The 59,903-nt window shown below is 45.8% G+C and overlaps 1 long non-coding RNA gene and 1 pseudogene across 1 annotated transcript; both read right to left on the minus strand.

Moving 5' to 3' along the window:
* Window positions 1–22,499: 22,499 nt before the first annotated feature.
* Window positions 22,500–22,753, minus strand: LOC124017652. The gene is made up of 2 exons (XR_006835515.1): window positions 22,665–22,753; window positions 22,500–22,601 (listed from the first exon to the last, which is right to left on the minus strand). It is a non-coding gene; the product is annotated as an uncharacterized LOC124017652 (long non-coding RNA).
* A 2,306-nt stretch (window positions 22,754–25,059) lies between these two features.
* LOC124017653 lies at window positions 25,060–58,093 on the minus strand (annotated as a pseudogene).
* Window positions 58,094–59,903: the final 1,810 nt, after the last annotated feature.

Below are 59,903 nucleotides of genomic sequence, written 5' to 3' on the forward strand. Positions count from 1 at the left end.
CACGATATTTCAAATTCTTAATTTAATAAAACTACTTTTAAAAGTTGTTTTTATGACAATGCACCCCATAAAGACAGGCGCCTTCACACATGATTGTTTTTGTTAGCCAATCAAAGCTTCACTAGGCCTACAATCAAAGAGGCTCACTACAATACATTTTAATAGGAAGTTAGCAAAAATAGAAAGCTCTTGCTGCTGTGAAAGGAAAATACCTGTCTATTCGTGAAAAAATGATGAACTCTTTAGTCATATCCCAGTGTATCTATTTGCATAAATATTACATTTTATTTGGAACAGCAAGCCAAACAAAATTAAAACGGGCCTATTTATATAATGAATATGAATTTGGAGGGCAGAAATGATTAAATATTAAAGCATTAGACCTTAAATCCGAACAGTTTCTCTAGCAGATTAGTAAAGAATGTCTCACCCCATGTTCAAGAACGGCTTTTTTCCCCATGTTCAAGAACGGCTTTTTTCCCATGTTCAAGAACGGCTTTTTTCCCATTTATTCAGATTACAACCTCTCACTTTCAGTTATTAAAAATGAAACCATCTCTAAAATATTGCTATTTTTAAAACAAAGCATAGAAAGCTGGTTGCAATTCCAGTTTAATCCACCAGAAAAGACAGAACAAATATTATGGTTAACCTCAAATATACTAATGAATTAAAAATGTATTTTTGAAAAATTATTATTATTATTATTTTAAATGTATAATCTTTGTAAATTATATCATAAATGGAGTTGTCACACAAAAATGTTTGCTCTACTCAAAAATACAACCAACTAATTGCAGCATTACCGCAGAAATGGAAGAGGCAAGTGGAAGGGGCAAGTGGAAGGGGAGCAAGTAAGGACCTTGCCTGTTGGACCTGCATTAAAAAACAAAAACTGGTTCAAGAAAAATAGTGCTAAATTTAAAAGTATAGCATTTCATTTAGGGACAAAAAAATTGACAGCTGTGCCATATGACTCCAAAATAGTTGGGAAGAGATTTTCAATGTACCGATTCCATGACACATGGTTTATATATATATATATATAAATATAAACAAGCTACATGGACCGTACATTTTGGTACGGTCCATGTAGCTTGTTTTTGGTCACAAGTTCAGGAATGGCTGAAGAATTGCAACATTTAACTGGAGCCAACTCTGCAAATAACACAACTGGGTGATTTAAAAAGTCATAGTCAATCGATCAATAATACAATAATACTCTTAGCAAAAATCTTGATGTTTAATTTAAAATTTGTAAAATCTATGAGAATAGAAAGGTTCAGAACATTGGTGAAATATCACACCACAGGCAAATAGAAATCAAAACTGGATGGTGTTCAGAGATAGATGGGAGGGGTTGAGGGAGCTGAAGAATGGGACTGGATGGTGTTCAGAGATAGATGGGAGGGGTTGAGGGAGCTGAAGAATGGGACTGGATGGTGTTCAGAGATAGATGTGAGGGGTTGAGGAGCTGAAGAATGGGACTGGATGGTGTTCAGAGATAGATGGGAGGGGTTGGGACTAGAAGGATGGGACTGATGGTGTTCAGAGATAGATGGGAGGGGTTGAGGGAGCTGAAGAATGGGACTGAATGGTGTTAAGAGATGATGGGAGGGTTTGACTCCTGAGTGTGTTTGTTGCTTACGCCCTGCGTCCGGTCTGGACTCCTGAGTGTGTTGGTTGTTGCTTACGCCCTGCGTCCTGGTCTGGACTCCTGAGTGTGTTGGTTGTTGCTTACGCCCTGCGTCGGTCTGGACTCCTGAGTGTGTTGGTTGTTGCTTACCGCCCTGCGTCCGGTCTGGACTCCTGAGTGTGTTGGTTGTTGCTACGCCCTGCGTCGTCGGTCTGGACTCCTGAGTGTGTTGGTTGTTGCTTACGCCCTGAGTCCGGTCTGGACTCCTGAGTGTGTTGGTTGCATGGAGGGATCAGAGGAGGAGGATTGGTTTGCACACGCTGAACATTACAAGTCTGATGACCAGGTAATCGATCTGAGGGGACTCTCGGGAAAGGAGATCGACACTAACGATACCTCTCAGTCTCTCTTTCCTCCCGCTCACAGACTCCCCGTCTTTGCCTCCCTCATTCTTCCTGTGTAACCCATCTAACCTAATGAGCAGGGATGTGTAAAATATCAAAAGAGAGGGAAGGAGAAGAAAGGAGGAATCATATCTCAGTCACCTGGGATTTGGGAGGGAAAGGTGTTCCCAGACAGGGAGAGAGGGGATGTGTGTAGGCTACCTGGGATTAGGGGGAGGGAAATCGTGTTCCAGACAGGGAGAGGGGATGTGTGTAGGCTACCTGGGATTTGGGAGAGAAATCGTGTTGCAGACAGGGAGGGGATGTGTGTAGGCTACCTGGGATTTGGGAGGGAAATCGTGTTGCAGACAGGGAGAAGGGATGTGTATAGGCTACCTGGGATTTGGGAGGAAATCGTGTTGCAGACAGGGACCTGGGAGGGGAAATGTGTGATAGGCTACCTGGGATTTGGGAGGGAAATCGTGTTGCAGACAGGGAGAAGGGATGTGTATAGGCTACCTGGGATTTAGGAGGGAAATCGTGTTGCAGACAGGGAGAGGGGATGTGTGTAGGCTACCTGGGATTTGGGAGGAAATCATGTTGGAGACAGGGAGAGGGGATGTGTGTAGGCTACCTGGGATTTGGGAGGGAAATCGTGTTCCAGACAGGGAGAAGGGATGTGTGTTGGGGTTCTGGAGCACTGGACCTGGATGGGGTTCTGGAGCACTGGGACTGGGATGGGGTTCTGGAGCACTGGACTGGGATGGGGTTCTGGAGCACTGGACTGGGATGGGGTTCTGGAGCACTGGTCTGGGATGGGGTTCTGGAGCACTGGACTGGGATGGGGTTCTGGAGCACTGGACTGGGATGGGGTTCTGGAGCACTGGACTGGGATGGGGTTCTGGAGCACTGGTCTGGGATGGGGTTCTGGAGCACTGGTCTGGGATGGGGTTCTGGAGCACTGGTCTGGGATGGGGTTCCGGAGCACTGGTCTGGGATGGGGTTCCGTAGCACTGGTCTGGGATGGGGTTCTGGAGCACTGGTCTGGGATGGGGTTCTGGAGCACTGGTCTGGGATGGGGTTCTGGAGCACTGGACTGGGGCCTGGCTGGGAGAGCAGGGAAGGCCATCTGTATTATATGAAACTAACCTGTGGGTTGGAAGGCCGTCTGACCCCTGCATTGGGCGGCAGGTAGCCTAGTGGTTAGAGCGTTGGGCCAGTAACCGAAAGGTTGCTAGAACGAATCCCTGAGCTGACAAGGTTCAAATCTGTCATTCTGCCCCTGAACAAGGCAGTTAACCCACTGTTCCCCAGAAGACTGTCATTGTAAATAAGAATTGCAAATTTGTTCTTGCCTAGTTAAATAAAGGTTCAATAAAAATAATGGTCGAGAGCTGAGGCAGAGGGTTGTGTGTGTGTGTGTGGTCTGGGATTTGCAATTGGCCGCCTCTCCGTCCAGTTCTTCTGCTGCCAATGACTGGAACGAACTACAAAATCTCTGAAACTGGAAACACTTATCTCCCTCACTAGCTTTAAGCACCAGCTGTCAGAGTAGCTCCACAGATTACTGCACCTGTACATAGGCCATCTATAATTTAGCCCAAACAACTACCTCTTCCCCTACGGTATTTATTTATTTATTTAGCTAGCTCCATTATTTCTACTTTGCACATTCTTCCACTGCAAATCTACCATTGCTACGGTTGGTTTTGGGGGTGACCAGAGGGGTGACCAGAGAGATATACCTGCTGGAGCGCGTGCTACAGGTCTTGTGGATGACCTGGAGCCAGTGGGTTTGGCGACGAGTATGAAGCGAGGGCCAGCCAACGAGAGTGTACAGGTCACAGTGGTGGGTAGTATATGGGGCTTTGGTGACAAAACGGATGGCACTGTGATATCATCATAATTAGTTGTCATACTGCGATTTATTGCAATTTGATGTTGAAACGTATTGCTAAATATATGACTGCTTCAGAGAGACAGAGAGAGCACGATAAAACACATGTTGATCAATCAGGAAATAATAGTGCTGAAAACATGATGACTGACTATTTAAAAAGAGGATGGACAACAGGCTATAGACAACATTCCAGAACACGACACACCGACGTCACACACAGAGGCACGCGGCTGTAAGGAAGCCACCGCACTCTGCACCCATTCAACATAGAACAAATAAAAACATCTGTCTTAGGCTAAACAAAATAACTTACAATGATGTTTTGATTCTTGCTTGAACAGTCGCTAAGATTATATTCGGTTGTGATCTTTGCAAAATAAGTGTTTTCGATGCAGCAGTTGTTAACCACTACCTTGTATCCTTTTCCCTCTCGCTCTCATCCAACACTTCCCACACTGCCCCTACTCGGATGGTATCGCGCCGTCCCAACCTTCGCTCTCTCCCCCCCGCTACTCTCTCCTCTTCCATCCTATCATCTCTTCCCTCTGCTCAAACCTTCTCCAACCTATCTCCTGATTCTGCCTCCTCAACCCTCCTCTCCTCCTTTCTGCATCCTTTGACTCTCTATGTCCCCCTATCTTCCAGGCCGGCTCGGTCCTCCCCCCCGCTCGTGGCTTGACGACTCATTGCGAGCTCACAGAACAGGGCTCCGGGCAGCTGAGCGGAAATGGAGGAAAACTCGCCTCCCTGCGGACCTGGCATCCTTTCACTCCCTCCTCTCTACATTTCCTCCTCTGTCTCTGCTGCTAAAGCCACTTTCTACCACTCTAAATTCCAAGCATCTGCCTCTAACCCTAGGAAGCTCTTTGCCACCTTCTCCTCCCTCCTGAATCCTCCTCCTCCCCCCCTCCCCTCTCTGCAGATGACTTCCAACCATTTTGAAAAGAAGGTCGACGACATCCGATCCTCGTTGCTAAGTCAAACGACACCGCTGGTTCTGCTCACACTGCCCTACCCTGTGCTCTGACCTCTTTCTCCCTCTCTCTCCAGATGAAATCTCGTCTTGTGACGGCCGGCCGCCCAACAACCTGCCCGCCGACCCTATCCCCTCCTCTTCTCCAGACCATTTCCGGAGACCTTCTCCCTTACCTCACCTCGCTCATCAACTTATCCCTGACCGCTGGCTACGTCCCCTTCCGTCTTCAAGAGAGCGAGAGTTGCACCCCTTCTGAAAAAACCTACACTCGATCCCTCCGATGTCAACAACTACAGACCAGTATCCCTTCTTTCTTTTCTCTCCAAAACTCTTAACGTGCCGTCCTTGGTCAGCTCTCCCGCTATCTCTCTCAGAATGACCTTCTTGATCCAAATCAGTCAGGTTTCAAGACTAGTCATTCAACTGAGACTGCTCTTCTCTGTATCACGGAGGCGCTCCGCACCGCTAAAGCTAACTCTCTCTCCTCTACTCTCATCCTTCTAGACCTATCGGCTGCCTTCGATACTGTGAACCATCAGATCCTCCTCTCCACCCTCTCGAGTTGGGCATCTCCGGCGCGGCCCACGCTTGGATTGCGTCCTACCTGACAGGTCGCTCCTACCAGGTGGCGTGGCGAGAATCTGTCTCCGCACCACGCGCTCTCACCACTGGTGTCCCCAGGGCTCTGTTCTAGGCCCTCTCCTATTCTCGCTATACACCAAGTCACTTGGCTCTGTCATAACCTCACATGGTCTCTCCTATCATTGCTATGCAGACGACACACAATTAATCTTCTCCTTTCCCCCTTCTGATGACCAGGTGGCAAATCGCATCTCTGCATGTCTGGCAGACATATCAGTGTGGATGACGGATCACCACCTCAAGCTGAACTTCGGCAAGACGGAGATGCTCTTCCTCCCGGGGAAGGACTGCCCGTTCCATGATCTCGCCATCACGGTTGACAACTCCATTGTGTCCTCCTCCCAGAGCGCTAAGAGCCTTGGCGTGATCCTAGACAACACCCTGTCGTTCTCAACTAACATCAAGGCGGTGGCCCGTTCCTGTAGGTTCATGCTCTACAACATCCGCAGAGTACGACCCTGCGTCACACAGGAAGCGGCGCAGGTCCTAATCCAGGCACTTGTCATCTCCCGTCTGGATTACTGCAACTCGCTGTTGGCTGGGCTCCCTGCCTGTGCCATTAAACCCCTACAACTCATCCAGAACGCCGCAGCCCGTCTAGTGTTCAACCTTCCCAAGTTCTCTCACGTCACCCCGCTCCTCCGCTCTCTCCACTGGCTTCCAGTTGAAGCTCGCATCCGCTACAAGACCATGGTGCTTGCCTACGGAGCTGTGAGGGGAACGGCACCTCAGTACCTCCAGGCTCTGATCAGGCCCTACACCCAAATAAGGGCACTGCGTTCATCCACCTCTGGCCTGCTCGCCTCCCTACCACTGAGGAAGTACAGTTCCCGCTCAGCCCAGTCAAAACTGTTCGCTGCTCTGGCTCCCCAATGGTGGAACAAACTCCCTCATGACGCCAGGACAGCGGAGTCAATCACCACCTTCCGGAGACACCTGAAACCCCACCTCTTTAAGGAATACCTAGGATAGGATAAAGTAATCCTTCTCACCCCCCCCTTAAAATATTTAGATGCACTATTGTAAAGTGGCTGTTCCACTGGATGTCATAAGGTGAATGCACCAATTTGTAAGTCGCTCTGGATAAGAGCGTCTGCTAAATGACTTAAATGTAAATGTAATGTAAATGTTAACGCTCATTTTACTGGTTGAAGTGATTTTTTTTTAGTTTGGTGAGGATGTGTGTGCCCGTCTGTGTGATGTCTCCTGAGTATCCCAAACAAGAAGAAAGTGAATACGGGCGCCATTTAATGAGACAGGAAGTTAGATAGCCTCAAACACTTGCGCACACAAACCAGCCAAACTGTCAGAAGACTGGAGTACAAACCAGCCAACCTGTCAGAAGACTGGAGTACAAACCAGCCTAACTGTCAGAAGACTGGAGTACAAACCAGCCAACCTGTCAGAAGACTGGAGTACAAACCAGCCAACCTGTCAGAAGACTGTACAAACCAGCCAAGTACAAACCAGCCAACCTGTCAGAAGACTGGAGTACAAACCAGCCAACCTGTCAGAAGACTGGAGTACAAACCAGCCAACCTGTCAGAAGACTGGAGTACAAACCAGCCAACCTGTCAGAAGACTGGAGTACAAACCAGCCAACCTGTCAGAAGACTGGAGTACAAACCAGCCAACCTGTCAGAAGACTGGAGTACAAACCAGCCTAACTGTTAGAAGACTGGAGTACAAACCAGCCAACCTGTCAGAAGACTGGAGTACAAACCAGCCTAACTGTCAGAAGACTGGAGTACAAACCAGCCAACCTGTCAGAAGACTGGACTACAAACCAGCCTACCTGTCAGAACACTGGAGTACAAACCAGCCTACCTGTCAGAAGACTGGAGTACAAACCAGCCAAACTGTCAGAAGACTGGAGTACAAACCAGCCTAACTGTCAGAACACTGGAGTACAAACCAGCCTAACTGTCAGAACACTGGAGTACAAACCTCACAAGAACAACACTATGTTCTAATCTTCTTGTTACATAGCCTAGCCTACGTGTAGGCCTACGTAATAGACAGACACTGGTATGGTGCTGAAGACAGCATAGTAAGTATTAGGTGAAAAAGTGGTGAAGTGTCCTTTTAACCACCACAGACAGTGGAATCTACCAGTGGGCACCCAGTGACTACACAGGATGAGATGCATTGTTGTGGGCGAGTCTAGATGGCGTAGTTCGCCTCCAGACATGGGAACATGCTGTTTATTGTATTCATGTCATTGTCCTCTGGCTGATGTCATGTGGTGGTTTGTCTGATACTGCTGTGCTGATGCTGCTATCCTGGTCTCTCTGGAAACAGAGATGGTAATCTCAACAAAACTAACCTGATGAAAAAGGTTAAACATCAGTAGACGTGGCCAACTCAACTCAGAACATTCTCCCACACAGCCACCAACCTGTCTAAGGGAAATGTATCAGAACAGGTCCATTGTAACCATTGCCAAGCAAAAAAAATGGTTTCATGAATGTAGGTGAATGTAAGAAAATTGAATGACGCTTTTCACAATTTCAAACATTTCTCAGGCTTTCAATCAATCTCTGTGTCTGTGTGTGTGATCTCAGAATCTTCCTCTTCCTCGGATCTATGATCTACCAATGTAGTGCTGGTTGTTGTTGTGTTTGAGATGACCCCCATCTATCTGTCATCTTTCTGAGCAGGTTGAAATACTTCTCAGTATTAAATTAGCTTGGTTAAATAAACCATGTTCCAGCTGGACCCGCTTGCCAAGAGAATCTGGGACCAATCGGTGCCATTCCCACGACAACTGGGTCATCCGTGGCAGCTGAGGTCCTGGACGACTGGACGTTTGCCCATTGAGGGAAATGGACCGACTGACCACAGTATGTAAGTAGCCTTGTACGAGCCGGAGCCCATTTCCTGTTCCTGTAGTGAGGCAGCTTGATGTTCAAGTACACCCCTTGGACAGGACACTAGTCTATCACCTCAGTACACCCCCTGGACAGGACACTAGTCTATCTCCTCAGTACACCCCTTGGACAGGACACTAGTCTATCAGGTCAGTACACCCCCTGGACAGGACACTAGTCTATCTCCTCAGTACACCCCCTGGACAGGACACTAGTCTATCACCCAGTACACCCCCTGGACAGGACACTAGTCTAGTCTATCACCTCAGTACACCCCCTGGACAGGACACTAGTCTATCACCCAGTACACCCCCTGGACAGGACACTAGTCTATCACCTCAGTACACCCCCTGGACAGGACACTAGTCTAGTCTATCACCTCAGTACACCCCCTGGACAGGACACTAGTCTATCACCTCAGTACACCCCCTGGACAGGACACTAGTCTATCACCCTCAGTACAGTCTATCACCTGGACCCCCTGGACAGGACACTAGTCTATCTCCTCAGTACACCCCTGGACAGGACACTAGTCTAGTCTATCACCTCAGTACACCCCTGGACAGGACACTAGTCTATCTCCTCAGTACACCCTGGACAGGACACTAGTCTATCACCTCAGTACACCCCCTGGACAGGACACTAGTCTATCACCTCAGTACACCCCTGGACAGGACACTAGTCTATCACCTCAGTACACCCCCTGGACAGGACACTATCATCCTCAGTACACCCCTGGACAGGACACTAGTCTATCACAGGGCCTTCACCCCTTAATGCTGAGTGCCAAGCAGTAACAGATTGACCACAAAGGAGGGAGTCAAATGACCTACACATTATCACGAGGTCTAATACACTGAACAGAGGGTGAATTTCACTAGTGGTTGGTTCCCAAATGCCTTTCAGACATTTATAAAACACACTCAAGATATCTAAAACTAGGGCTGCAAAATTCATGGTACTTTCAATAAATTCCCTGGTTTTCCAGAAATCCTGGTTGGAAGATTCACGGAATCGGAAGGGAATAAGAGGGAAATCCGGAAACGGGATTTCTGGAAAACCAGGGAATTTATTGAAATTTCCCAGAATCCTATTTAATAGCCTATAAGAGTAACAGGAGAAAGACTTCCAATAGCAGACATGTTTCTGTGGACTACTCAAAAGGCAGAGGTTGACTTCATCTGAGACACTGTATTCCATCAAATGGAAACGTGGGCTGTAGCCGACCTGAACTCGTATTCAGAGCAATGTTTCTATCCACTCAGCCCAGTCACATGCTGTAACGGACCTGAAACGCATGAAAACTACACAACGCAGTGTAGGTCAATGTAATTAGGTACAGAGACCACCACCTTCCATCTTCAAAGGACATCTGGCACCGATTATACAGCCCCACCCTACCAACACCCTGTGTGTGTGTGTGTGTGTGTGTGTGTGTGTGTGTGTGTGTGTGTGTGTGTGTGTGTGTGTGTGTGTGTGTGTGTGTGTGTGTGTGTGTGTGTGTGTGTGTGTGTGTGTGTGGCCGCATTAACAGTAAATGATTGTCACTAGGTAGGTAATCCCCATCAAACACACCCAGGGGAGGGGATAGAGGGGCCTAGAGAGAGAGAGAGAGAGAGAGAGAGAGAGAGAGAGGCCTAGAGAGAGAGAGAGAGAGAGAGAGAGAGAGAGAGAGAGAGAGAGAGAGAGAGAGAGAGAGAGAGAGAGAGGTGTACTGACTCCAGTAGGCAGTACTGGGATGTAGGCTACTGGTGACAGATGGAGAGACTGGGAGATGGAGATGAGGGGAGGCGTTCAAGTTACAGGCTCATCAATAATTCACTGAGGTGAACACAGTCCGACAGCGGACAGACAACAAACGGCGCGCGCACACACACACACACACACACACACACACACACACACACACACACACACACACACACACACACACACACACACACACACACACACACACACACACACACACACACACACACACACACACACACACACACACACACACACACACACACACACCCTGCCTAGGTACTACTTCCTGCCAGTAGAAAACACACCGTGTGACCTTCCCAGAAACCAACCAACCGTTCCAGTGACCAGCAGCTTGAGGAAAGTGTGGCTCACTTGACTCACTCTGCACAGGAAGACAGCAGGGAGGGGGGCTGACCTGATGGGGGCAGACTGATCATAAATCTGTGCCTAAAGCACAGCCTGTACTGGCAGCAGCAGCCCCTGAGAGAGATGGAGGAGAGACTGGGGGATATGGGGAGGAGAGAACTACTCCCAGCCCTCCTCTCTAACCCCAACTACTACTCCCAGCTCCTCTCTAACCCCAACTACTACTCCCAGCCCTCCTCTCTAACCCCAACTACTACTCCCAGCCCTCCTCTCTAACCCCAACTACTACTCCCAGCCCTCCTCTCTAACCCCAACTACTACTCCCAGCCCTCCTCTCTAACCCCAACTACTACTCCCAGCCCTCCTCTCTAACCCCAACTACTACTCCCAGCCCTCCTCTCTAACCCCAACTACTACTCCCAGCCCTCCTCTCTAACCCCAACTACTACTCCCAGCCCTCCTCTCTAACCCCAACTACTACTCCCAGCCCTCCTCTCTAACCCCAACTACTACTCCCAGCCCTCCTCTCTAACCCCAACTACTACTACCAGCCCCCTCCTAACCCCAACTCTAACCCTAACTACTACTACCAGTCCTCACTACTACTACCAGCCCTCCTCTCTAACCCTAACTACTACTACCAGCCCTCACTACTACTACCAGCCCTCACTACTACTACCAGCCCTCACTACTACTACCAGCCCTCCTCTCTAACCCTAACTACTACTACCAGCCCTCCTCTCTAACCCTCACTACTATTACCAGCCCTCCTCTCTAACCCTAACTACTACTACCAGCCCTCCTCTCTAACCCTAACTACTACTACCAGCCCTCACTACTACTACCACCACCACCCATCTCTTTGTTTTTCACTTTCCAAATCTGAGGGGTGAAAGTCAAAGACAACATCATAAATGTTGTGTTCACAATACAAACTACTTCATTTCAGTAAGGCTGACCTTATTGGAGTTGAGTGAAGTTGTTCCAAAATGCTGATTTTGGGACAGTTTAGCATCCCCCCTAATGGTTTTAGTTAGCATTGGGGGAGGGAAAGCGGATCCTAGATCTGCCCTCCTCTCTAACCCTTGGGCGCCCAGTGGCGCAGCTACTACCAGCCCTTAACCCTAAGACACTGCATCTCCGTGTTAGAGGCATCACTAGAGACACCCTGGTTCGAATCCAGGCTATGTCAAAACCGGCCGTGATTGGGAGTCCAAATCTGAGGGGTGGTCAGCAACATCATAAATGTTGTGTTCACAATACAAACTACCAGTGTCGGCTGACCGGTGTCTGAAGTTGCCAAAACTGTAAATAAGAATATGTTCTGAACCGACTTGCCCAGTGTCGGTCGGTGTAAGAGCCGACTGTAAATAAGAACCATATGTTCTGAACCAGCTGAATAACTTGCCCAGTGTCGGCCGGTGTAGGCCGACTGTAAATAAGAATATGTTCTGAACCAACTTGCCCAGTGTCGGTCGGTGTAGGCCGACTGTAAATAAGAATATGTTCTGAACCAACTTGCCCAGTGTCGGCCGGTGTAGGCCGACTGTAAATAAGAATATGTTCTGAACCAACTTGCCCAGTGTCGGTCGGTGTAGGCCGACTGTAAATAAGAATATGTTCTGAACCGACTTGCCCAGTGTCGGCCGGTGTAGGCCGACTGTAAATAAGAATATGTTCTGAACCGACTTGCCTAGTTAAATAAAGGTTAAATAATATATATATAAAACCCAGGGAAACTTCACAGGAGCAGCATTTGTAATGTTGTGAACTGCTAGACTAAAAGGTAGAGCTTCAGAACACAAACAGACTTAGTTGTTTTTCCCCTGTTAAAGGTTTCTCCAGTCAGGTGCAGAAGCAAACTGCCTCCGTGTCCAAATGTGACATTTTCTTTCAGCTCAGGTGTTGGCAGGTATGTTCTTCCAGGTATGAATGACCTCATGTGTGTAATTAAGACCGAGAAGGATGGAGAAGTAGGGAAAGAGGGAAGCAGAGAGCGAGACAGAGACTGTTTGGAATATACCTAAAGAATTAGAAGGGAAGAAGTAGAGAGAGAGAGAGAGACTGTTTGGAATATACCTAAAGAATTAGAAGGGAAGAAGTAGAGAGAGACAGAGAGAGAGAGACTGTTTGGAATATACCTAAAGAATTAGAAGGGAAGAAGTAGAGAGAGAGAGAGAGAGAGACTGTTTGGAATATACCTAAAGAATTAGAAGGGAAGAAGTAGAGAGATAGAGAGAGACTGTTTAGAATATACCTAAAGAATTAGAAGGGAAGAAGTAGAGAGAGACAGAGAGAGAGAGACTGTTTGGAATATACCTAAAGAATTAGAAGGGAAGAAGTAGAGAGAGAGACTGTTTGGAATATACCTAAAGAATTAGAAGGGAAGAAGTAGAGAGAGAGAGAGAGAAACCGAGAGAGAGACTGTTTGGAATATACCTAAAGAATTAGAAGGGAAGAAGTAGAGAGAGACAGAGAGACCAAGAGAGAGACTGAGATGGTCTCTCTTTCTTAGTCTCTACACCTTGAGTCTAAAAGTCTAATCTGCTCCCAGCAATTTGGAAAAACATCTGATGATGTTTTACCAGGCCTTTGTCTTTCTATCCCCACTAACAGAAACGTCAGTAAAAACATACCCACTGTCTGACCCACTTTCCATGACAAACCCTGGTAATCCTCCATCTCACATGCACAAACCCAGCACACTGAATGGAGCGAATAAGCTGAACTGAAGAGTAGTGTGCCAAGCTTCACATACACTGCAGAGTGTAGCCTACAGTCTAGCCTAAGCTGCTCAGATGTCCCTAGCCTCATACACGCACAGTTACGACCTGGGGAACTTACCCAGGCATGTCATTCAGAGTACAGATTCACAAGCTTACAGTATGCACAAACGTAAGCAAAAAACACACACGTACAAACCCACAGTTATGACCTGGAGAACTACCCAGGCATTCCATTCAGAGTCCAGGCACATACAGAGTGCACACACACAGGCCAAAACACACAGGCCTACAGTGTGTTAACACAAACACACAGTACCAAGCCTCATGACGCAACAGCTCCAGAGAACAGCACACATCACGTACACACACACACAGAATGCCCAAATTGAAAACCGGATTGATGGATATCTTACACTCTGGATAGGCGGGGGTTCCTATAGACACTCTGGATAGGTGGGGGTTCCTACAGACACTCTGGATAGGCGGGGGTTCCTACAGACACTCTGGATAGGCGGGGGTTCCTACAGACACTCTGGATAGGCGGGGTTCCTACAGACACTCTGGATAGGCGGGGGTTCCTACAGACACTCTGGATAGGCGGGGGTTCCTACAGACACTCTGGATAGGCGGGGGTTCCTACAGACACTCTGGATAGGCGGGGGTTCCTACAGACACTCTGGATAGGCGGGGGTTCCTACAGACACTCTGGATAGGCGGGGGTTCCTACAGACACTCTGGATAGGCGGGGGTTCCTACAGACACTCTGGATAGGCGGGGTTCCTACAGACACTCTGGATAGGCGGGGGTTCCTACAGACACTCTGGATAGGCGGGGGTTCCTACAGACACTCTGGATAGGCGGGGTTCCTACAGACACTCTGGATAGGCGGGGGTTCCTACAGACACTCTGGATAGGCGGGGTTCCTACAGACACGCTGGATAGGCGGGGGTTCCTACAGACACGCTGGATAGGTGGGGGTTCCTACAGACACTCTGGATAGGCGGGGGTTCCTACAGACACTCTGGATAGGCGGGGGTTCCTACAGACACTCTGGATAGGTGGGGGTTCCTACAGACACTCTGGATAGGTGGGGGTTCCTACAGACCTACAGGGCCCCCCCTCAGACCCTCTGGAGTAGGACAGACCACCCCCCCCCCTTCAGACCCTCTGGAGTGGGAAGGGGTGTGTGTATTACTATCCTTGAGGGTAATGGAAATGCCCAAAAGTCCCCACTAGGATAGTAAAACAAGGCACATTATCACTAGTGGGGACATTTCCCACATCCCCAGAAGGACAAACGCTATTTTATGTTTCGAGGTTAGGTTTTGTGTTTTGGTTACAATTAGGGCTAAGTTCAGGAGTCAGGTTAAGGCTAGGTACCCACAAGGATAGTAAAACATATGGTGGTGGTGGTGTGTACATCCACAAGTTTAAAAACAAAACATATTCTGACCAAAAATCAGTTTGTAAACAACATGTTTACCCGTGGCAATGCAATGACGACAACGTTTGTAGCTAAACAATAGCTGAGTGGCAAGTCAAATCACCAGTCGAGCTATTGATCCGCAAAGAAATAAGAGATAAGATCATTGGAAAGGGGGAACCGGATGATTGATACGACAACGAGACATGGATGTCAAAAAGGCGGATCCAAGTCATCGCCAGACCGGACCAACAAAGGCAGAAGCAGGGCTAAGCCAACAGATCAGATGCTTGAACGAGGGAATGATATCCCATTCCAACTTGACATGCAAAACCTAGTTTGTTAGTTTGCTCCGTTGGTAGACAAAGCCGGAATAGTGCGATTCCCGGGACCACCATGCGTAAAAACGTAAGGATTTATGACTAAATAGCTTTGGATACATTACAATGACCCCAAAATAAATAGTTATGATTAACGTTAAGAGAATATTTGGTTATAGCCTAAATTATGACCATTTATTAGTTAGCTAGCTCGGTTTTTGAGAGGAATAACCAGCTACTGTAACGTTAACGTTACCTGGCACATCTCTCCACCAGCAAGCAATCATATTAGCTAGCTAGCCTACTGTCCCTTCTGTTAGCTAGCCAGCCGGTTCACAAAGGAAAACAGGAGATTGTCAACTGATTGGCAAGCTAATATGGTTTAGTTATCTTGTGTAAATGAGAGGAAGGTTATTGTTAGGTAGTTTTACTTACAGCGGTAGTCGATGCGCTCCTCCTGCCGAGACACACCGCTCAGTGAGCGGGTTGACAACCATCTACCGCCCGCCGCTTCAGACCAAGTTCGTTGAGTTCGCTTGTTTACCAGCTAACAAAGGCAATTTGTCAACAAATCTCAATGTTTGATACAAAAAAGGAACTGTCAGAATGGCCAATCATACGACGTTTTCGTGTTAGCTCTCTTCCTGTACAAAGTTACATTCCCCAAAATGTGTTTTGTTTGTTTAATGCTTCGCTCTCCGTGCGGACAGCAGAATAATATGTTGGAGGTGTGTTGAACATAAACAGAGACGTTTTGAATTGTAGTGTACTCTGATCCGAGAAAAACCTGCCGCGTATGATGCGAAAGGGATTGTGGGTATCGTAGTTGAGCTCTCGACCTAACAAGGCACCGCAGAGTATCTAAACCGGTCATTGAAGCCACCATGCAAGTTGTTTATATATTATGCATTCATGTGGTAGCCTACAGCGAATGTAATGAAACTGAGTAAAACCACGCAGTCCGTCAAAGAAGACGACAAAATCATGTACCCTCTGGTCCCCAAAGCACACACATCCCTGCGTTGCTCCTCTTTTCAGCTCTCTGCAGCTGGCGACTGGAACGAGCTGCAAAAAAACACTGGACAGTTGTATCTCTTCATTCAAAGACTCAATCACTCTTAGTGACAGGACACTCTTAGTGACAGTTGGACTGCTCCACGTGATGTATTGTTGTCTCTGCCTTCTTGCCCTTTGTCTCTACCTTCTTGCCCTTTGTGCTGTTGTCTCTACCTTCTTGCCCTTTGTGCTGTGGTCTCTACCTTCTTGCCCTTTGTTCTGTTGTCTCTACCTTCTTGCCCTTTGTGCTGTTGTCTCTACCTTCTTGCCCTTTGTTCTGTTGTCTCTACCTTCTTGCCCTTTGTTCTGTTGTCTCTACCTTCTTGCCCTTTGTGCTGTTGTCTCTACCTTCTTGCCCTTTGTGCTGTTGTCTCTACCTTCTTGCCCTTTGTCTCTACCTTCTTGCCCTTTGTTCTGTTGTCTCTACCTTCTTGCCCTTTGTTCTGTTGTCTCTACCTTCTTGCCCTTTGTGCTGTTGTCTCTACCTTCTTGCCCTTTGTTCTGTTGTCTCTACCTTCTTGCCCTTTGTCTCCCTTTTGCCCTTTGTTCTGTTGTCTCTACCTTCTTGCCCTTCTTGCCCTTCTTGCCCTTTCTGTTGTCTCTACCTTCTTGCCCTTTGTCTGTTGTCTCTACCTTCTTGCCCTTTGTTCTGTTGTCTCTACCTTCTTGCCCTTTGTTCTGTTGTCTCTACCTTCTTGCCCTTTGTTCTGTTGTCTCTACCTTCTTGCCCTTTGTTCTGTTGCTGCCCTTTGTCTGTTGTCTCTACCTTCTTGCCCTTTGTGCTGTTGTCTCTACCTTCTTGCCCTTTGTTCTGTTGTCTCTACCTTCTTGCCCTTTGTTCTGTTGTCTCTACCTTCTTGCCTTTGTGCTGTTGTCTCTACCTTCTTGCCCTTTGTTCTGTTGTCTCTACCTTCTTGCCCTTTGTGCTGTTGTGCCCTTTGTGCCCAATCATGTTTGTACCATGTTTTGTGGTGCTACCATGTTGTTGTCATGCTGTGTTGTCATGTTGTGTTGCTACCATGCTGTGTTGTCATGTTGTGTTGCTACCATGTTGTGTTGCTACCATGCTGTGTTGCTACCATGCTGTGTTGTCATGTTGTGTTGCTTCCATGCTGTGTTGTCATGTTGTGTTGCTACCAAGCAGAAAAGGGCAATATAATATTGCTCATTCAGGTGAACCTAGTCATTTACTGGTCTTATGTCAATCATACCGTATGTGACAAGGCAGGAACCAAAGTTTTGGTCAGTGTTTCCCAAGGGACGCTACTTACTGGGGAGCATTTAAAATGGTATTAAACCACACCCCATGAACTTGTGCAGATGAACGTTTTTGTGATGTGTCGTCCATGCTGAATGGTTGCTATGTACATTTATGTTGTGGGGTGTGGTCCTGTGTTCTGAGATGGTATGTTTCTTTGTCAGTGCTTGTTCGTAGTGAGCCGTAGGCGCTTTAATATCAGGTCTTGTTTCTGTAGATAGATCCTAGCTCTCAAACTCTAGGCAGAATTCTGCCTTCTCCCTACAGTTTTCAGCAGTTAACTTCGCCCATGACTGGCTCATGTGAACTACAATCCCGATGCTGTTGAGAAATGTCAATAATCATTGCTTGCGATACTGCTTTTCGAAACATATGGCCCTTTCATCAGCGAGGAATAATCTTTTAAATAAAAATGATACTTACTGCAACAGTTTTGGCACAGATCCACACAGCTATGGGTGCCTCCAACCGCCTGAACTATTCTATAGTTAACACTTACACACAGGTGTTCTTGGGACACTAGATAGCCATTTTAGCACAGGTGGTCGCCTCAGTCTTCCGTCTGTTTTCCATAAACAAGCACTGTAACATGGAGATATGTGTGGAAGCACTAACCCTAATCCTATGAGGGCTTTTATCAATTGAACCTTTTGGTTTTTAAAAATAAATTCTCACTGATATAAAAGATAAGGCCCTTATGCAAGAGTAGAAGGACTTTATGGGTTGACTGGCCCTCCGCTGTTGTGCCGGGCTGAACAACATCTACCTGTGACCATATTCATGATACAGAACTCCCTCCCTTATTGCTGAGGTATAGATCTTGGGTTCGATAGATCTGAACCCGTTATATCATCTCGCTCTACTCCAGACCTTCATGCCACACAGATGTATCATTGTATACGTGGCAAATTCCCTCAAATGTAGTATACTATATAGGGAATACTAGGCTGCTAACTTCATTTGGGACTCTCTCTCTCCCACAGAGGAGTTTGAGACAGGCTGTAACAAGCCACAGAAGTCTGGTTGCATGGGACTCTACTGGCCTCACAGCCGATGGTGGACACTCATCGTGTGTGACAAATATGTCACCCGTGTGAACCTGTTCTATAGATGCCGGCACCCTAGATGTCATTGGAAGGGTGACGTTAAATGGAGTCATAACATAAAGCCTACAGGCAGAGAGGGCTTTCCTTCTCATTCCCTAGGAGGGTGTGTGTGCTTGTTTGTGTGTGTTTGCCTTTTTCCGCGTATGTCATTTTTCCCCATGCACTTCCATTGGTCCCGTTACACAAAGACAAAATGCATCCAAAAGCTGTAAAATGAAGGTGAAAAGGAAAGTGTGTGAAATGTTTGTGTGAAGGGAACGAATGCACCATCATCCCTTTGATCACTACCTTGTTTACCTCATCACATCATGTCTCTTACCCAGTCCCCTGGCTCATACATGCATGTGTGTGTGTGTGTTTGAGAGAGAGAGTGAGATAGTGTGTGTGTGTGTGTGTCCATGCCAGCGTTTGTCCGTCTGTGCAGGGTTGGGGAGTAACTCATTACATACCATCAGTTACATGTCATCTGATTACAAAACAAAACTGTAAATGTAATCAGTTTTACTACCAGAAAAACATATTGTAATCAGATTACAGATACTTTTGAAAAACTAGATGATTACTTCTTGGATTACTTTTAAATTCAGAACGGATGTTTGCGGGGAAAAAACAACAACATTATGACACCTTTCTGTTTTGTCAATGACAAATTCAGCATTGAAAAAAGATACACGTTTAAGTTTGCTCCACCTGAGAGAGTCTGACCACAAGTCAGAGACCACTATGATAACACATCAAATGTGTTGAGATGGATCCTTTTTGTCTTCTTCTAATGCCTCTTAAGGGGAAAGTAATCCAAAAGTAACTGAAAGTAATCAGATTACATTACTGAGTTTGGGTAATGCAAAATATATGTAACTGATTAGAATTTGGATAGCTTACTAGTAACTATAACTATAGAAAGTAACTTAGCCTGCGTACGTGCGTGTCTCCTACACCAGTGGTTCCTAAACTGTGGGTCGGGACAGCTACGGCCCCCTATTCCCTACTTTTAACCAGAGCTCTGGGCACTACATAGGGAATAGGATGGGACATGGGACTACACACATACTCTCTCTCTAAGCCCTTACCTAACACGCTTACATAAAAATATATATTTTAGTCATTTATCAGACGCTCTGCAACATACAGTAGTGAGTTCATACATCTTCATACTGGTCCCCCGTGACTTACAGTAGTGAGTTCATACATCTTCATACTGGTCCCCCGTGACTTACAGTAGTGAGTTCATACATCTTCATACTGGTCCCCCGTGACTTACAGTAGTGAGTTCATACATCTTCATACTGGTCCCCCGTGACTTACAGTAGTGAGTTCATACATCTTCATACTGGTCCCCCGTGACTTACAGTAGTGAGTTCATACATCTTCATACTGGTCCCCCGTGACTTACAGTAGTGAGTTCATACATCTTCATACTGGTCCCCCGTGACTCACAGTAGTGAGTGCATATACATCTTCATACTGGTCCCCCGTGAGAATCAAATCCACAGCCCAGGCGTTGCAAGTGCCACGCTCAACCAACTGAGCCACACGGGAACATACAGTATATAGGCCCATGTTCTAGTCTCTGTTGACAAACTACCTGCTACTCCTGTTTGTGTTGCCATAGCTACAACACCAACACAACACCTCCCTTTAACACGTCCAACGTTGGGACAGAGCATCTCTAGAGTCAAGACCTGGGTTCAAATACTATTTGAAATAATTGTAAATACTTTAGCTGGTCCTTGATTGAGCTTGCCTGGCGCAATCGACCAATAGAATAGTTGCAACATGCAAACTTCACCCATGTGGCACGTGGTCTCTACGCCAGGCAGGCTAGGGGAAAACGCCAGGCAGGCTAGGGGACAACGCCAGGCAGGCTAGGGGACAACGCCAGGCAGGCTAGGGGACAACGCCAGGCAGGCTAGGGGAAAACGCCAGGCAGGCTAGGGGAAAACGCCAGGCAGGCTAGGGGAAAACGCCAGGCAGGCTAGGGGACAACGCCAGGCAGGCTAGGGGACAACGCCAGGCAGGCTAGGGGACAACGCCAGGCAGGCTATAGGGGACAACGTCAGGCAGGCTAGGGGACAACGCCAGGCAGGCTAGGGGAAAACGCCAGGCAGGCTAGGGGAAAACGCCAGGCAGGCTAGGGGAAAACGCCAGGCAGGCTAGGGGAAAACGCCAGGCAGGCTAGGGGAAAACGCCAGGCAGGCTAGGGGACAACGCCAGGCAGGCTAGGGGACAACGCCAGGCAGGCTAGGGGAAAATGCTACAAGTACTTAAAAGGTTGCAAATGCACAGCAGGTCTGACTCAGGCGCTTTGACTCCACATGCAAAAGCACACAGGCTGCTTCAGGTCTGATGGATGTTTAGCAAATAGTTATCTTTCCAAAAGGTCACTGAAGTGAATAGACCTCTGTATGAGGACTCATGAAACATCAAACTGGAACTCAAGAGTTACATTCTGAAGGGGCTCAATTCAAAGAGACCACTGTGTTCTGCTCTGCTCTTACCAAGAGTGCATTTCAGGGTGTTGTTGTTGTTTTCGGGGCTAAAGCGACAAAACATAGCAACAACAGGATTGCATTCAGCAGCGCAAAGGGCACCTAAAGAACGTGTGTGTGTGTGTGTGTGTGTGTGTGTGTGTGTGTGTGGAGGAGGGAAGCCTGGTGGTGTCACAGGATTATCACAGGCTCTGGTGTTTAGGGGCCGGCTCGTGCACTGTTGTCAGGCTGCCATGGAGACAGTAACCAGGAACACGTTTTTAGAATGTTTAGCATAATGCAGGGAATTTACAGGGAGCGTGCGGATGACTGGGCAGAGTCACGTACCTGATCACCTGTATTTGTGTAACAGTTTAGTGAGAGAGAAAGAAGCTATTAGTAGAAGTTCGAGTGTTGGTCGTCTGTAGGTCACATGACACCAAGGGATTCACACCAATAGGAAAAGCCCATGCTCTAAATAAGTCATCCAATTTAAATAAAGTGTCCTTGACTTTTGAACCAGGCCCAATACCGTCAGACATCAATAGAAACAACACCGATCAAAATCTAGATTTGAATACGATCAAACCAGGTCAAAATGAGTTACAGAATAACCTTTTTAAAGGCTCATTAGGCACCAAACAAAAGTAAACAGACAGACAGGGACTGCCTGAAATTGTCCAATAACAAACCCTCATTATCATTCTAAAAACATTTTACCTCTGTTTCATGAAAACCAATTGGTAGCTACAGTCTTGTCCCATTGCTGAAACTCCTGTAAGGACGACAGAGCTCAATAAGGGTAGGTCTAGCCCCCATAGAGCTCAATAAGGGCAGGCCTAATCCACATAGAGCTCAATAAGGGCAGGCCTAACCCCCATAGAGCTCAATAAGGGCAGGCCTAACCCCCATAGAGGCACGCATATATTTGCAGCCAGCAAGTATCTGTAGGGTGCCATAGACTGGAGAACACAATGACCCTCTCTATGCAATAAGATCACGCCTTCTCTTTCTCACTCCCCTGTTACCCTCTTCCTCTCCATCCCTCATTATTTCTCTCCCCCCTTGCCTCTCTCCCCATTTCACATAGAACCATGCATGTGACTACACCTGACTGAGAAACAACCCCAGGTATAAACCATGCATGTGACTACACCTGACTGAGAAACAACCCCAGGTATAAACCATACATGTGACTACACCTGACTGAGAAACGCCCCCAGGTATAAACCATGCATGTGACTACACCTGACTGTGAAACGCCCCCAGGTATAAACCATGCAGGTAACTACACCCTGACTGAGAAACACCCCCAGGTATAAACCATGCAGGTGACTACACCCTGACTGGGAAACGCCCCCAGGTATAAACCATGCAGGTGACTAAACCCTGACTGAGAAACACCCCCAGGTATAAACCATGCAGGTGACTACAACCTGACTGGGAAACGCCCCCAGGTATAAACCATGCAGGTGACTATACCTGACTGAGAAACGCCCCCAGGTATAAACCATGCAGGTGACTACACCCTGACTGTGAAACGCCCCCAGGTATAAACCATGCAGCATGAGTCAGTAGACCACCATCAGCAGGAACAACAACCCAACCAAAGACACGTTACTCATGAAGGTTTTATTGTTTCAGAGACATGAAGAGTATTTCAGAGCACGTTTGCTGTCACAGCATATACATGATGTCACAGAGGAGTGTGGATCAGACCTGGGTTCAGCACGTTTGCTGTCACAGCATATACATGACGTTACAGAGGAGTATGGATCAGACCTGGGTTCAAATACTACACTGAACCAGAATATAAATGCAACATGCAACAATTTCAAAGATTTTACTGAGTCACAGTTCATATAAGGAAATCAGTCAATTGAAATATATTAATTAGGCCCTAATCTATGGATTTCACATGACAGGGAATACAGATATGCATCTGTTGGTCATAGATACCTTTAAAAAAAAAAAAAAAAAAAAGTTAAGGCGTGGATCATAAAACCAGTCAGCATCTGGTGTGAACATCGTTTGCCTCATGCAGCGTGACACATCTCCTTCACATAGAGTTGATCAGGCTGTTGATCTTGGCCAGAGGAATGTTGTCCCGCTCCTCTTCCATGGCTGGGGGAAGTTGCTGGATATTGGCGGGAACTGGAACACGCTGTCGTACATGTTGATCCAGAACATCCCAAAGATGCTCAATGGGTGGTGAGATGTCTGGTGAGTATGCAGGCCATGGAAGAACTGGAACATTTTCAGCTTCCAGGAATTGTGTCCAGATCCTTGTGACATGGATTCAGCATTATCATGCTGCAACATGAGGTGATGGCGGCGGATGAATGGCACGACAATGGGCCTTAGGATCTCGTCACGGCATCTCTGTGCATTCAAATTACAATCAATAAATGCAATTGTGTTTGTTGTCCGTAGCTTAGGCCTGCCCATACCACAACACCACCAGCACCATGTGGCACTCTGTTCACAACATTGACAGCAAACTGCTTACCCACACGAAGCCATACACACTGTCTGCTATCTGCCCGGTATAGTTGAAACCAGGATACATTTGTGAAGAGCACACTTCTCCATTGTGCTCGTGACCATCGAAGGTGAGCATTTGCCCACTGAAGTGGGTTACGACGCCAAACTGCAGTCAGGTCAGGACCCTGGTGAGGACGACGAGCATACTGATGATCTACCCTGAGGCGGTTTCTGACAGTTTGTGCACAAATTATTTTTTTGTGCAAACCCAGTTTCATCAGCTGTCCAGTTGGCTGGTCTCAGACGATCCCACAGGTGAAGAAGCCAGATGTGGAGGTCCTGGGCTAGCGTGGTTACACGTGGCCTGTGGTTGTGAGGCCGGTTGGACGCACTACCAAATTCTTTAAAATGATATTGGAGGCGGCTTATGGTAGAGAAATTAAAATTGTATTCTCTGACAACAGCTCTGGAGGAGATTCCTGCAGTCAGCATGCCGATTGCACGCTCCCTCTAAACTTGAGACATCTGTGGCAAAACTTAACATTTTAGAGTGGCCTTTTATTGTCCCAGCACAAGGTGTACCTGTGTAATGATCATGCTGTTTAATCAGCTTCTTGATATGCCACACCTGTCAGGTGGATGGATTATCTTGACAAAAGAGAAATGCTCACTAACTGGGATGGGAAAAAAATAGTGAACAAAATTTGAGAGAAATAAGATTTTTGTTTTTTGAAATAAGCAAAGGATGAAATGATTCGAAAGATTCCAAATAGTATTTGAACCCAGGTCTGGTATGGATACATATATAAAAGGCCCTTTGGGGGGAACATGGAGGACGTAGAAGTATAGAGTCACAGACACCAGCAGAGCTGACGCTATGACTGTGTTCCAAATGCCACCCTATTGCCTTTATAATGCACTACCTTTGACCAGTACCCATAGGCCTCTGGTAAAAATGAGTGCACTATGTAGAGAATAGGGTGCCATTTGGGACTCAACCCTATACATTATGGCAGCTAACACGTTACCTGAACCCTATGCCCTGGCATAAGGCCTACATATCATTGACAAAACAAACGACATGAATAGTCTTAAAATGATCTATAAGCTAGTTGGCTAGTGGTAACTAGCTGACCTAGATAACAGTTTGGTGTCATGACAGTGTTAAGTCAGTTGTCATAAGCTGACATAACAGGTTATATATATATGTCTGTTATAACAGCGCTACAATATAATGGAGGATTTGATGGATTTCCAACTCCAGTTTGTGTCATGTCAGTCGTCATAAGATAAGTCATAAGTCATTTGCAGTCACACGTGTTTATAACACCTGTTATGTCATTTGTAAGACACATACATTCCAGATGAATGTCCCTTAAGATGTGGGAAATAGCAGCACGACCAAACACATAAAAGGCAACAGAACGTGAGCAATACAGGAAACACAATAAATATGGAGTTCCACATGAATTAACACTCCATAAACTCAAAGGTTCAGCCGTGATGGTCCTTGACCTCTTGACCCCAATACGGTACATATAAATATTTATGTCACTTTCCTCAATTGAAACTTGATTTGTATAACACTCTCTCTCTCTCTCTCTACAATACAAACTTGACTTTTCTAAAATATGCCACGTTAAACAAGAACGTTTAGGAATGCACCCCAAATGACAACCCTATTCCTTATATATATAGTGCACTACTTTTGACCAGGGCCCATAGGGGTCTGGGTCAAAAATAGTGCACTATGTAGGGAATAGGGTGCCATTTGGGAAGCACGGTAAATGTAACTTCTGCAGTCACCTTGAAAAGTTGCCTTACGTTCTAAAACTCACAATTCTTCAGAAAACATCAATCAATTGTGATTCATACAGTAACACACATGCTGGTGTAGATGCTTTAGCTTCATAACTTAACATGGTACCTTCTCTATTATAATATTTATAAACCACAAACCGAGTGAAGCGAACTAGCTCCTTCTGCCGTGAGCTATTTTCAGCCTTTTGTCGGTTTAAGTCATCAGCACTTTGTCGGTTCGATGCGTGTCAACATATTTCTCAGTCAGTAATAGTGGTCAATGGCACGACTTTGAAGGATAGACACTAGAAATACAAGATATGAAATCTCACAACCCCCGGAATACCACGGGCTGCTGTCAATCATCCCCAAACCCAATAGAAACTCTGAAATATATAGAGAGCTCCCATTGGATCAGAGAAATGGATTGATCCCGGCTCAGGGAAGTTAAGAGACCTCAATATCTGTTTTTGGACACTTTGATTTCACATATAGAATAATACATTATAATATCAGCAGTAATAAAACACAATGAATGGACATGCTGGAGAGATGTCATTAAAACAGAACTGACTGGATACTCTTTGCTGTGGTACATGTCCAAGGGCTTTACCCAGCAGCCACCACTCTGTCCAGCAGCAGGGGGGTGATGGGAAGACAAAAGTCATTAAAAGCTGATGACCTTCTCAGGTAACACACACACACACTTTATTGTAGTATATTAATGTATTTTAGATGTGTGACTGTCCTTGTCTATCAGTGTACCAGTGTCTTGTTACTTGTCATGCTGTGTGTTTTTGGTGGACCCCAGGAAGAGTAGCTGCTGCTTCTGCAAAAGATAACAGGGATCCCAATAAACAAACACGATCACTGACAGAACAGTCAACCAATCACCATCAGGACAAGCCCCATGCAATCACCATCAGGACAATCAATCACCATCAGGACAATCAATCACCATCAGGACAATCAATCACCATCAGGACAATCAATCAGGACAATCAATCAGGACAATCAATCACCATCAGGACAATCAATCACCATCAGGACAATCAATCACCATCAGGACAATCAATCACCATCAGGACAATCAATCACAGGACAATCAATCACATCATCAGGACAATCAATCACCATCAGGACAATCAATCACCATCAGGACAATCAATCACCATCAGGACAATCAATCAAACTGCCCTTTTTATAAGGGGTATGCTGCAAGCACAGGCACACAACACACTCCAGAAATACAGCATTCCACCAATAACCAGAAGCCAAGGCTACTTCAGCAGCAAGCCAATACTGTGAGGTTAGATCACCTGGTAACCAATAGAGACAGGGTCACCACTTCCTGTCAAAACAGGCAACAGGAAGCAAAACAGAACAAAATACAGATAGAGACCAGAGCTCATATCCACAAATAACCTCAGAATTGGTATGCTGGTCTAGGATCAGGTCCCCTCCTGTCCATGTAATCTTATTCATTATGATTTAAATGGCAAAACTGGTCCTAGATCAGCACTTCCACTCTGCTTTATGAATTCAGACTCAGAGGCCCCTGGAAATAGCAGAGGACAAAAATATATATATATTTTTTTGTCCGACATTGAGTTTAGCATTTCAGTTCATCAAAATACACTTCTATCCATACTGTAGTGCAGATGGCATAGCTCCTCCCCCGTGGGTTTCTACTGTCCACCTTCTGCTAGTCGCTCATTGGTTGGTGGGCGTGCCATGATGAGGTTAATCAGTTGTCTGGACAGAGCCGGGCCAGGTGCCTGGACAGAACCGGGCCGAGCCCCTGGACAGAGCAGAACCGAGCGCCTGGACAGAGCAGGAGAGCCCCTGGACAGAGCAGGACCGCAGGCGCCCCTGGACAGAGCAGGACCGAGCGCCAGGACAGAGCAGGACCGAGCCCCTGGACAGAGCAGGACCGAGCGCCTGGACAGAGCAGGACCGAGCCCCTGGACAGAGCAGGACCGAGCGCCTGGACAGAGCAGGACCGAGCGCCTGGACAGAGCAGGACCAGAGCAGCCCCTGGACAGAGCAGGCCAGGACAGAGCAGGACCGAGCGCCTGGACAGAGCAGGACCGAGCGCCTGGACAGAGCAGGACCGAGCCCCTGGACAGAGCAGGCCCGAGCGCCTGGACCGAGCTGGGCCGAGCCCCTGGACAGAGCAGGACCGAGCGCCTGGACAGAGCCCGGACGAGCGCCTGGACAGAGCAGGACCGAGTGCCTGGACAGAGCCGGGCCAGGCGCCTGGATAGAGCCGGTGTCGCCACCAGTTGTAAAAGAACATCTACTGAACAGCAATTCCCATCATCAGAGAACATCCTTCAGTAAATGTCTGTGAAACGGGAGTCCTTCTTGTCGTGGCCATTCTTTACCCACACACCAGTAGCTAGGAAGAGCTCTATCTAGTAACACCACAATACCAAAAACATTCAAATAGTTTTTTTTGTTTTTTTACACACAGTTCCCTCAAAAAATATGAAATATATAGTATAATATATCTCTCTATCATTTGTGTAAATACAGTCCACATATACTGTAGAAGAGGTTATTCATAAAACCGCAACAGCAACTCTAAATATAAACCTCCAATCAATGCATTGTTATGTTGAGAACAGGTGGTGCAAGTTAAACATGCCTAAGGCCTATAATAACCTGTACTGTGTGCAGTGTGTTCTGGAGCAGATCATACATGACAGTGATCAGGAACCCTATTATCAAGCGCCTCAGAGTAAGGGTGTTGATCTAGGATCAGTTTAGCCGTTTGCATCATAATAAATCATTATTATGGACAGGGAGGACCTGACCCTAGATCAGCACTTCTACTCTACAGTGTTTCTCAACCTCAGTTCTCTGGGTCCACCAGCCGTTTGACTGATGTCTGATTCACACTAAAGCAACGACCTGAACCGTTCTGGCTCTGATATTTTATCTTCACATGATCCTTTCCAACATGGTTTCAGCAGCTATGGTGGACGTGTCACCAGGCCAGTCCAGTACAGCTTGGCCCGGCCCGGCCCTGTGAATCAGACAATACTCCCAGCAAGCACACAACGTTCTGAGAACCATATGTTTCTTAGAGCTTAGTGAGAGCGTAGTTGTTCTGTGGTTATTTACCATACAACCTTCCCACAACTTCCTGGGAATGGTGCAGGATAGTTGTTTGGCGTTGGAACATTCTCAGCACATTTAATGAACTTGACAACAACAAAAACGTATTTTGGTATTTCATTACGTTAAGTATTTCAACGTTTCATATAAGTTCAAATACAGCTACATTTCATTTCAATGTTGGTAATGTTCTCCAACTGGTTTGACATTGGGAACGTTGTCACATAGTTCAGAGAAGTACGACGTGACAATTCATCTTGTTCCTGGAACTTCTCTTCTCAGAATGTTTGAAGAACGTTTCAGTTTTACTGGTCAGGAAACTATGGCTTCCTTCCCACAACCAATGTAAAACCAAAAACATACGTTCCTACAACTTCAAAGGAACCAAATGTGCTAGCTGGGCTGTATGTAATAGAATAGGCTGTAAAACAACTGGGTTGAGAAACAGATTCAGGCGGTTGAAACATTCAAAGCATTGCAGCATGAAAGACGACAACATAAAAGAGCACCCACAACTCTCAAATGGAATAGAGAACGCTATCCTTTCTATGAAGTAGATTTCTACCTGCAAGATTTGGAATGAATTGCCCCACCTAGTAGTCCTTCACCCATAGACTCTGGTTCTCAGGGTTGGCTAGTTGGCAAGCAGGAGGGGGAGGAGGGGGTGTGATTGTGAGTGTCGGTGTGGGTCTGTCTGCAAGATGAACTCTGGAAAATCAGCACTTTCTCCCTTAAAGGACAGTGTCCCCCGACACAGACATCCCGAAACTAGGAAGCCACCCCCAGGTAGACGTCTCAGGTCCTCAGCTTGAGGATGACGATGGCCAGGATGACGAAGAAAGTGTTCCAGCCCAGGGTGACAGCGAAGCCTCGCCACACCATCATCCTGGAGAGACCCCAGCCTGAGGGAGAGACGTCATCACATGATGTGTGTGTTGTGTCAGTTTGACATGGAAGCTCAGGTCCTACTGTGACGTGAAGATGAGACAGACAGACAGACAGACAGACAGACAGACAGACAGACAGACAGACAGACAGACAGACAGACAGACAGACAGACAGACAGACAGACAGACAGACAGACAGACAGACAGACAGACAGACAGACAGACAGAGAGACAGAGAGACAGAGAGACAGAGAGACAGAGAGACAGAGAGAGCAGGATATCTGTCCTCCACTGGAATCCCATGACTAAGTCGCGTGTGTCTGTCTGACTACTGCATTGTGAATCATTTAGAACACTGTGTGACTACTGGCATTGTGAATCATTTAGAACACTGTGTGACTACTGGCATTGTGAATCGTTTAGAACACTGTGTGACTACTGCATTGTGAATCATTTAGAACACTGTGTGACTACTGCATTGTGAATCATTTAGAACACTGTGTGACTACTGCATTGTGAATAGTTTAGAACACTGTGTGACTACTGGCACTGTGAATCATTTAGAACACTGTGTGACTACTGGCACTGTGAATCATTTAGAACACTGTGTGACTACTGGCATTGTGAATCATTTAGAACACTGTGTGACTACTGGCATTGTGAATCATTTAGAACACTGTGTGACTACTGCATTGTGAATCATTTAGAACACTGTGTGACTACTGCATTGTGAATCATTTAGAACATTGTGTGACTACTGGCATTGTGAATCATTTAGAACACTGTGTGACTACTGCATTGTGAATCATTTAGAACACTGTGTGACTACTGCATTGTGAATAATTTAGAACATTGTGTGACTACTGGCATTGTGAATCATTTAGAACACTGTGTGACTACTGCATTGTGAATAATTTAGAACACCGTGTGACTACTGGCATTGTGAATCATTTAGAACACCGTGTGACTACTGGCATTGTGAATCATTTAGAACACCGTGTGACTACTGGCATTGTGAATCATTTAGAACACCGTGTGACTACTGGCATTGTGAATCATTTAGAACACCGTGTGACTACTGGCATTGTGAATCATTTAGAACAGTCCACTGCTGATTCCGGACAAATCAGGTGTCTAAAGTCTCAGGTAACACATGTCTGTGTGTGTGTGTGTGTTAAGGGCTGACTCGGTGCAGACAGGAAATAAGCTTCAATGTACTGTGTTGTGTAGCTAATTGCTATTTGATAACGTGTGTGTGTGTGTGTGTGTGTGTGTGTGTGTGTGTGTGTGTGGTGTGTGTGTGTGTGTGTGTGTGTGTGTGTGTGTGTGTGTGTGTGTGTGTGTGTGTGTGTGTGTGTGTGTGTGTGTGTGTGTGTGTGTGTGTGTACCTCTGTACATGATGCATCGTAGGGCTTCAGAAGCGTAGGTCTGGGGCAGGGCCAGACTGATGTAACGTAGTGGATAGGGGATGCATTCCACAGGCCAGATTATACCTGTAGAGAGAGGAGGAAAGAGACTGTCTTAGAGAAAGAGAGAGCGACTTAGAGAAAGAGAGAGACTTAGAGAAAGAGAGAGACTTAGAGAAAGAGAGAGACTCAGAGAAAGAGAGAGACTTAGAGAAAGAGAGAGACTTAGAGAAGAGAGAGAGACTTAGAGAAAGAGAGAGACTTAGAGAAAGAGAGAGAGACTTAGAGAAAGAGAGAGACTTAGAGAAAGAGAGAGAGACTTAGAGAAAGAGAGAGACTTAGAGAAAGAGAGAGAGACTTAGAGAAAGAGAGAGACTTAGAGAAAGAGAGAGACTTAGAGAAAGAGAGAGAAACTTAGAGAAAGAGAGAGACTTAGAGAAAGAGAGAGACTTAGAGAAAAGAGAGAGACTTAGAGAAAGAGAGAGACTTAGAGAAAAGAGAGAGACTTAGAGAAAGAGAGAGAGACTTAGAGAAAGAAAGAGAGAGACTTAGAGAAAGAGAGAGAAACTTAGAGAAAGAGAGAGACTTAGAGAAAGAGAGAGACTTAGAGAAAGAGAGAGACTTAGAGAAAGAGAGAGAGACTTAGAGAAAGAGAGAGAGACTTAGAGAAAGAGAGAGACTTAGAGAAAGAGAGAGACTTAGAGAAAGAGAGAGACTTAGAGAAAGAGAGAGACTTAGAGAAAGAGAGAGACTTAGAGAAAGGGTTGAAAGAACTGAACTAGAATTTAACTGAATAACATTTCATTAAACTTCCTTGTGAGAACATGTAAGAGCTAATATTGTAGAATTACAAAATGACCCCCCCATAAAATACTACTGAGGTGTGTGTGTGTGGTGTGTGTGTGTGTGTGTGTGTGTGTGTGTGTGTGTGTGTGTGTGTGTGTGTGTGTGTGTGTGTGTGTGTGTGTGTGTGTGTGTGTGTGTGTGTGTGTGTGTGTGTGTGTGTGTGTGTGTGTGTGTGTGTGTGTGTGTGTGTGTGTGTGTGTGTGTGTGTGTGTGTGTGTGTGTGTGTGTGTGTGTGTGTAAGAAATCAAATAATATTAAGGGTATGTGAATTACTTTCAAAGACATTTAGAATAATTGAGATATTTTGTAATTGATAAGACAATTAGCTGAAAATACTCAAACACTCCCATGCATTTAACCGAGGCATTTGGAAATAGTTTTTGAAAAAACTTGCAAATAGTATGGGGGGGGGACGTTGAGGTAAAAGACAGTGTGTGAGTGACGTACCACTAACGATGAGGTTGAGGTAAAAGACAGTGTGTGAGTGTGGGACGTACCACTAACGATGAGGTTGAGGTAAAAGACAGTGTGTGAGTGTGGGACGTACCACTAACGATGAGGTTGGGGTAAAAGACAGTGTGTGAGTGTGGGACGTACCACTAACGATGAGGTTGGGGTAGAAGATACCAAGGGCAGCCTGGTTGGCGTTCTGTTCGTCATCGATGGCGGATGAGATGACCAGACCAAAGGAGATGCCAGTCACACCCTGCAGCCCAATCAGAGCTATAACCAACACCAGGCTCCCCTCATTAGGGATCTGGAGGGAGGGAGAGAGGCAGAGGGAGGGGGAGAGGAGGCGGAGGAGGGGAGGGGGAGAGGCAGAGGGAGGGGGAGAGGCAGAGGGAGGGGGAGAGGCAGAGGAGGGAGGGGAGAGGCAGGAGGGAGGGTGGAGAGGTAGAGGGGGAAGAGAGAGAGAGAGAGAGAGAGAGAGAGAGAGAGAGAGAGAGAGAGAGAATTAGAGTAAGAGAGAGAGAGAGAGAGAGAGAGAGAGAGAGAGAGAGAGAGAGAGAGAGAGAGAGAGAGAGAGAGAGAGAGAGAGAGAGAGAGAGAGAATTAGAGTAGAGAGAGAGAGAGAGAGAGAGAGAGAGAGAGAATTAGAGAGAGAGAGAGAGAAGAGAGAGAGAGAGAGAGAATTAGAGTGAGAGAGAGAGAGAGAGAGAATTAGAGAGAGAGAGAGAGAATTAGAGAGAGAGAGAGAGAGAATTAGAGTGAGAGAGAGAGAGAGAATTAGAGTGAGAGAGAGAAAGAGAGAGAGAGAGAGAGAGAGAGAGAGAGAGAGAGAGAGAGAGAGAGAGAGAGAGAGAGAGAGAGAGAGAGAGAGAGAGAGACAGAGAGAGAGAGAGAGAGAGAGACAGAGAGAGAATATGTTGGATGGGAGGAGACAGTAAAAAGTGAGAAAGACAGAAAAGGAGGGAAGGTAACAAGAGAGAGGAAGGTGAAAGAGCATGTCATGTTATTCAATGATATAGTGTCTGTTACATTGTCACAATACAGAGACCTGTGTGTGTGTGTGTGTGTGTGTGTGTGTGTGTGTGTGTGTGTGTGTGTGTGTGTGTGTGTGTGTGTGTGTGTGTGTGTGTGTGTGTGTGTGTGTGTGTGCGCGCGTGCGTATGCGTGTGCGTGTGTGTGTGTGTCTGTAGCTCAGTTGGTAGAGCATGGCGCTTGTAACGCCAGGGTAGTGGGTTCGATCCCCGGGACCACCCATACGTAGAATGTATGCACACATGACTGTAAGTCGCTTTGGATAAAAGCGTCTGCTAAATGGCATATATTATAAATGGCATATATTATTATTATTATATTATTATTATTATATTATTATCTGTCTCCACAGACAAGGTGTAAAAATAGACTGCAGGGAGAAAGCACATGGCTGCTCGGTTGCCACAGCAATCAAAGGCTGTTGTCGTGGTGATTCAGTAGTGATCCTTGGAGATGATGGACTCAGGTACTGGTAAGAATAGAAATATATACTCCAGACACCTCTTTGGACTATGTGGCGGCAGGGTAGCCTAGTTGGGGAGAGGCGGGACGCAAATGTCTCAACTGGCCAATGGCAGAGCGCCAGATTCAAATAAAATACTATAAAATTCAAACGTTTATTAAATCTCACATGTAAGATACTCAATTAAAGCTACACTCGTTGTGAATCCAGCCAACATGTCAGATTTTAAAAATGTTTTTTTTTTGGCGAAAGCATAAGAAGCTATTATCTGATAGCCTGAACCATCTGTAAACAAAGGAGTTAGCATATTACAACCCTGCAGGCGCTACACAAAACGCTGAAATAAAACACAAAACACGCATTACCTTTGACAAGCTTCTTTTGTTTGCACTCCAATATGTCCCATAAACATCACAATTGGTCCTTTTGTTCGATTAATTCCGTCCATATATATATCCAAAATGTCCATTTATAAAGCACGTTTGATCCAGAAAAGAACAGCTTACAAAAAAACGCAACGTCATTACAAAATATTTCAAAAGTTGCCTAAAAACTTGGCCAAAATATTTCAAACTACTTTTGTAATACAACTTTAGGTATTTTTAAACGTTAATAATCGATCAAATTGTAGACGGGGCAATCTGTGTTCAATACAGGAAGACAACAAACCAGCGCTACTTTTCATGTCTTGCGCAACTCTCAACAGTGTTACCCAGTTCCTAGGTAGCCTACTTCTTCATTGCACAAAGGAACAACCTCAACCAAATTCCAAAGACTGGTGACATCCAGTGGAAGCGGTAGGAACTGAAAACAGGTTCCTAAGAAATATCCCTGGGCAATTACAACTCAGGGAACAGAGAGAGAGAAAAAACATCTGAACAGAACAAAAATACTCAGACATGATTCAAACAGTTTTAGAAACTTCAGAGTGTTTTCTATCCAAATCTATATACTATGCATATCTGATATTCTTGGCATGAGTAGCAGGAAGTTGAAATTGGGCACGCTATTTATCCAAAAGTGAAAATTCTGCCCCCTAGCCCCAAGAGGCTTTAGAGCGTTGGACTAGTAACCGCAAGGTTGCAAGTTCAAATCCCCGAGCTGACAAGGTACAAATCTGTCGTTCTGCCCCTGAACAGGCAGTTAACCCACTAGGCCGTCATTGAAAATAAGAATTTGTTCTTAATAACCTCTTAAGGATCAATGTCACGCTTCTCCTTTATAGCATGAGAGATACTTTTCCTGTCTCAGCCTCCAGTATTTATGCTGCAGTAGTTTATGTGTCGGGGGGCTAGGGTCAGTTTGTTTATCTGGAGTACTTCTCCTGTCCTATTCAGGTGTCCTGTGTGAATCTCCTCTAATTCCTTTGATTTTCTTTTCTCTCTCGGAGGACCTGAGCCCTAGGACCATGCCCCAGGACTACCTGACATGATGACTCCTTGCTGTCCCCAGTCCACCTGGCCATGCTGCTGCTCCAGTTTCAACTGGCCTGGGCCCTAGGACCATGTCCCAGGACTACCTGACATGAGGACTCCTTGCTGTCCCCAGTCCACCTGGCCATGCTCCTGCTCCAGTTTCAACTGTTCTGCCTTACTATTATTCAACCATGCTGGTCATTTATGAACATTTGAACATCTTGGCCACGTTCTGTTATAATCTCCACCCGGCACAGCCAGAAGAGGACTGGCCACCCCACATATGCTCTCTCTAATTCTCTCTTTCTTTCTCTCTCTCGGAGGACCTGAGCCCTAGGACCGTGCCCCAGGACTACCTGACATGATGGCTCCTTGCTGTCCCCAGTCCACCTGACTGTGCTGCTGCTCCAGTTTCAACTGTTCTGCCTTATTGTTATTTGACCATGCTGGTCATTTATGAACATTTGAACATCTTGGTCATGTTCTGTTATAATCTCTACCCGGCACAGCCAGAGGACTGGCCACCCCACATAGCCCGGTTCCTCTCTAGGTTTCTTCCTAGGTTTTGGCCTTTCTAGGGAGTTTTTCCTAGCCACCGTGCTTTTACACCTGCATTGTTTGCTGTTTGGGGTTTTAGGCTGGGTTTCTGTACAGCACTTTGAGATATCAGCTGATGTACGAAGGGCTATATAAATAAATTTGATTTGATTTTGATTTGATACTTTATTTATTTTATAAAACGTTGCAATAATTTATAGCTTTTAAATAGACACATTCTTTTCTCCTCTACCTTGGATTTTCTTTTTTTTACCATAAATCTCAATATAATCTGGCAGCGTAATTACATTTAAAAACGTTTCTTCAACACTGTGTTAGAAAAATGAAAGTAAAAGAATGTGAAAGATTTGAACCCAGGTCTGGAAAGGTCAACCTGAGGTCAACTGATGAATAGAAACTTCAGACTCCATTGATTGTCGATAGGCACGTGGATGGAACTGTTGTTGGGTGACATTTAGCATTAATTGTTTGGTGTGTGAGACATTTTATTTTTTTAAACTAGGCAAGTCAGTTATATTCTTCAAGAAGACATGGGTGTATCATTCATTTTTAAACAAAACACATGGATGTGGAAAACACAGAATGTCCCTTCAACATTTTACTAATTAAACTTGACCTGCTTCCCCTTCTTCTGAACTATTTCTCAATTTACAGTATCAGTGCAGTACCACCAAGCGGCCACTAGATGGAGGTGTAGGACCACTACATAAGGTAATGCAGGGTAACGTACCGTGTGGTATTGAAGTAGTCGAGCCAGAACTCGGGTTCTGCAGCCACAGAGGAGCTTTTGAAATCAACTCTGCATTACAATTCAACATCTCTGCCTGACTATCCCCCATATTCCCTAACACTCCACAATATACACATCTCCACAGTCACACCGTGCTGCTCAGTGTGTGTACAACACCATATATACATCTCCACAGTCACACCGTGCTGCTCAGTGTGTGTACAACACCATATATACATCTCCACAGTCACACCGTGCTGCTCAGTGTGTGTACAACACCATATATACATCTCCACAGTCACACCGTGCTGCTCAGTGTGTGTACAACACCATATATACATCTCCACAGTCACACCGTGCTGCTCAGTGTGTGTACAACACCATATATACATCTCCACAGTCACACCGTGCTGCTCAGTGTGTGTACAACACCATATATACATCTCCACAGTCACACCGTACATCTCCACAGTGCTCAGTGTGTGTACAACACCATATATACATCTCCACAGTCACACCGTTCTGCTCAGTGTGTGTACAACACCATATATACATCTCCACAGTCACACCGTGCTGCTCAGTGTGTGTACAACACCAGTGGCACAGGGATGTTCAATCATTCAGGAGTCATGATAAGCCTTGCTGATGAAGACGGATGGAGGCTGCTGTGTATGTGTGTGTGTGTCTGTGTGCTTGTGTGTGTGTGTGTGTTTGTATGTGTGTATGGGTGTGTGTCTACGTGTGTGTGTGTGTGTGTGTGTGTGTGTGTGTGTGTGTGTGTGTGTGTGTGTGTGTGTGTGTGTGTGTGTGTGTGTGTGTGTGTGTGTGTGTGTGTGTGTGTGTGTGTGTGTGTGTGTGTGTGTGTGTGTGTGTATGGGTGTGTGTCTACGTGTGTGTGTGTGTGTGTGTGGTGTGTGTTTGTATGTGTGTATGGGTGTGTGTCTACGTGTGTGTGTGTGTGTTTGTATGTGTGTATGGGAGTGTGTCTACGTGTGTGTGTGTGTGTGTTTGTATGTGTGTATGGGTATGTGTCTACGTGTGTGTGTGTGTGTGTGTGTGTGTATGGGAGTGTGTGTGTGTGTGTGTGTGTGTTTGTATGTGTGTATGGGTATGTGTCTACGTGTGTGTGTGTGTGTGTTTGTATGTGTATATGGGTGTGTGTCTACGTGTGTGTGTTTGTATGTGTGTATGGGTGTGTGTCTACGTGTGTGTGTGTGTGTGTGTTTGTATGTGTGTATGGGTGTGTGTCTATGTGTGTGTGTGTGTGTGTATTGTATGGGTGTGTGTCTACGTGTGTGTGTGTGTGTGTGTCTTTGTGCCTGTGTGTGTGTGTGTGTGTTTGTGTGTGTGTGTGTGTGTGTGTGTCTACGTGTGTGTTTGTGTTACCTTGAAGACGAGCAGCATTAAGAGCAGTAGTAGAATGACCTGGATACTGATGACAAACAGCTGGGAGATGAGATGGGCCAGCACTGTCTCCAACGAACTAACACCTGGAGAGAGAGAGGAGACAGAGAGAGAGAGAACGAAGGAGAGTGAAATAGAGGAGAGGACAAAATGGAGGGAGAGAGAGAGAGAGAGGAGACAGCGAGAGAGAGAACGAAGGAAAGAGTGAAATAGAGGAGAGAGGAGAAAGTGACGGAGAGAGAGAGAGGAGACAGCGAGAGAGAGAACGAAGGAGAGAGTTAAATAGAGGAGAGGAGAAAGTGACGGAGAGAGAGAGAGGAGACAGCGAGAGAGAGAACGAAGGAGAGAGTGAAATAGAGGAGAGAAAGGGGGGAGGAGAGAGAGAGAGAGGAGACAGCGAGAGAGAGAACGAAGGAGAGAGTGAAATAGAGGAGAGGAGAAATGGAGGGAGAGAGAGAGAGAGGAGACAGCGAGAGAGAGAACGAAGGAGAGAGTTAAATAGAGGGAAAGAGAGAGAGGGAGAGAGAGGAGACAGAGAAAGAGAGTATGAAGAACAGAGTGAAATAGAGGAGAAGGGAGAGAGAGAGAACAAAGGAGAGAGTGAAATAGAGGAGAGAGGAGAAAGGGAGGGAGAGAGAGAGGGAGATAATAGTGGGACAGGAGAAAAGGACTAAGAAGGTGGGGAGAAGATAATTTAATGTTCTGACAAACTGGCCCATGGTGATTTTAACCAGATCTTCTGATTATTGGTCAGGATAATCCACCTCCCCCTAGTGGTCTGTACTGGTCACTACATAGATAATGACCACAAACTGTCAATGCATTTAAAAATGGAACCATATTCCCTATATCCAAGCCAGTTCCACTGTGTTTTGTCATTGTTCCCCTCTAATCAGGGACTGATTTAGACCTGGGACACCAGGTGGGTGATTCCCTTCTAATCAGGGACTGATTTAGACCTGGGACACCAGGTGGGTGATTCCCCTCTCATCAGGGACTGATTTAGACCTGGGACACCAGGTGGGTGATTCCCCTCTAATCAGGGACTGGTTTAGACCTGGGACACCAGGTGGGTGATTCCCCTCTAATCAGGGACTGGTTTAGACCTGGGACACCAGGTGGGTGATTCCCTTCTAATCAGGGACTGGTTTAGACCTGGGACACCAGGTGGGTGATTCCCCTCTAATCAGGGACTGGTTTAGACCTGGGACACCAGGTGGGTGATTCCCCTCTAATCAGGGACTGGTTTAGACCTGGGACACCAGGTGGGTGATTCCCCTCTAATCAGGGGCTGGTTTAGACCTGGGACACCAGGTGGGTGATTCCCCTCTAATCAGGGACTGGTTTAGACCTGGGACACCAGGTGGGTGATTCCCCTCTAACCAGGGACTGGTTTAGACCTGGGACACCAGGTGGGTGATTCCCCTCTAACCAGGGACTGGTTTAGACCTGGGACACCAGGTGGGTGATTCCCCTCTAATCAGGGACTGGTTTAGACCTGGGACACCAGATGGGTGATTCCCCTCTAATCAGGGACTGGTTTAGACCTGGGACACCAGGTGGGTGATTCCCCTCTAATCAGGGACTGGTTTAGACCTGGGACACCAGGTGGGTGATTCCCCTCTAATCAGGGACTGGTTTAGACCTGGGACACCAGGTGGGTGATTCCCCTCTAATCAGGGACTGGTTTAGACCTGGGACACCAGGTGGGTGATTCCCCTCTAATCAGGGACTGGTTTAGACCTGGGACACCAGGTGGGTGATTATCTAACCAGGGACTGGTTTAGACCTGGGACACCAGGTGGGTGATTCCCCTGAATCAGGGACTGGTTTAGACCTGGGACACCAGGTTTTGTCCTAATCAGGGACTGGTATAGACCTGGGACACCAGGTGGGTGATTCCCATTAATCAGGGACTGGTTTAGACCTGGGACACCAGGTAGTGATTCCCACTAAATCAGGGACTGGGTGACCATTGGGACACCAGTCTGTTATCGACTCTAATCAGGAACTGGTTTAGACCTGGGACACCAGGTGGGTGATTCCCAGCATCAGGGACTGGTTTAGTCCCTCCTTCCTCTCTATCACAAAGGACAGAGACACCAGGTGGGTGATTCCACTGCCAGGGACTGATGCTTTAGACCTGGGACACCAGGGGGTGAGAATCAGGGACTGGAAGGGACCTGGGACACCAGGTGGGTGCAAGAGGGAGAAGAAGGGAAGGGAGAGAATGAGGGGAGAGAGACCAGGAGGGACTGGTTTAGACCTGGGACACCAGGTGGGTGATATTAATGGGGAATAGCCCGGGGATATAGATGGAGTTTTGTCCGGGGGATAGATAACAGGGGGCAGGGGAGACACTTGGGCCCTTGACAGTAGTGAAAATAGGGTGATAGGGTGCCATTTGGAACACAGTCTGTTAGAGAATGAACCTCTTACCTGCAACCCAGCACCTGTCCATTAGTCCCTCCTTCCTCTCTATCACAAAGGACAGAGGGTCAAGCCCACTGCCAGGTAGAACGTGATGCTGGGGGAGAGAGAGAAGGGGAGGAGAGAATGAGGGGGGGAGAAGGGAGGGGAGAGAAGCGAAGGGTGGGGGAGAGGGAAGGGAGGGGGAAGAGAGAAGGGAGGGGAGAGAGAAGAGAAGGGAGGGGGAGAGAGATGGAGGGAGGGGGAGAGAGAAGGGAGGGTGAGAGAGTGAAGGGAGTATGAGAGAGAGAAAGAAGGGTGAGAGGGGGAGGGGGAGAGAGAGAAGGGAGGGGGAGAGAGAGGAGGGGGAGAGAGAAGGGAGGGGAGAGAGAGAAGGGAGGGGGAGAGAGAGAAGGGAGGGGGAGAGAGCGAAGGGAGGGGGAGAGAGAGAAGGGAGGGGGGGAGAGAGCGAAGGGAGGGGGAGAGAGAGAAGGGAGGGGAGAGAGAGGGGGGAGAGAGAGAAGGGGGGAGAGAGAGAAGGGAGGGGGAGAGAGAGAAGGGAGGGGGAGAGAGAGAAGGGAGGGGGAGAGAGAGAAGGGAGGGGGGAGAGAGAAGGGAGAGAGAGAGAAGGGAGGGGGAGAGAGAGAAGGGAGGGGGAGAGAGAGAAGGGAGGGGGAGAGAGAGAAGGGAGGGGGGAGAGAGAAGGGAGGGGGAGGGGAGAGAGAAGGGAGGGGGAGAGAGAGAAGGGAGGGGGAGAGAGAGAAGGGAGGGGGGGGAGAGAAGGGAGGGGGAGAGAGAGGGAGGGGGGAGAGAGAGAAGGGAGGGGGAGAGAGAGAAGGGAGGGGGAGAGAGAGAAGGGAGGGGGAGAGAGAGAAGGGAGGGGGAGAGAGAGAAGGGAGGGGGGAGAGAGAGAAGGGAGGGGGGGGAGAAGAGGGGGAGAGAGGAAGGGGAGAGAGAGAGAAGGGAGGGGGAGAGAGAGAAGGGAGGGGGAGAGAGAGAGAAGGGAGGGGGGAGAAGGGAGGGGGAGAGAGAGAAGGAGGGGGAGAGAGAGAGAAGGGAGGGGGGGAGAGAGAAGGGAGGGGGAGAGAGAGAAGGGAGGGGGAGAGAGAGAAGGGAGGGGGGAGAGAGAGAAGGGAGGGGGGGAGAGAGAGAAGGGGGGGGGAGAGAGGGAGGCGGAGAGAAGGGAGGGGGAGAGAGAGAAGGGAGGGGGAGAGAGAGAAGGGAGGGGGGAGAGAGAGGAGGGGGAGAGGAGAAGGGAGGGGAGAGAGAGAAGGAGGGAGGAGAGAGAGAGAGAGAGAGGGAGGGGGAGAGAGAGAAGGGAGGGGGAGAGAGAGAAGGGAGGGGGAGAGAGAGAAGGGAGGGGGGAGAGAGAAGGGAGGGGAGAGAGAGGAGAGAGAGAAGGGAGGGGGAGAGAGAGAAGGGAGGGGGAGAGAGAGAAGGGAGGGGGAGAGAGAGAGAAGGGAGGGGGAGAGAGAGAAGGGATGGGGGAGAGAGAAGGGAGGAGGGAGAGAGAGAAGGGGGGGGAGAGAGAAGGAGGAGGGGAGAGAGAAGAGAAGGGAGGGGGAGAGAGAGAAGGGAGGGGGAGAGAGAGAAGGGAGGGGGAGAGAGAGTAGGAGGGGGAGAGAGAGAAGGGAGAGAGAAGGGGGGAGAGAGAGAAGGGAGGGGGAGAGAGAGAGAAGGGAGGGGGAGAGAGAGAAGGGAGGGGGAGAGAGAGAAGGGAGGGGGAGAGAGAGAAGGGAGGGGGAGAGAGAGAAGGGAGGGGGGAGAGAGAGAAGGGAGGGGGAGAGAGAGAGAAGGGAGGGGGAGAGAGAGAAGGGAGGGGGGAGAGAGAGAAGGGAGGGGGGAGAGAGAGTAGAAGGGAGGGGGAGATAGGAGAGACAAGGAAAGCAGGAAAAGAGAGGATAAAGAGAGAACTACAGCTTCGTCTCAGTAAAGCTGACTAGGTTCAGACGTGGACTGAATCTCTACCTCAGAACGGCGCCCGGCGTCACAAACGTGGTGAAGTCTGAGTTCATGCTGCCATAGATGGGCTCCTCAAACTGGAAAGAAAAACGTGACAAAGATAAATAGTCAGTAGAATATTTTCCTCCCAGAGTGCATCTGTGTATTGATCAGGGACCAGTGGAACGGACCACGGTTATACATTCAATAACACAGGCTACATCACAGTCCTTCAGAAGGAATAGGTGCGACTCTCGCTCACATTTAAGAACATACTTAATCTAATTTGAGTTAAAATCATGACGTTTCAACCTTCAATGGCCCTCGTCAGAATCAATGGTCTTGGCAAGACAACAACATGTTGCTATAGCATAAGGCATCAAGGCTAGTGGATGGGGGTTAGCATCAAGGCTAGTGGATGGGGATGGCAAAATACTATCAACATGTTGCTATAGCATAAGGAAGCTAGGTTAGCATCAAGGCTAGTGGATGGGGATGGCAAAATACTATCAACATGTTGCTATAGCATAAGGAAGCTAGGTTAGCATCAAGGCTAGTGGATGGGGATGGCAAAATACTATCAACATGTTGCTATAGCATAAGGAAGCTAGGTTAGCATCAAGGCTAGTGGATGGGGATGGCAAAATACTATCAACAGAGTGTGATCCACCCATACGTAGAATGTATGCACACATGACTGTAAGTCGCTTTGGATAAAAGCGTCTGCTAAATGGCATATATTATTATATATTATTATTATTATTATCCCCAAATAGCACCCTATTCCCGACATAGTGCACTACTTTTGACCAGAGCCTTATGGGAATAGGGTGCCTTTAAGGGTGCAGTGAGTGTTTTAAGGGGTTATTGTTGTCCTACCTTGACAGGAAGAGAGACCAGGTAAGACATACTCCCCATCTTATACTGGACGAAGTCCTGGGGAGGGAACAGACTGTTTCACTTCACTACTGGATGTATCTTTATCAACAGCTGGGCTGCATCTCAACAGTCTGAACACTCTACTTCAACAGCTGGGCTGCACCTCAACAGTCTGAACACGCTACTTCAATAGCTGGGCTACATCTCAACAGTCTGAACAAGCTACTTCAACAGCTGGGCTGCATCTCAACAGTCTGAACAAGCTACTTCAATAGCTGGGCTACATCTCAACAGTCTGAACAAGCTACTTCAATAGCTGGGCTGCATCTCAACAGTCTGAACAAGCTACTTCAACAGCTGGGCTGCATCTCAACAGTCTGAACAAACAACAGCTGGGTTGCATCTCAACAGTCTGAACAATGACTTCAACAGCTGGGCTGCATCTCAACAGTCTGAACAAGCTACTTCAACAGCTGGGCTGCATCTCAACAGTCTGAACAAGCTACTTCAACAGCTGGGCTGCATCTCAACAGTCTGAACAAGCTACTTCAACAGCTGGGTTGCATCTCAACAGTCTGAACAAGTGACTTCAACAGCTGGGCTGCATCTCAACAGTCTGAACAAGCTTCTTCAACAGCTGGGCTGCATCTCAACAGTCTGATCAAGCTACTTCAACAGCTGGGCTGCATCTCAACAGTCTGAACAAGCTACTTCAACAGCTGGGCTGCATCTCAACAGTCTGAACAAGTGACTTCCTCACCTCGTCACATTTCATTAATCTGCATTGATGTAAAAAAGAAGTGGACAGGTTGAAAGCGATGATCCAGAGGCAGGTCTCTAAGGAGGTAGGCATTTCTAGCAGGCATTGATTTGCCATGTTACTTTCATCCATGGTGTTTTTAGATCAGTCCAGATGAGCAGAACAGAGAACGACCCTGCTGCCATGCAGTCAGTGTGTATTACACTAGATAAAGATATCATCTGTATGAGGTTTTGAAAGCCAGACGGCACCATTAAACAATAAGGCTTCGTTCACATTGAAGAAAGAGCAGGTAGATCTGCAGGGTGGAAACAACAGGGAACTCTGGTTGTACCTCAAAGGCATCTGCTAGTTTCTTCTGAAGCATCATGGCGATCTGTTGATCTGGTGACAAAAACACACTACGAGGTGAAAACAATGGCATCATTATCAAGTCTATTATCGCTTGAAAAAACACTTTTGATTGATCAATTTAATAAACATTTAAAAAAATATCTCAAGATGAATCATCATTAAAATGCCTTTTCCAATCTCCATCATTTGGGAGATAAACCATCATTCAGAAGGCCCACACAGTTACACTACCACCTAGTGGTCATTTTCACACACAACGTATCTATTCCATGGTATTGTATTGTATTGTATTGTATTGTATTGTATTGTATTGTATTGTATTGTATTGTATTGTATTGTATTGTATTGTATTCCATTGTATTGTATTGTATTCCATTGTATTGTATTGTATTCCATTGTATTGTATTGTATTGTATTGTATTCCATTGTATTGTATTGTATTGTATTGTATTGTATTGTATTGTATTGTATTCCATTGTATTGTATTGTATTCCATTGTATTGTATTGTAATATATTGTATTCTATTATAATTCTACTCTAGTCTCTCTAAGGGTGAATTATTTCACACATTGACAAATGCCAACAGACTGCGGAGTGAAAGCTTACTGGTCAGGTCCAACCAGACGTGCACCGACCCTCCATCCACCACCTCCTTAGAGACCTGCCTCTGGATCATCCTGCACAATACAACACAGAACAGACATGATACAGTAAGGATCCTGTATAACACAACACACACCACAGAGACATGATACAGTAAGGATCCTGTATAACACAACACAGAACAGACATGATACAGTAAGGATCCTGTATAACACAACACAGAGACATGATACAGTAAGGATCCTGTATAACACAACACAGAGACATGATACAGTAAGGATCCTGTATAACACAACACAGAACAGACATGATACAGTAAGGATCCTGTATAACACAACACAGAGACATGATACAGTAAGGATCCTGTATAACACAACACAGAACAGACATGATACAGTAAGGATCCTGTATAATACAACACAGAACAGACATGATACAGTAAGGATCCTGTATAACACAACACACACCACAGAGACATGATACAGTAAGGATCCTGTATAACACAACTCAACCCACCGAACAGACATGATACAGTAAGGATCCTGTATAATACAACACACACCACAGAACAGACATGATACAGTAAGGATCCTGTATAATACAACACACACCACAGAACAGACATGATACAGTAAGGATCCTGTATAATACAACACACACCACAGAACAGACATGATACAGTAAGGATCCTGTATAATACAACACACACCACAGAACAGACATGATACAGTAAGGATCCTGTATAATACAACACACACCACAGAACAGACATGATACAGTAAGGATCCTGTATAATACAACACACACCACAGAACAGACATTACTGTATAATACAACAACACAGTAAAAGACAAATCAACAGAAAGACAGGATACAGAACAGAAGAGAAGAGAACAGAAGAGAGGTAAGAGAAAGAGAGGAGAAGAGAGGAGAGGAGAGGAGAGAAGAGAGGAGAAGAGAGGAGAGGAGAGGAAGGAGAGAAGAGAAGAGAAGAGAGGAGAAGAGAGGAGAAGATCCTGTATAATACAACACAGAACAGACATGATACAGTAAGGATCCTGTATAATACAAGAGGAGAAGAGAACAGAAGAGACAGACAGAAGAGAAAGAAGAGGACAGAACAGAACAGAACAGACATGATACAGTAAGGATCCTGTATAATAGAGAAGAGAGGAGAAGAGAAGAGAGGAGAAGAGAGGGAACACAGAAGAGACAGAACAGAAGATACAGTAAGGATCCTGTATAATACAACAGAGGGAGGAGAAGAGAAGAGAAGAGAACACAGAACAGACATGAGGAGAAGAGAACAGAAGAGAAGAGAGGAGAGGAGAAGAGAAGAGAGGAGAAGAGAGGGGAGGAGAAGAGAGGAGAAGAGAACAGAAGAGAAGAGAGGAGAAGAGAGGAGAGGAGAACAGAAGAGAGGAGAAGAGAAGAGAAGAGAGGAGAAGAGAAGAGAGGAGAAGAGAGGTGAAGAGAAGAGAAGAGAAGAGGAGAGGAGAGGAGAAGAGAACAGAAGAGAGGAGAAGAGAGGAGAAGAGAAGAGAGGAGAAGACAGACAGTATGAGGAGACAGAATGAAGAGAAGAGAAGAGAAGAGGAGAGGAGAAGAAAACAGAAGAGAGGAGAGGAGAAGAGAAGAGAGGAGAAGAGAGGAGAAGAGAGGAGAAGAGAACAGAACAGAAGAGAAGAGAGGAGAAGAGAGGAGAAGAGAAGAGAGGAGAAGAGAACACAGAAGAGAAGAGAGGAGAGAGAGGGGAGGAGAAGAGAAGAGAGGAGAAGAGAGGAGAAGAGAGGAGAAGAGAACACAGAACAGACAGATACAGTAAGGATCCTGTATAACACAACACACACAGAAAGAAGGGGAGGAGAAGAGAAGAGAGGAGAAGAGAGGAGAAGAGAAGGAGAAGAGAACAGAACAGACAACAGACCACAGAACAGACATGATACAGAAAGGATAGGAGAAGAGAACAGAAGAGAGGAGAAGAAGAGAAGAGATGAGAAGAGAAGAGAGGAGGATCCAGAACAGAGAGAGAAGAGGAGAAGAACAGACACCACAGAGAACAGAGATGATAATAAGGATCCTGTATAAGGAGAAGACACACCAGACACAGAACAGACATGATACAGTAAGGATCCTGTAGGAGAAACACAGGAGAAGAGAACAGAAGAGAAGAGAGGAGAGGACCAGAGAGGTAGAGAAGAGAAGAGAATAGAAGAGAAGAGAAGAGAAGACAGAGAGAGGAGACATGAGAAGAGTAAGAAGAGAGAAGAGAAGATGATACAGTAAGGAGGAGGAGAGGAGAAGAGAACAGACAGAGAGGACAGACATGATACAGAAGAAGGAGAAGAGAACAGAACACAACAGACAGAGAACAGAAGATGATACAGTAAGGATCCTGTAGGAGAAGAGAAGAGAGGAGAAGACACAGAGAAGAGACATGGGAGGAGTAAGGATCCTGTATAATACAACACACACAGAAGAGAACAGAACAGACATAAGGATCCTGTATAATACAGAGATCCTGTATAATACAACACAGAAGGGGAGGAGAAGAGAAGAGAGGAGAAGATAGAAGATCCTGAGGAGAAGAAACAGAACACAGACACAGAACAGACATGATACAGTAAGGATCCTGTATAAGAGACAACACACACCACAGAGACAGACATGATACAGTAAGGATCCTGTATAATACAACACACAGAACAGAACAGACATGATACAGTAAGAGATCCTGTATAATAGAAACAGAAGACAGAACAGACATGATACAGTAAGGAGGAGAAGAGAACAGAACAGAAGAGAAGAGACACACCAGAGGAGAAGACAGACATGAATAGAACAGAAGGATCCTGTATAAGGAGAAGAGAAGAGACAGAAGAGACAGAGAGAGGAGAAGAGACCTGAACAGAAGAGAGAACAGACAGAGAAGAGAAGAGAATCCTGGAGAAGAGAAGAGAAGAGAGGAGAACAGACATGATACAGTAAGGATCCTGTATAACACAACACACACCACAGAACAGACATGATACAGTAAGGATCCTGTATAATACAACACAGAGAACAGACATGATACAGAAGGATCCTGTATAATACAACACAGAACAGAACAGAACAGGAAAGATCCTGAGAAGACAACAGGAGAAGAGAACAGAACAGACATGATAGAGAGTAAGGATCCTGTAGAAGGAGAAACAGGAGAACAGAACAGAACAGAAGAGGATCCTGATAATACAACACAGAACAGAGATGAGAAGAGCAACAGAAGAGAAGAGAGGAGAGAGAAGAGAGGAGAAGAGAAGAGAGGAGAAGAGAGGAGAAGAGAGGAGAAGAGAACAGAACAGAAACAGAAGAGAGAGAAGAGAGAGACAGAAGAGAAGTAAGAAGGAGAAGAGAACAGAACAGAAGAAGACAGGAGAAGAGAAGAGAGGAGAAGAGAGAAGAAGAAGAGAAGAGAACAGAGAGAGAGAGAAGAGAAGAGAAGAGAAGAGAGAGAAGAGAACAGAAGAGAAGAGAGGAAGAGAAGAGAAGAGAGAGAAGAGGTGAAGAGAAGAGAAGAGGAGAGAAGAGAACAGAAGAGAAGAAGAGAAGAGAAGAGAAGAAGAGAAGAGAGGAGAAAGAGGTGAAGAGAAGAGAAGAGAAGAGAAGAGAAGAGAACAGAAGAGAAGAGAAGAGAAGAGAGGAGAAGAGAAGAGAGGAGAAGAGAACAGAACAGAAGAGAAGAGAGGAGAAGAGAGAAGAGAGGAGAGAGAGAGAGAGAAGAGAGGAGAAGAGAGGAGAAGAGAACAGAACAGAAGAGAGGAGAAGAGAGGAGAAGAGAAGAGAAGAGAGAGAGAGAAGAGAAGAGAGGAGAAGAGAACAGAAGAGAACAGAAGAGAGAGAGAGAAGAGAAGAGAAGAGAGAGAAGAGAGGAGAAGAGAACAGAAGAGAAGAAGAGAAGAGAAGAGAGGAGAAGAGAGGAGAGAGAAGAAGAGAACAGAGAGAGAGAGGAGAGGAGAAGAGAAGAGAGAGAAGAAGAGAGAAGAGAGAGAGGAGAAGAGAGGAGAAGAGAGAAGAGAGAAGAGGAGAAGAGAAGAGAGGAGAAGAGAACAGAAGAGAAGAGAGGAGAGGAGAGAAGAGAGGAGAAGAGAACAGAAGAGAAGAGAGAGGAGAGAGAGAAGAAGAAGAGAGAAGAGAAGAGAGGAGAAGAGAACAGAAGAGAAGAGAAGAGGAGAGAGGAGAAGAGAGGAGAAGAGAGGAGAAGAGAGGAGAAGAGAGAGAAGAGAGGAGAAGAGAACAGAACAGAAGAGAGGAGATGAGAAGAGAGGAGAAGAAGAGAGGAGAGAGAGAGAAGAGAAGAGAGGAGAAGAGAAGAGAAGAGAAGAGAGAGGAGAAGAGAACAGAAGAGAAGAGAGGAGAAGAGAAGAGAGGAGAAGAGAGGAGAAGAGAAGAGAGGAGAAGAGAGAGAGAGAGAGAGAGAAGAGAGAGAGAGGAGAAGAGAGAGGAGAGAGAAGAGAGAGAGAAGAGAGAAGAGAAGAGAGGAGAGAGAAGGAGAAGAGAGAGGAGAAGAGAAGAGAGGAGAGAGGAGAGAGAAGAGAGAGAAGAGAGAAGAGAGGAAGAGAAGAGAAGAGAAGAGAGGAGAAGAGAAGAGAGGAGAGGAGAAGAGAGGAGAAGAGAAGAGAGGAGAGAGAAGAGAGGAGAGGAGAAAGAGAGAAGAGAGAAGAGAAGAGAGAGGAGAAGAGAGGAGAAGAGAAGAGAGGAGAAGAGAGAGAGAGAGAGAAGAGAGAGAAGAACAGAAAGAGGAGAAGAGAAGAAGAGAGGAGAAGAGAACAGAAAGAAGAGAGAGAGAAGAACAGAAGAACAAGGTAAGAAGATGAGACTAGACTAGAGACAGGTCCAGAGGTAGGTCTCACCTCTTGGTCAGGTAGCTGGTAAAATTCTTTCCAAACCCGATGACGGCCCAGTACTCTCCGTTATAGGCCCCTGCAAAAGCCTCAGCATGGGACAGGTTCACCTAGGGCAGGGAGGGACAGGGGACACCATCAGTGACTATAGCTAGGTCTTAAATTACACCCTATTCCTCCATCTAGTGGACTAAGTCTGACCAGCAGGACAGTGTTACACCCTATTCCTCCATCTAGTGGACTAAGTCTGACCAGGAGGACAGTGTTACACCCTATTCCTCCATATAGTGGACTACTTCCCAGTGAGCAGGGTCCAATGCCTTTGTCCATTGATGTTGAAATTTGGTCCGTCTGCCCTGGCTTTGATTTCAACAACCACAGACAACGTTTTCTGGTCACCTCTGTACACGCCTCAATCTGGTCCCAATAAAGTATACTGTACAGCACTGCACTGTACTCTATTGTACTGTCCAAACTTGTGAAACAGACATTATGATTGGTTAAGATTTGGTCCGGTTCAGACCAATCAAATGTGGTTTTTATTTGGGGGCGGAGCTCATTAGAATAATGTTCATTTTCAGATTTACATTTTGGTAATTCAGCAGACGCTCTTATCCAGAGAGACTTTCAGTCAGAGCATTCAACTAAGGTACATAAACAATCACACATCACAGTCAAAGCAAGAAAAAATGCACCTTGTTTAAATAAAGGTTACATTTCTTTTTTTTAAGTCCTAAAGAGATTTACAAGGTTATCAAAACGTCACCCCAGGGTAAGAATACACGAAACACAGCCCTTATTCGAAGTGTTTCTAAAATCCACTATGGGAAAAATGAATGGTGGAAAAATGATTGGAACCATTTCCCTGTTTGACCGCTAGGTTTTATGGGTATTATGACTCATAATGTGGTACTCTATACATCTTTTAGACGTAATTTTGCTCACGGGATTTTGACAAGGAGGACAGTGTGGTAGATACGCAAACTGTTTCGTCGTACTGTAATAACAAAACACACAATTCCTTTTAAAGGTGGATTATGGGAGTTGGCTCTGAAAGTGCTTTTGCTTGGCTTGTTTCTGTACAGCACGTACTGTAGGTCCTTCTGTAGCTCAGTTGGTAGAGCATGGCGCTTGTAACGCCAGGGTAGTGGGTTCGATCCCCGGGACCACCCATACGTAGAATGTCTGCACACATGACTGTAAGTCGCTTTGGATAAAAGCGTCTGCTAAATGGCATATAATATATATATAACAAGTCCTTGGCTTGTTTCTGTACAGCACGTACTGTAATAACAAAACACACAAGTCCTTGGCTTGTTCCTGTACAGCACGTACTGTAATAACAAAACACACAAGTCCTTGGCTTGTTTCTGTACAGCACGTACTGTAATAACAAAACACACAAGTCCTTGGCTTGTTCCTGTACAGCACGTACTGTAATAACAAAACACACAAGTCCTTGGCTTGTTCCTGTACAGCACGTACTGTAATAACAAAACACACAAGTCCTTGGCTTGTTCCTGTACAGCACGTACTGTAATAACAAAACACACAAGTCCTTGGCTTGTTCCTGTAATACTGTAATAACAAAACACACAAGTCCTTGGCTTGTTCCTGTACAGCACGTACTGTAATAACAAAACACACAAGTCCTTGGCTTGTTCCTGTACAGCACGTACTGTAATAACAAAACACACAAGTCCTTGGCTTGTTTCTGTACAGTACGTACTGTAATAACAAAACACACAAGTTCTTGGCTTGTTCCTGTACAGACACACAGCACATGAACATGCTTTTGCTTGGCTTGTTCCTGTACAGACACACTGCACATGAACGTGCTTTTCCTTGGCTTGTTCCTGTACAGACACACAGCACATGAATGTGCTTTTCCTTGGCTTGTTCCTGTACAGACACTCAGCACATGAACGTGCTTTTCCTTGGCTTGTTCCTGTACAGACACACAGCACATGAACGTGCTTTTCCTTGGCTTGTTCCTGTACAGACACACAGCACATGAACGTGCTTTTCCTTGGCTTGTTCCTGTACAGACACACAGCACATGAATGTGCTTTTCCTTGGCTTGTTCCTGTACAGACACACAGCACATGCACGTGCTTTTGGAATGATAAAGAGCAGAGCAGAAGTGAAACCAGCTACCTAGAGGTAAACAGGGACTGAGTGTAGAGTGTAACTCTTCTTACTTCCTCTTTTAGGCCGTGCCCCTCCTCCACAACAAACTCTGTCTGACCCCTTAATACCGAACAAACAGACATTTAGTTTGCCTCCAGACTGAAACAGGGAGGGATTACCTGAACTTGTCCAATAAGAAACGCTTGTTTTTCCTTTTCCGTGGCAAAACGCTTTGCTACGTTATGCAATAATGAATGCCACCCAGTTGTTTGGTCCAGTACCTGTTGCACGCTGGAGTTGTCCAGGAAGGAGAGCAGGGATTGGCTATAGGAGCTGGAGGAGGTCTCATTGTTGACCACAGCCACCTGTATTTCTTTGGGGTCTCCTCCGATACACAGACACATCAGAGAGATCTGGATGACTGGCAGCAGGAACTGGAAACACAGGGACCTGGACAGATACCAGACAAGGGGGCAAATACTATTGGAAATCTTTCATTCTCATTCTACTACTACTCCTCTTCGTCATCATCCTCTGCCTCCTCATCATCATCCTCACCACCACCATCATTATAATCGTTATCATCCTCATAAACACCATCACCCTTCATCATCATCACCACTACCATTAGCACTACCACCCTTCATCTACTCCCTCCACAACCACCATCACCCCCCTTAATCATCACCACCACCACCAAAATCACTATCATCATCACTACCACCACCATCATCATCCTCACCCTGGCATTCTCTTCATCCGCACCGTGGTCTTGATAATCAGAGCTGCGATGTTCCTCCACTTTGGCATCACATGCCTGACTCGTACCTTCCAGTCCGCTACACACACACACACACACACACACACACACACACACACACACACACACACACACACACACACACACACACACACACACACACACACACACACACACACACACACACGCACACGCACACGCACACGCACACAGTTTAAGCAGCAATGTTCAGCAATATTCGTCTACAGTGTAGTGTCCATACAACCCTACATTTACCTGAGTATATACAGTGTTGTGTCCATACAACCCTACATTTACCTGAGTATTTGGGCAGCTCTTCTACTGGTCCCGATCCGGCTCCCAGGATTGGTAGACTCTCGTCCCGGCCGCTCTCGAATGATTGGCTGCTCTCTAGGACCCCGCCCAGAGGGGAGGTGCTGTGTTTGGAGTCCACCTGGTCTGAGGTCTCACACAGCTGCAGGAAGGCTTTCTCCAGGGTCTGCAGTGGGTGGATGGGGCAGTAGAGGAGATAGACAACACAGTCACTTGAACACACAGATAACACAGTCAAGGGTTTATATGATCAGTGGTCAACACAGAAAGCAGTCAACACAGAAAGCAGTCAACACAGTCAGACGTCTCACATAGCTGTAGGAGTCAGTGGGTGGGTGGTAGGAGGAAATAGGGTCAATGTAGGGCAACTGTTAGCAGGACTGTTGTCTAGTGGTGATAAAGGGTTACTGTTAACAGGACTGTTGTCTAGTGGTGATAAAGGGTTACTGTTAACAGGACTGTTATCTAGTGGTGATAAAGGGTTACTGTTGTCTAGTGGTGATAAAGGGTTACTGTTAACAGGACTGTTGTCTAGTGGTGATAAAGGGTTACTGTTAGCAGGACTGTTGTCTAGTGGTGATAAAGAGTTACTGTTAACAGGACTGTTGTCTAGTGGTGATAAAGGGTTACTGTTGTCTAGTGGTGATAAAGGGTTACTGTTAACAGGACTGTTGTCTAGTGGTGATAAAGGGTTACTGTTAACAGGACTGTTATCTAGTGGTGATAAAGGGTTACTGTTGTCTAGTGGTGATAAAGGGTTACTGTTAACAGGACTGTTGTCTAGTGGTGATAAAGGGTTACTGTTAGCAGGACTGTTGTCTAGTGGGGATAAAGAGTTACTGTTAACAGGACTGTTGTCTAGTGGTAAAGAGTTACTGTTAACAGGACTGTTGTCTAGTGGTGATAAAGGGTTACTGTTAACAGGACTGTTGTCTAGTGGTGATAAAGGGTTACTGTTAGCAGGACTGTTGTGTAGTGGTGATAAAGGGTTACTGTTAACAGGACTGTTGTGTAGTGGTGATAAAGAGTTACTGTTGTCTAGTGGTGATAAAGGGTTACTGTTAGCAGGACTGTTGTCTAGTGGTGATAAAGAGTTACTGTTGTCTAGTGGTGATAAAGAGTTACTGTTAACAGGACTGTTGCCTAGTGGTGATAAAGGGTTACTGTTAACAGGACTGTTGTCTAGTGGTGATAAAGAGTTACTGTTAACAGGACTGTTGTCTAGTGGTGATAAAGGGTTACTGTTAACAGGACTGTTGTCTAGTGGTGATAAAGAGTTACTGTTAGCAGGACTGTTGTCTAGTGGTGATAAAGGGTTACTGTTGTCTAGTGGTGATAAAGGGTTACTGTTGTGTAGTGGTGATAAAGGGTTACTGTTATCTAGTGGTGATAAAGAGTTACTGTTAACAGGACTGTTGTCTAGTGGTGATAAAGAGTTACTGTTGTCTAGTGGTGATAAAGGGTTACTGTTGTCTAGTGGTGATAAAGGGTTACTGTTAACAGGACTGTTGTCTAGTGGTGATAAAGGGTTACTGTTAACAGGACTGTTGTCTAGTGGTGATAAAGGGTTACTGTTAACAGGACTGTTGTCTAGTGGTGATAAAGGGTTACTGTTAACAGGACTGTTGTCTAGTGGTGATAAAGGGTTACTGTTAACAGGACTGTTATCTAGTGGTGATAAAGAGTTACTGTTAACAGGACTGTTGTCTAGTGGTGATAAAGGGTTACTGTTGTCTAGTGGTGATAAAGGGTTACTGTTAACAGGACTGTTGTCTAGTGGTGATAAAGGGTTACTGTTAACAGGACTGTTATCTAGTGGTGATAAAGGGTTACTGTTGTCTAGTGGTGATAAAGGGTTACTGTTAACAGGACTGTTATCTAGTGGTGATAAAGGGTTACTGTTAACAGGACTGTTGTCTAGTGGTGATAAAGAGTTACTGTTAACAGGACTGTTGTCTAGTGGTGATAAAGAGTTACTGTTAACAGGACTGTTGTCTAGTGGTGATAAAGAGTTACTGTTGTCTAGTGGTGATAAAGAGTTACTGTTAACAGGACTGTTGTCTAGTGGTGATAAAGAGTTACTGTTAACAGGACTGTTGTCTAGTGGTGATAAAGAGTTACTGTTAACAGGACTGTTGTCTAGTGGTGATAAAGAGTTACTGTTAACAGGACTGTTGTCTAGTGGTGATAAAGGGTTACTGTTGTCTAGTGGTGATAAAGGGTTACTGTTGTCTAGTGGTGATAAAGGGTTACTGTTGTCTAGTGGTGATAAAGAGGGTTACTGTTAACAGGACTGTTGTCTAGTGGTGATAAAGAGTTACTGTTAACAGGACTGTTGTCTAGTGGTGATAAAGAGTTACTGTTAACAGGACTGTTGTCTAGTGGTGATAAAGGGTTACTGTTGTCTAGTGGTGATAAAGGGTTACTGTTGTCTAGTGGTGATAAAGAGTTACTGTTGTCTAGTGGTGATAAAGGGTTACTGTTAACAGGACTGTTGTCTAGCGGTGATAAAGAGTTACTGTTAACAGGACTGTTGTCTAGTGGTGATAAAGAGTTACTGTTAACAGGACTGTTGTCTAGTGGTGATAAAGGGTTACTGTTAACAGGACTGTTGTCTAGTGGTGATAAAGAGTTACTGTTGTCTAGTGGTGATAAAGAGTTACTGTTAACAGGACTGTTGTCTAGTGGTGATAAAGGGTTACTGTTGTCTAGTGGTGATAAAGGGTTACTGTTAACAGGACTGTTGTCTAGTGGTGATAAAGGGTTACTGTTAACAGGACTGTTGTCTAGTGGTGATAAAGAGTTACTGTTAACAGGACTGTTGTCTAGTGGTGATAAAGGGTTACTGTTGTCTAGTGGTGATAAAGGGTTACTGTTAGCAGGACTGTTGTGTAGTGGTGATAAAGGGTTACTGTTAACAGGACTGTTGTGTAGTGGTGATAAAGAGTTACTGTTGTCTAGTGGTGATAAAGGGTTACTGTTAGCAGGACTGTTGTCTAGTGGTGATAAAGAGTTACTGTTGTCTAGTGGTGATAAAGAGTTACTGTTAACAGGACTGTTGCCTAGTGGTGATAAAGGGTTACTGTTAACAGGACTGTTGTCTAGTGGTGATAAAGAGTTACTGTTAACAGGACTGTTGTCTAGTGGTGATAAAGGGTTACTGTTAACAGGACTGTTGTCTAGTGGTGATAAAGAGTTACTGTTAGCAGGACTGTTGTCTAGTGGTGATAAAGGGTTACTGTTGTCTAGTGGTGATAAAGGGTTACTGTTGTGTAGTGGTGATAAAGGGTTACTGTTATCTAGTGGTGATAAAGAGTTACTGTTAACAGGACTGTTGTCTAGTGGTGATAAAGAGTTACTGTTGTCTAGTGGTGATAAAGGGTTACTGTTGTCTAGTGGTGATAAAGGGTTACTGTTAACAGGACTGTTGTCTAGTGGTGATAAAGGGTTACTGTTAACAGGACTGTTGTCTAGTGGTGATAAAGGGTTACTGTTAACAGGACTGTTGTCTAGTGGTGATAAAGGGTTACTGTTAACAGGACTGTTGTCTAGTGGTGATAAAGGGTTACTGTTAACATGACTGTTATCTAGTGGTGATAAAGAGTTACTGTTAACAGGACTGTTGTCTAGTGGTGATAAAGGGTTACTGTTGTCTAGTGGTGATAAAGGGTTACTGTTAACAGGACTGTTGTCTAGTGGTGATAAAGGGTTACTGTTAACAGGACTGTTATCTAGTGGTGATAAAGGGTTACTGTTGTCTAGTGGTGATAAAGGGTTACTGTTAACAGGACTGTTATCTAGTGGTGATAAAGGGTTACTGTTAACAGGACTGTTGTCTAGTGGTGATAAAGAGTTACTGTTAACAGGACTGTTGTCTAGTGGTGATAAAGGGTTACTGTTAACAGGACTGTTGTCTAGTGGTGATAAAGGGTTACTGTTAGCAGGACTGTTGTGTAGTGGTGATAAAGGGTTACTGTTAACAGGACTGTTGTGTAGTGGTGATAAAGAGTTACTGTTGTCTAGTGGTGATAAAGGGTTACTGTTAGCAGGACTGTTGTCTAGTGGTGATAAAGAGTTACTGTTGTCTAGTGGTGATAAAGAGTTACTGTTAACAGGACTGTTGTCTAGTGGTGATAAAGAGTTACTGTTAACAGGACTGTTGTCTAGTGGTGATAAAGAGTTACTGTTAACAGGACTGTTGTCTAGTGGTGATAAAGAGTTACTGTTAACAGGACTGTTGTCTAGTGGTGATAAAGAGTTACTGTTAACAGGACTGTTGTCTAGTGGTGATAAAGGGTTACTGTTGTCTAGTGGTGATAAAGGGTTACTGTTGTCTAGTGGTGATAAAGGGTTACTGTTGTCTAGTGGTGATAAAGAGTTACGGTTGTCTAGTGGTGATAAAGGGTTACTGTTAACAGGACTGTTGTCTAGTGGTGATAAAGAGTTACTGTTAACAGGACTGTTGTCTAGTGGTGATAAAGAGTTACTGTTAACAGGACTGTTGTCTAGTGGTGATAAAGGGTTACTGTTGTCTAGTGGTGATAAAGGGTTACTGTTGTCTAGTGGTGATAAAGAGTTACTGTTGTCTAGTGGTGATAAAGGGTTACTGTTAACAGGACTGTTGTCTAGCGGTGATAAAGAGTTACTGTTAACAGGACTGTTGTCTAGTGGTGATAAAGAGTTACTGTTAACAGGACTGTTGTCTAGTGGTGATAAAGGGTTACTGTTAACAGGACTGTTGTCTAGTGGTGATAAAGAGTTACTGTTGTCTAGTGGTGATAAAGAGTTACTGTTAACAGGACTGTTGTCTAGTGGTGATAAAGGGTTACTGTTGTCTAGTGGTGATAAAGGGTTACTGTTAACAGGACTGTTGTCTAGTGGTGATAAAGGGTTACTGTTAACAGGACTGTTGTCTAGTGGTGATAAAGAGTTACTGTTAACAGGACTGTTGTCTAGTGGTGATAAAGGGTTACTGTTAGCAGGACTGTTGTCTAGTGGTGATAAAGGGTTACTGTTAGCAGGACTGTTGTCTAGTGGTGATAAAGGGTTACTGTTAACAGGACTGTTGTCTAGTGGTGATAAAGGGTTACTGTTAACAGGACTGTTGTCTAGTGGTGATAAAGGGTTACTGTTAGCAAACCCAAAAAATAAACTGGACACTAAGGCAACAGTCAAAAGTTAAAATGCCAACAAACATGCTAGACTTCAACACTGATAGATGTTAATTCTATTAGCAGTCCACTCCGTCAGCAGTCCACTCCGTCAGCAGTCCACTCCGTCAGCAGTCCACTCCGTCAGCAGTCCACTGTGTCAGCAGTCCACTCCGTCAGCAGTCCACTCCGTCAGCAGTCCACTCTGTCAGCAGTCCACTCCGTCAGCAGTCTAATCCGTCAGCAGTCTACTCTGTCAGCAGTCCACCCTGTCAGCAGTCTACTCCGTCAGCAGTCTACTCCGTCAGCAGTCCACTTTGTTGTAGGGTACTCACCGGTGCATTGTGCTGTTTCATCATGGTTTCTGGATGTCCTCGGCCAACAGTCGGCCATTCCTCATCAGACCCACCTGGAGAGATAGAAAACAGCATGGTTATTTACAATGGAGTTGAGGAAGGAGGCGAGGAGAGAGGATGTGAGGAATCAAGGAAAGATTAAGAAATAGCCTTAGTCAAGAATGTTCCTGTAGGACAGGTCTTAGTGTGACAGGAGAGATATCTGCTCATGGTATAATTATATCACTAACGTCAGGTGGTGAAGGCTCAGGCCCAGTCATCATGTCACCTATGTCCTAGTTGGTTTGCTCTCTCTGTGAACACTGGAGCCGTGTAGCTACTGAGGGAGGGGCCTGATTCAGTCGTTGGAGTCATATCAAACATTGTGGAAAAAGTCACCACATTGGGTGATACATAACTTTCTCACTGTAAACTGAATAAAGAAATGATTCAAATAGTGGCTAGAGAGTAGCTATCCTCTATCAATCTTAGGTATTTGTTAATGTTGTTATCTGCATTGGGCCATTGACAAACTGATGACCAACAAGGTGTTTATAATGAAGCCATGAGTTCTTATGGATGAATATAACACAGAGGTAGAACTGTAGAGTAGAACACAGAGGTAGAACTGTAGAGTAGAACACAGAGGTAGAACTGTAGACAGAGAGTAGAACACAGAGGTAGAACTGTAGAGTAGAACACAGAGGTAGAACTGTAGAGTAGAACACAGAGGTAGAACTGTAGAGTAGAACACAGAGGTAGAACTGTAGAGTAGAACACAGAGGTAGAACTGTAGAGTAGAACACAGAGGTAGAACTGTAGACTAGAACACAGAGGTAGAACTGTAGAGTAGAACACAGAGGTAGAACTGTAGAGTAGAACACAGAGGTAGAACTGTAGAGTAGAACACAGAGGTAGAACTGTAGAGTAGAACACAGAGGTAGAACTAGAACACAGAGTAGAACTGTAGAGTAGAACACAGAGTAGTAGAGTAGAACACAGAAGGTAGAACTGTAGAGTAGAAGAACTAGAACTGTAGACTAGAACACAGAGGTAGAACTGTAGAGTAGAACACAGAGGTAGAACTGTAGACTGTAGAACACAGAGGTAGAACTGTAGAGTAGAACACAGAGGTAGAACTGTAGACTAGAACACAGAGGTAGAACTGTAGAGTAGAACACAGAGGTAGAACTGTAGACTAGAACACACAGAGGTAGAACACAGAGGTAGAACTAGAGTAGAACACAGAGAGACTAGAACACAGAGGTTGAACTGTAGACTAGAACACTGTAGACTGTAGACTAGAACACAGAGGTAGAACACAGAGAACTGTAGAGTAGAACACAGAGGTAGAACTGTAGACTAGAACACAGAGGTAGAACTGTAGAGTAGAACACAGAGGTAGAACTGTAGACTAGAACACAGAGGTAGAACTGTAGACTAGAACACAGAGGTAGAACTGTAGAGTAGAACACAGAGGTAGGTAGACTAGAACACAGAGGTAGACTAGAACACAGAGGTAGAACTGTAGAGTAGAACAGTAGACTAGAACACAGAGGTAGAACTAGAACACAGAGGTAGAACTGTAGAGTAGAACACAGAGGTAGAACTGTAGACTAGAACACAGAGGTGAACTGTAGACTAGAACACAGAGGTAGAACTGTAGACTAGAACACAGAGGTAGAACTGTAGACTAGAACACAGAGGTAGAACTGTAGACTAGAACACAGAGGTAGAACTGTAGACTAGAACACAGAGGTAGAACTAGAACTGTAGACTAGAACACAGAGGTAGAACTGTAGACTAGAACACAGAGGTAGAACTGTAGACTAGAACACAGAGGTAGAACTGTAGAGTAGAACACAGAGGTAGAACTGTAGACTAG

This window comes from Oncorhynchus gorbuscha, unplaced genomic scaffold (assembly GCF_021184085.1).
Source record: "Oncorhynchus gorbuscha isolate QuinsamMale2020 ecotype Even-year unplaced genomic scaffold, OgorEven_v1.0 Un_scaffold_2971, whole genome shotgun sequence".
Classification (NCBI taxonomy): domain Eukaryota; kingdom Metazoa; phylum Chordata; class Actinopteri; order Salmoniformes; family Salmonidae; genus Oncorhynchus; species Oncorhynchus gorbuscha.